The sequence below is a fragment of the Ahaetulla prasina genome, chromosome 11, assembly GCF_028640845.1.
Source record: "Ahaetulla prasina isolate Xishuangbanna chromosome 11, ASM2864084v1, whole genome shotgun sequence".
Classification (NCBI taxonomy): domain Eukaryota; kingdom Metazoa; phylum Chordata; class Lepidosauria; order Squamata; family Colubridae; genus Ahaetulla; species Ahaetulla prasina.
In genome coordinates, this window is record NC_080549.1 from 31,465,212 (window position 1) to 31,535,555 (window position 70,344).

The 70,344-nt window shown below is 50.6% G+C and overlaps 1 protein-coding gene across 1 annotated transcript; it reads right to left on the reverse strand.

Moving 5' to 3' along the window:
- Nucleotides 1-32,715: 32,715 nt before the first annotated feature.
- LOC131204988 (uncharacterized) lies at nt 32,716-37,498 on the reverse strand. Its single transcript, XM_058196731.1, has 8 exons — nt 37,485-37,498; nt 34,933-35,096; nt 34,330-34,499; nt 34,000-34,119; nt 33,658-33,731; nt 33,447-33,552; nt 33,263-33,358; nt 32,716-32,829 (listed from the first exon to the last, which is right to left on the reverse strand). Exons 1-8 carry the CDS (start codon nt 37,496-37,498, stop codon nt 32,716-32,718), a joined length of 858 nt encoding a protein of 285 aa, XP_058052714.1.
- Between the last annotated feature and the right edge of the window lie 32,846 nt (nt 37,499-70,344).

Below are 70,344 nucleotides of genomic sequence, written 5' to 3' on the forward strand. Positions count from 1 at the left end.
GCAGAGGTATGGAAGCAGCTGGGCCCGATTGGCTAAGGCATGGAAGGACGTGAGGTCTGGAAGCAGTGGGTGAAGTCCAGGAGCAGGAGCTGAGGTCTGGAAGCAGCTGGGCCCGATTGGCTAAGGCATGCAAGCACATGAGGTCTGGGAGCTGTGGTAAGGTCCAGGAGCAGCAGCTGAGGTCTGGAAGAACCTGGGTTCGATTGGCTAAGCCATGGAAGAACATGAGGTCTGGGAGCACTGAGTGAGGCCCAGGAGCAGCAGCTGAGGTCTGGAAGCAGCTGGGTTAGATTGGCTAAGGCATGCAAGCACATGAGGTCTGGGAGCAGTGGGTGAGGCCCAGGAGCAGGAGCTGAGGTCTGGAAGCAGCTGGGCTCGATTGCCTAAGGCATGGAAGCCCATGAGGTCTGGGAGCAGTGGGTGAGGTCCAAGGTAAGCAGCTGAGGTCTGGAAGCAGCTGGGCCCGATTGGCTAAGGCATGCAAGCACATGGGGTGTGGGAGCAGTGGATGATGCCCAGGACAGGAAGCTGAGGTCTGGCAGCTGGGCCGATTGGCTAAGGCATGCAAGCATGAGGTCTGAGCAGTGGGTCCAGCAGCTGAGGTCTGGAAGCAGCTGGGCCCGATTGGCTAAGGCATGCAACCACATGAGGTCTGGGAGCAGTGGGTGAGGTCCAGGAGCAGTAGCTGAGGTCTGGAAGCAGCTGGGCCCGATTGGCTAAGGCATGCAAGCACATGAGGTCTGGGAGCAGTGGGTGAGGTCCAGGAGCAGCAGCTGAGGTCTGGAAGCAGCTGGGCCCAATTGGCTAAGGCATGCAAGCATAGGAGGTCTGGGAGCAGTGGGTGAGGCCCAGGAACAGCAGCTGAGGTCTGGAAGCAGCTGGGCCCTATTGGATAAGGCAGGCAACCACGTGAGGTCTGGGAGCAGTGGGTGAGGCCCAGGAGCAGCAGCTTAGGTCCGGAAGCAACTGGGCCCGCTTGGCTAAGGCATGCAAGCACATGAGGTCTGGGAGTAGTGGGTGAGGTCCAGGAGCAGCAGCTGAGGTCTGGAAGCAGCTGGGCCCGATTGGCTAAGGCATGCAAGCACATGAGGTCTGGGAGCAGTGGGTGAGGCCAAGGAGCAGCAGCTGAGGTCTGGAAGCAGCTGGGCCCGATTGGCTAAGGCATGGAAGCACATGAGGTCTGGGAGCTGTGGGTGAGGCCAGGAGCAGGAGCTGAGGTCTGAAAGCAGCTGGGTTTGATTGGCTAAGGCATGGAATCACATGAGGTCTGGGAGCCGTGGGTGAGGTCCTGGAGCAGAAGCTGGGGTCTGGAAGCAGCTGGGCTCAATTGTCTAAGGCATGGAAGCACATGAGGTCTGGGAGCAGTGGGTGAGGCCAGGAGCAGGAGCTGAGGTCTGGAAGAACCTGAGGTCTCAAGCAGCTGGGCCCGATTGGCTGCATGCAAGCATGAGGTCTGGAAGCAGCTGAGGTCTGGAAGCAGCTGAGGTCTGGAGCAGTGGGTGAGGTCAGGAGCAGCTGAGGTCTGGAAGCAGCTGAGGTCTGAGCAGCTGGGCCCATTGGCTAAGGCATGCAAGCACATGAGGTCTGGGCAGTGGGTGAGGCCAGGAGCAGCAGCTGAGGTCTGGCAGCTGGGCCCAATTGGCTAAGGCAAGCACATGAGGTCTGGGAGCAGTGGTGAGTCCAGGAGCAGAAGCTGAGGTCTGGAAGCAGCTGAGGTCTGAAGCAGCTGGGTGATTGGCTAAGGCAAGCACATGGTCTGGGAGCAGTGAGGTCCAGCAGCAGCTGAGGTCTGGGAGCAGTGAGGTCCAGGAACAGCTGAGGTCTGGCAGCTGGGCCTGATTGGCTAAGGCATGCAAGCACATGAGGTCTGGAGCAGCTGGGCGATTGGCTAAGGCATGCAAGCACATGAGGTCTGAGCAGTGGGTGAGGTCCAGGAGCAGCTGAGGTCTGGAAGGAGCTGGGGCCGATTGGCTAAGGCATGCAAGCACATGTAGTCTGGGAGCAGTGGGTCCAGGAGCAGCAGCTGAGGTCTGGAAGCTGGGCCCGATTGGCTAAGGCATGCAAGCACATGAGGTCTGGAGCAGTGGGTGTCCAGGAGCAGCTGAGGTCTGGAAGCAGCTGGGCCGATTGGCTAAGGCATGCAAGCACATGAGGTCTGGGAGCAGTGGCTGAGGTCTAGGAGCAGGAGCTGAGGTCTGGAAGCAGCTGGGCCCAATTGGCTAAGGCATTCAAGCACATGAGGTCTGGGAGCAGTGGGTGAGGTCCAGGAGCAGTAGCTGAGGTCTGGAAGCAGCTGGGCCCAATTGGCTAATGCATGCAAGAACATGAGGTCTGGGAGCAGCGGCTGAGGTCTGGAAGCAGCTGGGCCCGATTGGCTAAGGCATGCAAGCACATGAGGTCTGGGAGCAGTGGGTGAGGTCCAGGAGCAGTAGCTGAGGTCTGGAAGCAGCTGGGCCCGATTGGCTAAGGCATGCAAGCACATGAGGTCTGGGAGCAGTGGGTGAGGTCCAGGAGCAGCAGCTGAGGTCTGGAAGCAGCTGGGCCCGATTGGCTAAGGCATGCAAGCACATGAGGTCTGGGAGCAGTGGGTGAGGTCCAGGAGAAGTAACTGAGGTCTGGAGGCAGCTGGGCCCAATTGGCTAAGGCATACAAGCACATGAGGTCTTGGAGCAGTGGGTGAGGCCCAGGAGCAGCAGCTGAGGTCTGGAAGCAGCTGGGCTGATTGGCTAAGCATGCAAGCACATGAGGTCTGGGGCAGTGGGTGAGGTCCAGCAGCAGCTGAGGTCTCAAGCAGCTGGTCCCGATTGGCTAAGGCATGCAAGCACATGAGGTCTGGGAGCAGTGGGTGAGGTCATGGAGAAGCAGCTGAGGTCTGGAAGCAGCTGGGCCCGATTGGCTAAGGCATGCAAGCACATGACGTCTGGGAGCAGTGGGTGAGGCCCAGGAAGAGCAGCTGAGGTCTGGAAGCAGCTGGGCCCAATTGGATAAGGCAGGTAAGCACGTGAGGTCTGGGAGCAGTGGGTGAGGTCCAGGAGCAGCAGCTGAGGTCTGGAAGCAGCTGGGCCCGATTGGCTAAGGCACGCAAGCACATGAGGTCTGGGAGCAGTGGGTGAGGCCAGGAAGAGAGGCTGAGGTCTGGAAGCAGCTGGGCCCGATTGCCTAAGGCATGCAAGCACATGAGGTCTGGGAGCAGTGGGTGAGGTCCAGGAACAGCAGCTGAGGTCTGGAAGCAGCTGGGCCCGATTGGCTAAGGCATGCAAGCACATGACGTCTGGGAGCAGTGGGTGAGGCCCAGGAAGAGCAGCTGAGGTCTGTAAGCAGCTGGGCCCGATTGGCTAAGGCACGCAAGCACATGAGGTCTGGGAGCAGTGGGTGAGGTTCAGGAGCAGCAGCTGAAATCTGGAAGCAGCTGGTCCCGATTGGCTAAGGCATGCAAGCACATGAGGTCTGGGAGCAGTGGGTGAGGTCCAGGAACAGCAGCTGAGGTCTGGAAGCAGCTGGGCCCGATTGGCTAAGGCATGCAAGCACATGACGTCTGGGAGCAGTGAGGTCCAGGAGCAGCTGAGGTCTGGCAGCTGGGCCCGATTGCTAAGGCATGCAAGCACATGAGGTCTGGGAGCAGTGGTGAGGTCCAGGCAGCAGCTGAGGTCTGCAGCTGGGCCGATTGGCTAAGGCATGCAAGCATGAGGTCTGGGAGCAGTGGGTGAGGTCCAGGAGCAGCAGCTGAGGTTTGGAAGCAGCTGGGCCCAATTGGGTAAGGCAGGCAAACACATGAGGCCTGGGAGCAGTGGCTGAGGCCCAGGAGCAGCAGCTGAGGTCTTGAAGAAGCTGGGCCCGATTGGCTAAGGCAGGCAAGCACATGAGGTCTTGGAGCAGTGGGTGTTGTCCAGGCGCAGCAACTGAGGTTTTGAAGCAGCTTGGCCCGATTGGCTAAGGCATGCAAGCACATAAGTTCTGGGAGCAGTGGATGAGATCCAGGAGCAGCAAGTGATGTCTGGAAGTAGCTGGGCCCGATTGGCTAAGGCAGGAAAGCACATGAGGTCTGGGAGCAGTGGGTGAGGTCAATGAGCAGCAGCTGCGGTCTGGAAGCAGCTGGGTTCGATTGGCTAAGGCATGCAAGCACATGAGGTCTGGGAGCAGTGGGTGAGGTCCAGGAGCAGGAACTGAGGTCTCAAAGCATCTGGTTTCAATTGGCTAAGGCATGCAAGAACATGAGGTTTGGGAGCAGTGGGTGAACTCCAGGAGAAGCTGAGGTCTGGAAGCAGCTGGGCCCGATTGGCTAAGGCATGCAAGCACATGAGGTCTGGGAGTGGGTGAGGTCCAGGAGCAGCTGAGGTCTGAAGCAGCTGGGCTGATTGGCTAAGGCATGCAAGCACATGAGGTCTGGGAGCAGTGAGGTCCAGAGCAGCTGAGGTCTGAAGCAGCTGGGCCCATTGGCTAAGGCATGCAAGCACATGAGGTCTGGAGCAGTGGGTGTCCAGGAGCAGCTGAGTTCTGGAAGCAGCTGGACCCTATTGGATAAGGCATGCAAGCACATGAGGTCTGGTAGTGGGTGAGGTCCAGGAGCAGCAGCTGAGGTCTGGAAGCAGCTGGGCCCGATTGGCTAAGGCATGCAAGTACATGAGGTCTGGTAGTGGGTGAAGTCCAAAAGAAGCAGCTGAGGTCTGGAAGCAGCTGGGCCCGATTGGCTAAGGTATGCAAGAACATGAGGTCTGGGAGCAGTGGGTGAGGTCCAGGAGCAGCAACTGAGGTCTGGAAGCAGCTGATTGGCTAAGGCAAGCACATGAGGTCTAGGAGCAGTGGGTGAGGCCCAGGAGCAGCAGCTGAGGTCTGGAAGCAGCTGGGCCCGATTGGCTAAGGCATGCAAGCACATGAGGTCTGGGAGCACTGGGTGAGGTCCAGGAGCAGCAGCTGAGGACTGGAAGCAGCTGGGCCCGATTGGCTAAGGAATGCAAGCACATGAGGTCTGGGAGCAGTGGGTGAGGCCCAGGAGCAGCAAGTGAGGTCTGGAAGCAGCTGGGCCTGATTGGCTAAGGCATGCAAGCATGAGGTCTGGGAGCAGCTGAGGTCTGGCAGCTGGGCCCATTGGCTAAGGCAAGCACATGAGGTCTGGGAGCAGTGGGTGAGGTCCAGGAGCAGCTGAGGTCTTGTAGCAGCTGGGCCCAATTGGCTAAGGCATGCAAGCACATGAGGGCTGGGAGCAGTGGGTTAGGTCCAGGAGCAGTAGCTGAGGTCTGGAAGCAGCTGGGCCCAATTGGATAAGGCATGCAAGCACATGAGGTCTGGGAGCAGTGGGTGAGATCCAGCAGCGGAAGCTGAGGTCTGGAAGCAGCTGGGCCCGATTGGCTAAGGCATGCAAGCACATGAGGTCTGGGAGCAGTGGGTGAGGTCCAGGAGCAGCAGCTGAGGTCTGGAAGCAGCTGGGCCCGATTGGCTAAAACATGCAAGCACATGAGGTCTGGGAGCAGTGGGTGAGGTCCAGGAGCAGGAGCTGAGGTCTGGAAGCAGCTGGGCCCGATGGGCTAAGGCATGCAAGATCATGAAATCTGGGAGCAGTGGGTGAGGCCCAGGAACAGTAGCTGAGGTCTGGAAGCAGCTGGGCCCGATTGGCTAAAACATGCAAGCACATGAGGTCTGGGAGCAGTGGGTGAGGTCCAGGAGCAGCAGCTGAGGTCTGGAAGCAGCTGGGCCCGATTGGCTAAGGCATGCAAGCACATGAGGTCTGGGAGCAGTGGGTGAGGTCCAGGAGCAGTAGCTGAGGTCTGGAAGCAGCTGGGCCCGATTGGCTAAGGCATGCAAGCACATGAGGTCTGGGAGCAGTGGGTGAGGTCCAGGAGCAGCAGCTGAGGTCTGGAAGCAGCTGGGCCCGATTGGCTAAGGCATGCAAGCACATGAGGTCTGGGAGCAGTGGGTGAGGTCCAGGAGCAGCAGCTGAGGTCTGGAAGCAGCTGGGTTCGATTGGCTAAGGCATGCAAGCACATGAGGTCTGGGAGCAGTGGGTGAGGTCCAGGAGCAGGAACTGAGGTCTCAAAGCATCTGGTTTCAATTGGCTAAGGCATGCAAGCACATGAGGTTTGGGAGCAGTGGGTGAAGTCCAGGAGGAGAAGCTGAGGTCTGGAAGCAGCTGGGCCCGATTGGCTAAGGCATGCAAGCACATGAGGTCGGAAACAGTCGGTGAGACCCAGGAAGAGCAGCTGAGGTCTGGAAGCAGCTGGGCCCGATTGGCTAAGGCATGCAAGCACATGAGGTCTGGGAGCAGTGGGTGAGGTCCAAGGTAAGCAGCTGAGGTCTGGAAGCAGCTGGGCCCGATTGGCTAAGGCATGCAAGCACATGAGGTCTGGGAGCAGTGGATGATGCCCAGGACAGGAAGCTGAGGTCTGGAAGCAGCTGGGTCCGACTGGCTAAGGCATGGAAGCACATGAGGTCTGGGAGCAGTGGGTGAGGCCCAGGAGCAGGAGCTGAGGTCTGAAAGCAGCTGGGCCCAATTGGCTAAGGCATGCAAGCACATGAGGTCTGGGAGCTGTGGGTGAGGTCCAGGAGCAGCAGCTGAGATATGAAAGCAGCTGGGCCCGATTGGCTAAGGCATGCAAGCACATGTGGTCTGGGAGCAGTGGGTGACATCCAGAAGCAGCAGCTGAGGCCTGGAATCAGCTGGGCTCGATTGTCTACGGCATGGAAGCACATGAGGTCTGCGAGCAGTGGGTGAGGTCCAGGAGCAGCAGCTGAGGTCTGGAAGAAGCTGGGCCCGATTGGCTAAGGCATGCAAGCACATGAGGTCTGGGAGCAGTGGGTGAGGCCCAGAAGCAGCAGCTGAGGTCTGGAAGTAGCTGGGCCCGATTGGATAAGGCAGGCAAGCATGAGGTCTGGGAGCAGTGGGTGAGGCCAGGAGCAGCTGAGGTCTGGAAGCAGCTGGGATTGGCTAAGCATGCAAGCACATGAGGTCTGGGAGCAGTGGGTGTCCAGGAGCAGAGCTGAGGTCTGGAAGCAGCTGGGCCCGATTGGCTGGCATGCAAGCACATGAGGTCTGGGAGCAGTGGGTGAGGCCAGGAGCAGCTGAGGTCTGGAAGCAGCTGAGGTCTGCAGCTGGGCCCAATTGGCTAAGGCATGCAAGCACAGGTCTGGGAGCAGTGAGGTCCAGCAGCAGCTGAGGTCTGGAGCAGTGGGTGGTCCAGGAGCAGCAGCTGAGGTCTGGGCAGTGGGTGAGTCCAGGAGCAGAAGCTGAGGTCTGGGAGCAGTGAGGTCCAGCAGCAGCTGAGGTCTGGAAGCAGCTGAGGTCTGGGAGCAGTGAGGTCCAGCAGCAGCTGAGGTCTGGAAGCAGCTGAGGTCTGGAAGCAGCTGGGCGATTGGCTAAGGCATGCACATGAGGTCTGGAAGCAGCTGAGGTCTGGGAGCAGTGGTGAGGTACGGGAGAAGCAGCTGAGGTCTGGAAACAGCTGGGGCCGATTGGCTAAGACATGCAAGCACATGAGGTCTGGGAGCAGGGGGTGAGGTCCAGGAAAAGCAGCTGAGGTCTGGAAACAGCTGGGCCTGATTGGCTGAGGAATGCAAGCACATGAGGTCTGGGTGCAGTGGGTGAGGCCCAGGAAAAGCAGCTGAGGTCTGGAAGCAAGCTGGGCCCGATCGGCTAAGGCATGCAAGCACAAGAGGTCTGGAGCAGTGGTGAGGTCCAGAGCAGCAGCTGAGGTCTGAAGCAGCTGGGATTGGCTAAGGCATGCAAGCACATGAGGTCTGAGCAGTGGGTCCAGGAGCAGCTGAGGTCTGGAAGCAGCTGGGCCCGACTAAGGCATGCAAGCTGAGGTCTGAGCAGTGGGTGGTCCAGGAGCAGCTGAGGTCTGGGAGCAGTGAGGTCCAGAGCAGCAGCTGAGGTCTGAAGCTGGGCCCGACTAAGGCATGCAAGCACATGAGGTCTGGGAGCAGTGGGTGAGGTCAGGAGCAGCTGAGGTCTGGAAGCAGCTGGGCCCGATTGGCTAAGGCATGCAAGCACATGAGGTCTGGGAGCAGTGGGTGGTCCAGGAGCAGAAGCTGAGGTCTGGGAGCAGTGAGGTCCAGCAGCAGCTGAGGTCTGAGCAGCTGGGCCTGACTAAGGCATGCATGAGGTCTGGGAGCAGTGAGGTCCAGGAGCTGAGGTCTGGAAGCAGCTGAGGTCTGGGAGCAGTGAGGTCCAGGAGCTGAGGTCTGGAAGCAGCTGAGGTCTGCAGCTGGGCCCGACTAAGGCATGCATGAGGTCTGGGAGTGGGTGAGGTCCAGGAGCTGAGGTCTGGAAGCAGCTGAGGTCTGGGAGCAGTGAGGTCCAGGCAGCAGCTGAGGTCTGGGCAGTGGGTGAGTCCAGGAGCAGAAGCTGAGGTCTGGAAGCAGCTGGGCCCATTGGCTAAGGCATGCATGAGGTCTGGGAGCAGGGTGAGGTCCAGGAGCAGTAGCTGAGGTCTGGAAGCAGCTGAGGTCTGGGAGCAGTGGGTGAGGTCCAGCAGCAGCTGAGGTCTGGAGCAGTGGTGAGGTCCAGCAGCAGCTGAGGTCTGGGAGCAGGGTGAGGTCCAGCAGCAGCTGAGGTCTGGGAGCAGTGAGGTCCAGAGCAGCTGAGGTCTGGAAGCAGCTGAGGTCTGGGAGCAGTGAGGTCCAGGAGCAGTAGCTGAGGTCTGGAAGCAGCTGAGGTCAAGCAGCTGGGCCCGACTAAGGCATGCATGAGGTCTGGGAGCAGTGGGTGAGGTCCAGGAGCTGAGGTCTGAAGCAGCTGAAGTCTTATAGCAGCTGGGCCCACTTGGTTAAGGCAGGCAAACACATGAGGTCTGGGAGCAGTGGGTGTTGTCCAGGTGCAGCAACTGAGGTTTTGAAGCAGCTTGGCCCGATTGGCTAAGGCATGCAAGCACATACGTTCTGGGAGCAGTGGGTGAGGTCCAGGAGCAGTAACTGAGGTCTGGAAGCAGCTGGGCCCGATTGGCTAAGGCATGCAAGCACATAAGTTCTGGGAGCAGTGGGTGAGGTCCAGGAGCAGTAACTGAGGTCTGGAAGTAGCTGGGCCAATTGGCTAAGGCATGCAAGCACATGAAGTCTGGGAGCAGAGGGTGAGGTCCAGGAGCAGCAGCTGAGGTCAAGCAGCTGGGTGATTGGCTAAGGCATGCATGAGGTCTGGGAGTGGGTGAGGTCAGGAGCAGCAGCTGAGGTCTGGGCAGCTGGGCCTGATTGGCTAAGGCATGCAAGCATGAGGTCTGGGAGTGGGTGAGGCCAGGAGCAGCTGAGGTCTGGAAGCAGCTGAGGTCTGGGAGCAGTGGGTGAGGTTCAGGAGAAGCAGCTGAGGTCTGGAAGCAGCTCGGCCCGATTGGCTAAGGCATGCAAACACATGAGGTCTGGGAGCAATGGGTGCGGTCCAGGAGCAGTAGCTGAGGTCTGGAAGAAGCTGCGCCCGATTGGCTACAACAGGCAAGGACATGAGGTCTGGGAGCAGTGGGTGAGGTCCAGGAGCAGCAGCTGAGGTCTTGTAGCACCTGGGCCCAATTGGCTAAGGTAGGCAAGCACATGAGGTCTGGGAACGGTGGGTGAGGTCCAGGAGCAGCAGCTGAGGTCTGGAAGCAGCGGGGCCCTATTGGATAAGGCATGCAAGCACATGAGGTCTGGGAGCAGCAGCTGAGGTCTGAGCAGTGGGTGGTCCAGGAGCTGAGGTCTGGAGCAGCTGGGCCCGATTGCTAAGGCATGCACATGAGGTCTGGAGCAGTGGTGAGGCCCAGGAGCAGCTGAGGTCAAGCAGCTGGGCTGATTGGCTAAGGCATGCACATGAGGTCTGGGAGCAGTGAGGTCCAGGAAGCAGCTGGGCTGATTGGCTAAGGCATGGAAGCACATGAGGTCTGGGAGCAGTGAGGTCCAGGAGCTGAGGTCTGGGAGCAGTGAGGTCCAGGAGCTGAGGTCTGAGCAGCTGGGCCCGATTGCTAAGGCATGCAAGCATGAGGTCTGGGAGCAGTGAGGTCCAGCAGCAGCTGAGGTCTGGAGCAGTGGTGAGGTCCAGCAGCAGCTGAGGTCTGGAAGCAGCTGGGCCATTGGCTAAGGCAGGCAAGCACATGAGGTCTGAGCAGTGGGTGAGGTCCAGGGCAGCAGCTGAGGTCTGAAGCAGCTGGGCCCAATTGGCTAAGGCAAGCACATGAGGTCTGGGAGCAGTGGTTGAAGTCCAGGAGCGGCAACTGAGGTCTGGAAGCAGCTGAGGTCAAGCAGCTGGGCCATTGGCTAAGGCATGCAAGCACATGAGGTCTGAGCAGTGGGTGGTCCAGGAGCTGAGGTCTGGAGCAGTGGTGAGGCCCAGGAGCAGCAACTGAGGTCTGGAAGCAGCTACTTCCAGACCTCAACTGCTGCTCCTGGACCTCACCCACTGCTCCCAGACCTCAAGTGCTTGGATGCCTTATCCAATCGGGCCCAGCTGCTTCCAGACCTCAGCTGCTCCTCCTGGACCTCACCCACTGCTCCCAGACCTCAAGTGCCTGCATGCAGCACATGAGGTCTGGGAGCAGTGGGTGAAGTCCAGGAGCAGCAGCTGAGGTCTGGAAGCAGCTGGGCTTGATTGGCTAAGGCATGCAAGCACATGAGTTCTGGGAGCAGTGAGTGTTGTCCAGGCGCAGCAACTGCGGTCTGGAAGCAGCTGGGCCCGATTGGATAAGGCATGAAAGCGAATGAGGTCTTCTGAGCAGTGGGTGAGGTCCAGGAGCAGGAGCTCAGGTCTGGAAGCAGCTGGGCCCGATTGGATAAGGCATGAAAGCGAATGAGGTCTTCTGAGCAGTGGGTGAGGTCCAGGAGCAGCAGCTGAGGTCTGGAAACAGCTGGGCTCGACCGGCTAAGGCATGCAAGCACATCAGGTCTGGGTGCAGTGGGTTTGGCCCAGGAACAGCAGCTGAGGTCTTGAAGCAACTGGGCCCGATTGGAAAAGGCAGGCAAGCACATGAGGTCTGGGAGCAGTGGGTGAGGTCCAGGAGAAGCAGCTGAGGTCTGGAAGCAGCTGAGGTCTCAAGCAGCTGGGATTGGCTAAAGCATGCAAGCACATGAGGTCTGGGAGCAGTGGGTGAGGTCCAGGAGCAGCAGCTGAGGTCTGGAAGCAGCTGGGCCCGATTGGCTAAGGCATGGAAGCACATGAGGTCTGGGAGCAGTGGGTGAGGTCCAGGAGCAGCAACTGAGGTCTGGAGGCAGCTGGGCCCAATTGGCTAAGGCATACAAGCACATGAGGTCTTGGAGCAGTGGGTGAGGCCCAGGAGCAGCTGAGGTCTGAGCAGCTGGGCCATTGGCTAAGGCATGCAAGCATGAGGTCTGGGCAGTGGGTGAGGCCAAGGAGCAACAGCTGAGGTCTGGAAGCAGCTGGGCCTGATTGGATAAGGCATGAAAGCGAATGAGGTCTTCTGAGCAGTGGGTGAGGTCCAGGAGTAGTAGCTGAGGTCTGGAAGCAGCTGGGCCCGATTGGCTAATGCATGCAAGCACATGAGGTCTGGGAGCAGTGGGTGTGGCTAGGAGCAGCAGCTGAGGTCTTGAAGTAGCTGGGCCCGATTGGCTAAGGCATTCAAACACGTGAGGTCTGGTAGTGGGTGAGGTCCAGGAGCAGCAGCTGAGGTCTGGAAGCAGCTGGGCTCGATTGGCTATAGCATGCAAGCACATGAGGTCTGGGAGCAGTGGGTGAGGTCCAGGAGCAGCAGCTGAGGTCTGGAAGTAGCTGGGCCCGATTGGCTAAGGCATTCAAGCACATGAGGTCTGGTAGTGGGTGAGGTCCAGGAGCAGCAGCTGAGGTCTGGAAGCAGCTGGGCTCGATTGGCTAAGGCATGCAAGCACATGAGGTCTGGATGCAGTGGGTGAAGTCAAGGAGCAGAAGCTGAGGTCTGGAAGCAGCTGGGCCCGATTGGCTAAGGCAGGAAAGCAAATGAGGTCTGGGAGCAGTGGGTGAGGTCCAGGAGCAGTAGCTGAGGTCTGGAAGTAGCTGGGCCAATTGGCTAAGGCATGCAAGCACATGAGGTCTGGGAGCAGAGGGTGAGGTCCAGGAGCAGCAGCTGAGGTCTGGAAGCAGCTGGGCCTGATTGGCTAAGGCAGGCAAGCATGTGAGGTCTGGGAGCATTGGGTGAGGCCCAGGAGCAGCTGAGGTCTGGAAGCAGCTGGGCGCAATTGGATAAGGCAGGCAAGCACATGAGGTCTGGGAGCAGTGGGTGAGGTCCAGGAGCAGCAGCTGAGGTCTGGAAGCAGCTGGGCCCGATTGGCTAAGGCATGCAAGCACATGAGGTCTGGGAGCAGTGGGTGAGGTCCAGGAACAGCAGCTGAGGTCTGGAAGCAGCTGGGCCCGATTGGCTAAGGCATGCAAGCACATGAGGTCTGGGTGCAGTGGGTGAGGTCCAGGTGCAGCAGCTGAGGTCTGGAAGCAGCTGGGCCCGATTGGCTAAGGCATGCAAGCACATGAAGTCTGGGAGCAGTGGGTGAGGCCCAGGAACAGCAGCTGAGGTCTTGAAGCAACTGGGCCCGATTGGAAAAGGCAGGCAAGCACGTGAGGTCTGGGAGCAGTGGGTGAGGCCCAGGAGCAGCCGGAGAGGTCTTTTAGCAGCTGGGCGCAATTGGATAAGGCAGGCAAGCACGTGAGGTCCAGGAGCAGGAGCTGACGTCTGGAAGTAGCTTGGCCCGATTGGATAAGGCATGCAACCACATGATGTCTGGGAGCACTGGGTGAGGTCCAGGAGCAGGAGCTGAGGTCTGGAAGCAGCTGGGCCCGATTGGATAAGGCAGGCAAGCACATGAGGTCTGGGAGCAGTGGGTGAGGTCCAGGAGAAGCAGCTGAGGTCTAGAAGCAGCGGGGCCCGATTGGCTAAGGCATGGAAGCACATGAGGTCTGGGAACAGTGGGTGAGGTCCAGAAGCAGCAGCTGAGGTCTGGAAGCAGCTGGGCCCAATTGGATAAGGCATGCAAGCACATGAGGTCTGGGAGCAGCAGCTGAGGTCTTGAAGCAACTGGGCCCGATTGGAAAAGGCAGGCAAGCACATGAGGTCTGGGAGCAGTGGGTGAAGTCCAGGAGCAGCAGCTGAGGTCTGGAAGCAGCTGGGCCCGATTGGCTAAGGAATGCAAGCACGTGAGGTCTGGGAGCAGCAGCTGAGGTCTTGAAGCAACTGGGCCCGATTGGAAAAGGCAGGAAAGCACATGAGGTCTGGGAGCAGTGGGTGAGGTCCAGGAGCAGCCGGTGAGGTCTTTTGGCAGCTGGGCGCAATTGGATAAGGCAGGCAAGCACGTGAGGTCTAGGAGCAGCAGGTGAGGCCCAGGAGCAGCAGCTGAGGTCTGGAAGCAGCTGGGCCCGATTGGATAAGGCATGAAAGCGAATGAGGAATTCTGAGCAGTGGGTGAGGTCCAGGAGCAGAAGCTGAGGTCTGGAAGCAGCTGGGCCCGATTGGCTAAGGCATGCAAGCACATGAGGTCTGGGAGCAGTGGGTGAGGTCCAGGAGCAGGAGCTGATGTCTGGAAGTAGCTGGGCCCGATTGGCTAAGGCATACAAGCACATGAGGTCTGGGAGCAGTGGGTGAGGTCCAGGAGCAGCAGCTGAGGTCTGGAAGCAGCTGGGCCTGATTGGCTAAGGCATGCAAGCACATGAGGTCTGGGTGCAGTTGGTTTGGCCCAGGAGCAGCAGCTGAGGTCTTGAAGCAACTGGGCCCGATTGGAAAAGGCAGGCAAGCACATGAGGTCTGGGAGCAGTGGGTGAAGTCCAGGAGCAGCTGAGGTCTGGAAGCAGCTGGGCTTGATTGGCTAAGGCATGCAAGCACATGAGGTCTGGAGCAGTGGGTGAGTCCAGGAGCAGCTGAGGTCTGGAAGCAGCTGGGCTGATTGGCTAAGGCATGCAAGCACATGAGGTCTGAGCAGTGGGTGAGGTCCAGGGCAGCTGAGGTCTGAAGCAGCTGGGTGATTGGCTAAGGCATGCAAGCATGAGGTCTGGGCAGTGGGTGAGGCCAGGAGCAGCAGCTGAGGTCTGAAGCAGCTGGGCCATTGGCTAAGGCAGGCAAGCACTGAGGTCTGGGAGCAGTGGGTGAGGTCAGGAGCAGCTGAGGTCTGGAAGCAGCTGGGCCATTGGCTAAGGCATGCAAGCACATGAGGTCTGAGCAGTGGGTGAGGTCCAGGAGCAGCAGCTGAGGTCTGGAAGCAGCTGGGCCATTGGCTAAGGCATGGAAGCACATGAGGTCTGGGAGCAGTGGGTGAGGTCCAGCAGCTGAGGTCTGGAAGCAGCTGGGCCCATTGGCTAAGGCATGCAAGCACATGAGGTCTGGAGCAGTGGGTGTCCAGGAGCAGCAGCTGAGGTCTGGAAGCAGCTGGGCCCATTGGCTAAGGCATGCAAGCACATGAGGTCATGGAGCAGTGGGTGAGGTCCAGGAGCAGCTGAGGTCTGGCAGCTGGGCCTGATTGGCTAAGGCATGCAAGCATGAGGTCTGGGCAGTGGGTGAGGCCCAGGAACAGCTGAGGTCAGCAGCTGGGCTGATTGGCTAAGGCAAGCACATGGTCTGGGAGCAGTGGGTGAGGTCCAGGAGCAGCAGCTGGTCTGGAAGCAGCTGGGCCATTGGCTAAGGCAGGCAAGCACTGAGGTCTGGAGCAGTGGGTGAGGTCAGGAGCAGCTGAGGTCTGGAAGCTGGGCCCATTGGATAAGGCAGGGAAGCACGTGAGGTCTAGGAGGAGCAGCTGAGGTCTGTAAATAGCTGGGCCCGATTGGATAAGGCATCCAAGCACTTGAGGTCTGGGAGCAGTGGGTGAGGTCCAGGAGCAGCAGTTGAGGTCTGGAAGTAGCTGGGCCCGATTGGCTAAGGCATGCAAGCACATGAGTTCTGGGAGCAGTGAGTGTTGTCCAGGCGCAGCAACTGAGGTCTGTAAGAAGCTGGGCCCGATTGGATAAGGCATGCAAGCGAATGAGGTCTGCTGAGCAGTGGGTGAGATCCATGAGCAGTAGCTGAGGTCTGGAGGCAGCTGGGCCCGATTGGCTAAGGCATGCAAGCACATGAGGTCTGGGAGCAGTGGGTGAGGTCCAGGAGGAGCAGCTGAGGTCTGGAAGCAGCTAGGCCCGATTGGCTAAGGCAGACAAGCACATGAAGTCTGGAAGCAGAGGTTGTGGTCTGGGAGCAGTGAGGTCCAGGAGGAGCAGCTGAGGTCTGGAAGCAGCTAGGCCCGATTGGCTAAGGCATGCAGGCACTTGAGGTCTGGGAGCAGTGGGTGAGGTCCAGGAGCAGTAGCTGAGGTCTGGAGGCAGCTGGGCCCGATTGGCTAAGGCATGCAGGCACTTGAGGTCTGGGAGCAGTGGGTGAGGTCCAGGAGGAGCAGCTGAGGTCTGGAAGCAGCTGGGCCCGATTGGATAAGGCATCCAAGCACTTGAGGTCTGGGAGCAGTGGGTGAGGTCCAGGAGCAGTAGCTGAGGTCTGGAGGCAGCTGGGCCCGATTGGCTAAGGCATGCAAGCACATGAGGTCTGGGAGCAGTGGGTGAGGTCCAGGAGGAGCAGCTGAGGTCTGGAAGCAGCTGGGTCCGATTGGATAAGGCATGCAAGCACATGAAGTCTGGGAGCAGTGGGTGAGGTCCAGGAGCAGCAGCTGACGTCTGGAAGTAGCTGGGCCTGATTGGCTAAGGCATGCAGGCACATGAGGTCTGGGAGCAGCGGGTGAGGTCCAGGCGCAGCAACTGAGGTCTGTAAATAGCTGGGCCCGATTGGCTAAGGCATGGAAGCACATGAGATCTGGGAGCAGTGGGTGTTGTCCAGGCGCAGCAACTGAGGTCTGTAAGAAGCTGGGCCCGATTGGATAAGGCATCCAAGCACTTGAGGTCTGGGAGCAGTGGGTGAGGTCCAGGAGCAGCAGCTGAGGTCTGGAAGTAGCTGGGCCTGATTGGCTAAGGCATGGAAGCACATGAGATCTGGGAGCAGCTGAGGTCTGGGAGCAGTGAGGTCCAGAGCAGCAGCTGAGGTCTCAAGCAGCTGGGCCTGATTGGCTAAGGCATGCAAGCACAGGTCTGGGAGCAGTGGGTGAGGTCAGGAGCAGCAGCTGAGGTCTGGAAGCAGCTGGGCCCGATTGCTAAGGCATGCAAGCACTGAGGTCTGGAGTGGGTGAGGTCCAGGAGCAGCAGCTGAGGTCTGGAAGCAGCTGATTGGCTAAGGCATGCATGAGGTCTGGAAGCAGCTGAGGTCTGGGAGCAGTGGTGAGGTCCAGGAGCAGCAGCTGAGGTCTGGAAGCAGCTGGGCCTGATTGGCTAAGGCATGCACATGAGGTCTGGGTGCAGTGGGTGAGGTCCAGCAGCAGCTGAGGTCTGGAAGCAGCTGGGCCTGATTGGCTAAGGCATGCACATGAGGTCTGGGCAGTGGGTGAGGCCCAGGAACAGCAGCTGAGGTCTGAAGCAGCTGGGCCTGATTGGCTAAGGCATGCAAGCATGAGGTCTGGGTGCAGTGGGTGAGGTCAGGAGCAGCAGCTGAGGTCTGGAAGCAGCTGGGCCCGATTGCTAAGGCATGCAAGCATGAGGTCTGGGAGCAGTGAGGTCCAGGAGCAGCAGCTGAGGTCTGGAAGCTGGGCCTGATTGGCTAAGGCAGGCAAGCACATGGTCTGGGAGCAGGTGAGGCCCAGGAACAGCAGCTGAGGTCTGGAAGCAGCTGGGCCCTATTGGATAAGGCAGGCAAGCACATGAGGTCTGGGAGCAGTGGGTGAGGTCCAGGAGAAGCTGCTGAGGTCTGGAAGCAGCTGGGCCCGATAGGCTAAGGCATGGAAGCACATGAGGTCTGGGAGAAGTGGGTGAGGTCCAGGAACAGCAGCTGAGGTCTGGAAGCAGCTGGGCCCGATTGGCTAAGGCATGCAAGTACATGAGGTCTCGTAGTGGGTGAGGTCCAGGAGCAGCAGCTGAGGTCTGGAAGCAGCTGGGTTCGATTGGCTAAGGCATGGAAGCACATGTGGTCTGGGTGCAGTGGGTTTGGCCCAGGAACAGCAGCTGAGGTCTTGAAGCAACTGGGCCCGATTGGAAAAGGCAGGCAAGCACGTGAGGTCTGGGAGCAGTGGGTGAGGCCCAGGAGCAGCTGAGGTCTGAGCAGCTGGGCCATTGGCTAAGGCAGGCAAGCACATGGTCTGGGAGCAGGTGAGGTCCAGAGCAGCTGAGGTCAAGCAGCTGGGCCCTGGCTAAGGCAGGCAAGCATGAGGTCTGGAAGCAGCTGAGGTCTGGAGCACTGGGTGAGGTCCAGGCGCAGCAACTGAGGTCTGGAAGCAGCTGGGCCCGATTGGATAAGGCAGGCAAGCACATGAGGTCTGGGAGCAGTGGGTGAGGTCCAGGAGAAGCAGCTGCGGTCTGGAAGCAGCGGGCCCGATTGGCTAAGGCATGGAAGCACATGAGGTCTGGGAACAGTGGGTGAGGTCCAGAAGCAGCAGCTGAGGTCTGGAAGCAGCTGGGCCCAATTGGCTAAGGCATCCAAGCACATGAGGTCTGGGGCAGTGGGTGAGGTCCAGGAGCAGCAGCTGAGGTCTGAGCAGCTGGGCCCATTGGCTAAGGCAGGCAAGCATGAGGTCTGGGAGCAGTGGGTGAGTCCAGGAGCAGCAGCTGGTCTGGAAGCAGCTGGGCTGATTGGCTAAGGCATGCAAGCACATGAGGTCTGGGAGCAGCAGCTGGTCTGGAAGCTGGGCCCATTGGCTAAGGCAAGCACATGAGGTCTGGAGCAGTGGGTGAGGTCCAGCAGCTGAGGTCTGAGCAGCTGGGCCGATTGGCTAAGGCAGGCAAGCATGAGGTCTGGGAGCAGCTGAGGTCTGGAAGCAGCTGAGGTCTGGAAGCAGCTGGGCCCGATTGGCTAAGGCATGCAAGCACATGATGTCTGGGAACAGACCTTAACTGCTGCTCCCAGAATTCATGGACTGCTCCCAGACCTCAACCTCTGCTTCCAGACGTCCTATGCTTGCATGCCTTAGCCAATTGGGCCCAGCAGCTTCGAGACCTCAGCTGCTGCTCCTGGACCTCACCCACTGCTCCCAGACCTTATGTGCTTGCGTGCCTTAGCCAATCGGGGCCAGCTGCTTCCCGCCCTCAGCTGCTCCTGGACCTCACCACTGCTCCCAGACCTCATGCTTGCATGCCTTAGCCAATGGGCCCAGCTGCTTCAGACCTCAGCTGCTCCTGGACCTCAGTTGCTGCTCCTGGACCTCAGTTGCTGCTCCTGGACCTCACTGCTCCCAGACCTCAGCTGCTCTGGACCTCACTGCTCCCAGAATTCATGCACTGCTCCCAGACCTCAGCTGCTCCTGGACCTCAGTTGCTGCTCCTGGACCTCAGTTGCTGCTCCTGGACCTCACTGCTCCCAGACCTCAGCTGCTTCCAGACTTCATGTGCTTGCATGCAGCACATGAGGTCTGGGCAGTGGGTGAGTCCAGGAGCAGCTGAGGTCTGGGAGCAGCTGAGGTCTGGGAGCAGGTGAGGTCCAGGCAGCAGCTGGTCTGGAAGCAGCTGAGGTCTGGAGCAGCAGCTGAGGTCTGAAGCAGCTGGGCCTGATTGGCTAAGGCATGCAAGCACATGGTCTGGGAGCAGTGAGGTCCAGGAGCAGCAGCTGAGGTCTGGGAGCAGTGGGTGAGGTCAGGAGCAGCTGGGCCCTGGCTAAGGCAGGCAAGCATGAGGTCTGGGAGCAGTGGGTGAGTCCAGGAGCAGCAGCTGAGGTCTGGAAGCAGCTGGGCCCTGGCTAAGGCATGCAAGCACATGAGGTCTGGGTGCAGTGGGTGAGGCCAGGAGCAGCTGAGGTCTGAAGCTGGGCCCATTGGATAAGGCAGGCAAGCACATGAGGTCTGGAGCAGTGGGTGAGTCCAGGAGCAGCAGCTGAGGTCTGGAAGCAGCTGGGCTGATTGGCTAAGGCATGCAAGCACATGAGGTCTGGGGCAGTGGGTGAGTCCAGGAGCAGCAGCTGAGGTCTGGAAGCAGCTGGGCCATTGGCTAAGGCATGCACATGAGGTCTGAGCAGTGGTGAGGTCCAGAGCAGCTGAGGTCTGGAAGCAGCTGGGCCCATTGGCTAAGGCATGCAAGCACATGAGGTCTGGGTGCAGTGGGTGAGGCCAGGAGCAGCTGAGGTCTGAAGCAGCTGGGCCCATTGGATAAGGCAGGCAAGCACATGAGGTCTGGAGCAGTGGGTGAGTCCAGAGCAGCAGCTGAGGTCTGGGAGCAGGTGAGGTCCAAATGCAGCAGGTGAGGTCCAGAGCAGCTGAGGTCTGGGAGCAGTGGGTGAGTCCAGGAGCAGCAGGTGAGGTCCAGGCAGCAGCTGAGGTCTGAAGCAGCTGGGCGATTGGCTAAGGCAAGCACATGGTCTGGGAGCAGCAGCTGGGCACAATCAGCAATGATAGGCAAGTGGATGAGGTCCAGAGCAGCAGCTGGGCTGATTGGCTAAGGCATGCACATGAGGTCTGGGAACAACAGGAGAAGTCCTGAAGAAGCTTGGCCCAATTGCTGATGGCAGGCAAGTGGATGAGGTCCATGAGCAGCAGCTGAGGTCTGGAAGCAGCTGGGCCCGATTGGCTAAGGCCTGCAAGCACATGAGGTCTGGGAGCAGCTGAGGTCTGAGCAGTGGGTGGTCCAGGAGCAGCTGAGGTCTGAGCAGTGGTGAGGTCCAGAGCAGCAGCTGGTCTGGAAGCAGCTGAGGTCTGGAAGCAGCTTGGCCCAGTTGCTGATGGCAGACAATTAGATGAGCAGCAGGTGAGGTCCAGGAGCAGCAGGTGAGGTCCAAATGCAGCAGGTGAGGCCCAGGAGCAGCAGGTGAGGTCCAGAAGCAGCTGAGGTCTGGAAGCAGCTGAGGTCTGGAAGCAGCTGAGGTCTGGCAGCAGCTGGTCTGGAAGCAGCTGGGCTGATTGGCTAAGGCAGGCAAGCACATGGTCTGGGAGCAGGTGAGGTCCAGGAGCAGTAGCTGAGGTCTGAAGCAGCTGGGCCCAATTGGCTAAGGCAGGCAAGCACATGGTCTGGGAGCAGTGAGGTCCAGAGCAGCAGCTGAGGTCTGGGAGCAGGTGAGGTCCAAATGCAGCAGGTGAGGTCTGGAAGCAGCTTGGCCCAGTTGCTGATGGCAGGCAAGTGGATGAGGTCCATGAGCAGCAGGTGAGGTCCAGGAGCAGCAGGTGAGGTCCAGGCAGCAGCTGAGGTCTGGGAGCAGTGGGTGAGGTCCAGAAGCAGCTGAGGTCTGGAAGCAGCTGAGGTCTGGAAGCAGCTGAGGTCTGGCAGCAGCTGGGCACAATCAGCAATGATAGGCAAGTGGATGAGGTCCAGAGCAGCAGGTGAGGTCTGGGAACAACAGGAGAAGTCCTGAAGAAGCTTGGCCCAATTGCTGATGGCAGGCAAGTGGATGAGGTCCATGAGCAGCAGGTGAGATCCAGAAGCAGCAGGCGAGATCCAGAAGCAGCAGGCGAGGTCTTGAAGCAGCTGGGCCCGATTGGCTAAGGCAGGCAAGCACGTGAGGTCTAGGAGCAGTGGTGAGGTACGGGAGCAGCAACTGAGGTCTGGAAGCAGCTGAGGTCTGGAAGCAGCTTGGCCCAATTGCTGATGGTAGGCAAGTGGATGAGGTCCATGAGCAGCAGGTGAGGTCCAGGAGCAGCAGGTGAGGTCCAGGAGCAGCAGGTGAGGCCCAGGAGCAGCAACTGAGGTCTGGGAGCAGTGAGGTCCAGAGCAGCAGCTGAGGTCTGCAGCTGGGCCTGATTGGCTAAGGCATGCAAGCACATGAGGTCTGGGAGCAGGTGAGGTCCAGAGCAGCTGAGGTCTGGAAGCAGCTGGGCTGATTGGCTAAGGCAAGCACATGGTCTGGGAGCAGTGGGTGAGGTCCAGGAGCAGCTGAGTCTGGAAGCAGCTGGGCCCATTGGCTAAGGCAAGCACATGAGGTCTGGGAGCAGTGGGTGAGGTCAGGAGCAGCAGCTGAGGTCTGAAGCAGCTGGGCCCATTGGCTAAGGCATGCAAGCATGAGGTCTGGAGCAGTGGGTGAGGTCAGGGCAGCAGCTGAGGTCTGAAGCAGCTGGGCTGATTGGCTAAGCATGCAAGCACATGAGGTCTGGGAGCAGTGGGTGAGGTCCAGGAGCAGCAGCTGAGGTCTGGAAGCAGCTGGGCCCATTGGCTAAGGCAAGCACATGAGGTCTGGAGCAGTGGGTGAGGTCCAGGAGCAGCAGCTGAGGTCTGGGCAGCTGGGCCATTGGCTAAGGCATGCAAGCACATGAGGTCTGGGAGCAGTGGGTGGTCCAGGAGCAGCAGCTGAGGTCTGAAGCAGCTGGGCTGATTGGCTAAGGCAGGCAAGCACATGAGGTCTGGAGCAGTGGGTGGTCCAGGAGCAGAAGCTGAGGTCTGGAAGCAGCTGGGCCCATTGGCTAAGGCATGCAAGCACATGGTCTGGGAGCAGTGGGTGAGGTCCAGGAGCAGCAGCTGAGGTCTGGAAGCAGCTGGGCTGATTGGCTAAGGCATGCACATGAGGTCTGGGAGCAGGTGAGGTCCAGGAGCAGCTGAGGTCAGCAGCTGGGCCATTGGCTAAGGCAGGCAAGCATGAGGTCTGGGAGCAGGTGAGGCCCAGGAGCAGCAGCTGAGGTCTGGAAGCAGCTGGGCCCATTGGATAAGGCAGGCAAGCATGAGGTCTGGGAGCAGTGGGTGAGGTCCAGGAGCAGTAGCTGAGGTCTGGAAGAAGCTGGGCCCAATTGGCTAAGGCATGCAAGCATAGGTCTGGGAGCAGTGGGTGAGGTCCAGGAGCAGCAGCTGAGGTCTGGAAGCAGCTGGGCCCGATTGGCTAAGGCATGCAAGCACATGAGGTCTGGGAGCAGTGGGTGAGGTCCAGGAGCAGCAGCTGAGGTCTGGAAGCAGCTGGGCCCGATTGGCTAAGGCATGGAAGCACACGAGGTCTGGGAGCAGTGGGTGAGGTCCAGGAGCAGCAGCTGAGGTCTGGAAGAAGCTGGGCCTGATTGGCTAAGGCAGTCAAGCACGTGAGGTCTGGGAGCATTGGGTGAGGCCCAGGAGCAGCCGGTGAGGTCTTTTAGCAGCTGGGCGCAATTGGATAAGGCAGGCAAGAACGTGAGGTCTAGGAGCAGCAGGTGAGGCCCAGGAGCAGCAGCTGAGGTCTGGAAGCAGCTGGGCCCGATTGGATAAGGCATGAAAGCACATGAGTCTGGGAGCAGGTGAGGTCTGAGCAGTGGGTGAGTCCAGGAGCAGAGCTGAGGTCTGGAAGCAGCTGGGCCCAATTGGATAAGGCATGCAAGCACATGAGGTCTGGGAGTGGGTGAGGTCCAGGAGCAGCAGCTGAGGTCTGAAGCAGCTGGGCCTGATTGGCTAAGGCATGCAAGCACATGAGGTCTGAGCAGTGGGTGAGGTCCAGGAGCAGCAGCTGAGGTCTGGAAGCAGCTGGGCTGATTGGCTAAGGCATGCATGAGGTCTGGGAGCAGTGAGGTCCAGAGCAGCTGAGGTCTGAGCAGTGGGTGAGTCCAGGAGCAGCAGCTGAGGTCTGGGAACAGACCTTAACTGCTGCTCCCAGACCTCAGCTGCTCCTGGACCTCACCCACTGCTCCCAGACCTCAACCTCTGCTTCCAGACCTCAGCTGCTGCTCCTGGACCTCACCCACTGCTCCCAGAATTCATGCACTGCTCCCAGACCTCAGCTGCTCCTGGACCTCACCCACTGCTCCCAGACCTCAGCTGCTCCTGGACCTCACCCACTGCTCCCAGAATTCATGCACTGCTCCCAGACCTCAGCTGCTCCTGGACCTCAGTTGCTGCTCCTGGACCTCAGCTGCTCCTGGACCTCAGTTGCTGCTCCTGGACCTCACCACTGCTCCCAGAATTCATGCACTGCTCCCAGACCTCAGCTGCTGCTCCTGGACCTCAGTTGCTGCTCCTGGACCTCAGTTGCTGCTCCTGGACCTCAGCTGCTGCTCCTGGACCTCAGTTGCTGCTCCTGGACCTCAGCTGCTCCTCCTGGACCTCAGTTGCTGCTCCTGGACCTCAGTTGCTGCTCCTGGACCTCAGTTGCTGCTCCTGGACCTCAGTTGCTGCTCCTGGACCTCAGTTGCTGCTCCTGGACCTCAGTTGCTGCTCCTGGACCTCACCACTGCTCCCAGAATTCATGCACTGCTCCCAGAATTCATGCACTGCTCCCAGACCTCAGCTGCTGCTCCTGGACCTCAGTTGCTGCTCCTGGACCTCAGTTGCTGCTCCTGGACCTCACCCACTGCTCCCAGACCTCAGCTGCTGCTCCTGGACCTCAGTTGCTGCTCCTGGACCTCACCCACTGCTCCCAGACCTCAGCTGCTGCTCCTGGACCTCAGTTGCTGCTCCTGGACCTCAGTTGCTGCTCCTGGACCTCAGTTGCTGCTCCTGGACCTCAGTTGCTGCTCCTGGACCTCAGTTGCTGCTCCTGGACCTCACCCACTGCTCCCAGAATTCATGCACTGCTCCCAGAATTCATGCACTGCTCCCAGACCTCAGCTGCTCCTGGACCTCACCCACTGCTCCCAGAATTCATGCACTGCTCCCAGAATTCATGCACTGCTCCCAGACCTCAGCTGCTGCTCCTGGACCTCACCCACTGCTCCCAGAATTCATGCACTGCTCCCAGACCTCAGCTGCTGCTCCTGGACCTCACCCACTGCTCCCAGACCTCAGCTGCTGCTCCTGGACCTCACCCACTGCTCCCAGAATTCATGCACTGCTCCCAGAATTCATGCACTGCTCCCAGAATTCATGCACTGCTCCCAGAATTCATGCACTGCTCCCAGACCTCAGCTGCTGCTCCTGGACCTCAGTTGCTGATGGCAGGCAAGCATGAGGTCTGAGCAGCTGGGCTGATTGGCTAAGGCATGGAAGCACATGAGGTCTGGAAGCAGCTTGGCCCAATTGCTGATGGCAGGCAAGTGGATGAGGTCCAGAAGCAGCAGGTGAAGTCCAGAAGCAGCAGGCGAGGTCCAGAAGCAGCTGAGGTCTGGAAGCAGCTTGGCCCAGTTGCTGATGGCAGGCAAGCACATGAGTCTGGGAGCAGTGAGGTCCAGAGCAGCAGCTGGGCGATTGGCTAAGGCAGGCAAGCATGAGGTCTGAGCAGTGGGTGAGTCCAGAAGCAGCAGGTGAGGCCCAGGAGCAGCTGAGGTCTGAAGCAGCTGGGCCCAATTGGCTAAGGCATGCAAGCATGAGGTCTGAGCAGTGGGTGAGGTCAGGAGCAGCAGCTGGGCGATTGGCTAAGGCATGCAAGCACATGAGTCTGGGAGCAGTGAGGTCCAGAAGCAGCAGGTGAAGTCCAGAAGCAGCAGGTGAGGTCTGGAGCAGTGGGTGAGGCCCAGGAGCAGCAACTGAGGTCCAGGCAGCAGCTGAGGTCTGAAGCAGCTGGGCCCAATTGGCTAAGGCATGCACATGAGGTCTGAGCAGCTGGGCTGATTGGCTAAGGCATGCACATGAGGTCTGAGCAGTGGGTGAGTCCAGAAGCAGCAGGCAAGGTCTGGAAGCAGCTGGGCCCAATTGGCTAAGGCATGCACATGAGGTCTGGAAGCAGCTGAGGTCTGGGAGCAGTGAGGTCCAGGGCAGCAGCTGAGGTCTGGGAGCAGTGGGTGAGGCCCAGGAGCAGCAGCTGAGGTCTGGGAGCAGTGAGGTCCAGGAGCAGCAGCTGAGGTCTGGAAGCAGCTGAGGTCTGGAAGCAGCTGAGGTCTGGGAGCAGTGAGGTCCAGGAGAAGCAGCTGGTCCCATTTGGCGATGGCAGGCAAGTGGATGAGGTCCATGAGCAGCAGGTGAGATCTGGAAACAGCAGGCGAGGTCCAGAAGCAGCAGGTGAGGTCTGGGAGCAGTGGGTGAGGTGCAGAAGCACCAGGCGAGTTTTCGAAGCAGCATTCAAGGTCTGGCAGCAGCTGGGCACAATCAGCAATGATAGGCAAGTGGATGAGGTCCGAGAGAAGTGATTGAGGTCTGGGAACAACAGGAGAAGTCCTGAAGAAGCTTGGCCCAATTGCTGATGGCAGGCAAGTGGATGAGGTCTGAGCAGTGGGTGAGGTCCAGAAGCAGCAGGTGAAGTCCAGAAGCAGCAGGCGAAGACTAATAGCAGCAGATGAGGCCGGGAAAAGAGGGTGAGGTCCAGAGCAGTGGGTGAGGTCCAGAAGCACCTGGCGAGTTCTAGAAGCAGCTGAGGTCTGGAAGCAGCTTGGCCCAGTTGCTGATGGCAGACAATTAGATGAGCAGCGAGTGAGGTCAGGAAGCAGCAGTCAAAGTCCAATAGCAGCAGATGAAGTCCAGAAGCACCAGATGAGTTCTAGAAGCAGCATGCAAGGTCTGGAAGCAGTGGGTAAGGTCCAGGAGCACCAGGTGAGGTCTAGAAGCAACATGCAAGGTCTGGCAGCAGCTGGGCACAATCGGTAATGATAGGCAAGAGGATGAAGTCCGAGAGAAGCGGTCGAGGTCTGGGAACAACAGGAGAAGTCCTGAAGAAGCTTGGCCCAATTGCTGATGGCAGGCAAGTGGATGAGGTCCATGAGCAGCAGATGAAGTCCAGAAGCAGCAGGCGAAGTCCAGGAGCAGCAGCTGAAGTCCAGGAGCAGAAGGTGAGGTCCAGAAGCACCTGGCGAATTCTAGAAACAGCATGCAAGGTCTGGCAGCAGCTGGGCACAATCAGTAATGATAGGCAAGAGGATGAGATCCAAGAGAAGCAGTCGAGGTCTGGGAACAACAGGAGAAGTCCTGAAGAAGCTTGGCCCAATTGCTGATGGCAGGCAAGTGGATGAGGTCCATGAGCAGCAGATGAAGTCCAGAAGCAGCAGGCAAGGTCTGGAAGCAGCTTGGCCCAATTGCTGATGGCAGGCAAGTGAATGAGGTCCATGAGCAGCAGGTGAGGTCTGGGAGCAGTGGTGAGGTCCAGAAGCAGCAGGCAAGGTCTGGAAGCAGCTTGGCCCAGTTGCTGATGGCAGGCAAGTGGATGAGGTCCATGAGCAGCAGGCAAGATCCGGAACCAGCACGCGAGGTCCAGAAGCAGCAGGTGAGGTCTGAGCAGTGGGTGAGGTCCAGAAGCACCTGGCGAGTTCTAGAAGCAGCATGCAAGGTCTGGCAGCAGCTGAGGTCTGGGAGCAGTGAGGTCCAGAAGCAGCAGGCAAGTGGATGAGGTCCAGGAGAAGCAGCTGAGGTCTGGGAACAACAGGAGAAGTCCTGAAGAAGTTTGGCCCAATTGCTGATGGCAGGCAAGTGGATGAGGTCCATGAGCAGCAGGTGAAGTCCAGAAGCAGCAGGCAAGGTCTGGAAGCAGCTTGGCCCAATTGCTGATGGCAGGCAAGTGAATGAGGTCCATGAGCAGCAGGTGAGGTCCAGGAGCAGCAACTGAGGTCCAGGAGCAGCAGGCAAGGTCTGGCAGCAGCTGAGGTCTGAAGCAGCTGGTCCCATTTGGCGATGGCAGGCAAGTGGATGAGGTCCATGAGCAGCAGGTGAGGTCTGGGAGCAGTGAGGTCCAGAAGCAGCAGGTGAGGTCTGGAAGCAGCTGGTCCCATTTGGCGATGGCAGGCAAGTGGATGAGGTCTGGAGCAGTGGGTGAGTCCAGAAGCAGCAGGTGAAGTCCAGGAGCAGCAGCTGGGCCCAATTGGCTAAGGCATGCAAGCATGAGGTCTGAGCAGTGGGTGAGGTCCAGAAGCAGCAGGCGAGGTCCAGAAGCAGCAGGCGAGGTCCAGAAGCAGCAGGCGAGGTCCAGAAGCAGCAGGTGAAGTCCAGAAGCACCAGGCGAGTTCTAGAAGCAGCATGCAAGTCTGGCAGCAGCTGAGGTCTGGGAGCAGTGAGGTCCAGAAGCAGCAGGCAAGGTCTGGCAGCTGGGCCCAATTGGCTAAGGCATGCAAGCATGAGGTCTGGGAGCAGGTGAGGTCCAGGAGCAGCAGGCAAGGTCTGGAAGCAGCTTGGCCCAATTGCTGATGGCAGGCAAGTGGATGAGGTCCATGAGCAGCAGGTGAGGTCCAGAAGCAGCAGGCGAGGTCCAGAAGCAGCAGGTGAGGTCTGGGAGCAGTGGGTGAGGTCCAGAAGCACCAGGCGAGTTCTAGAAGCAGCATGCAAGGTCTGGCAGCAGCTGAGGTCTGAAGCAGCTGGGCTGATTGGCTAAGGCATGCAAGCATGAGGTCTGGAAGCAGCTGAGGTCTGGAAGCAGCTGAGGTCTGGGAACAACAGGAGAAGTCCTGAAGAAGCTTGGCCCAATTGCTGATGGCAGGCAAGTGAATGAGGTCCATGAGCAGCAGGCAAGGTCTGGAAGCAGCTGAGGTCTGAAGCAGCTGGGCCCAATTGGCTAAGGCATGCAAGCACATGAGGTCTGAGCAGTGGGTGAGTCCAGAAGCACCTGGCGAGTTCTAGAAGCAGCATGCAAGGTCTGGCAGCAGCTGAGGTCTGGAAGCAGCTGGTCCCATTTGGCGATGGCAGGCAAGTGAATGAGGTCTGGAGCAGTGGGTGAGGTCCAGGAGCAGCAGGCGAGGTCCAGAAGCAGCAGGCGAGGTCCAGAAGCACCTGGCGAGTTCTAGAAGCAGCATGCAAGTCTGGCAGCAGCTGAGGTCTGGAAGCAGCTGAGGTCTGGGAGCAGGTGAGGTCCAGGAGCAGAAGGTGAGGTCCAGAAGCAGCAGGTGAGGTCCAGAGCAGCAGCTGGGCCTGATTGGCTAAGGCATGCAAGCATGAGGTCTGAGCAGTGGGTGAGGTCAGGAGCAGCAGGCGAGGTCCAGAAGCAGCAGGTGAGGTCCAGGAGCAGAGGGTGAGGTGCAGAAGCACCAGGTGAGGTCTAGAAGCAGCATGCAAGTTCTGGCAGCAGCTGGGTACAATCAGCAATGATAGGCAAGAGGATGAGATCCAAGAGAAGCAGTTGAGGTCTGGGAACAACAGGAGAAGTCCTGAAGAAGCTTGGCCCAATTGCTGATGGCAGTCAAGTGGATGAGGTCCATGAGCAGGAGGTCTGGAAGCAGCTGAGGTCTGAAGCAGCTGGGCGATTGGCTAAGGCATGCAAGCACATGAGGTCTGGAGCAGTGGGTGAGTCCAGGAGCAGCAGCTGAGGTCTGGGAGCAGTGAGGTCCAGAAGCAGCAGGCAAGGTCTGGCAGCAGCTGAGGTCTGGAAGCAGCTGGGCCTGATTGGCTAAGGCATGCAAGCACATGAGGTCTGGGAGCAGTGGTGAGGTCCAGGAGCAGCAGCTGAGGTCTGGAAGCAGCTGAGGTCTGGAAGCAGCTGAGGTCTGGGAGCAGTGGTGAGGTCCAGAGCAGCAGCTGAGGTCTGGGAGCAGTGGGTGAGTCCAGGAGCAGAAGCTGAGGTCTGGAAGCAGCTGAGGTCTGGAAGCAGCTGAGGTCTGAAGCAGCTGGGCCTGATTGGCTAAGGCATGCAAGCATGAGGTCTGGGAGCAGTGAGGTCCAGGAGCAGCTGAGGTCTGGAGCAGTGGGTGAGGTCCAGAGCAGCAGCTGAGGTCTGGAGCAGTGGGTGAGGTCCAGGAGCAGCAGCTGAGGTCTGGGAGCAGTGAGGTCCAGAAGCAGCATGCAAGGTCTGGCAGCAGCTGGGCCCGATTGGCTAAGGCATGCACATGAGGTCTGGAGCAGTGGGTGAGGTCCAGGAGAAGCAGCTGAGGTCTGGGAGCAGTGGGTGAGTCCAGGAGCAGCTGAGGTCTGAAGCAGCTGGGCCCAATTGCTGGTGGCAGGCAAGTGAATGAGGTCCATGAGCAGTGAGGTCCAGGAGCAGCAACTGAGGTCCAGGAGCAGCTGAGGTCTGGAGCAGTGGGTGAGTCCAGGAGCAGAAGCTGAGGTCTGGAAGCAGCTGAGGTCTGGGAGCAGTGAGGTCCAGAGCAGCAGCTGAGGTCTGGAAGCAGCTGGTCCCATTTGGCGATGGCAGGCTAGCGGTTGATCTCTGGAAGCAGCTGAGGTCTGGGAGCAGTGAGGTCCAGGAGCAGCAGCTGAGGTCTGGGAGCAGTGAGGTCCAGAGCAGCAGCTGAGGTCTGGAGCAGTGGGTGAGTCCAGGAGCAGCTGAGGTCTGGGAGCAGTGGTGAGTCCAGGAGCAGCAACTGAGGTCCAGGAGCAGCTGAGGTCTGGAGCAGTGGGTGAGGTCCAGGAGCAGCAGCTGAGGTCTGGGAGCAGTGAGGTCCAGGAGCAGCTGAGGTCTGAAGCAGCTGGGCCTGATTGGCTAAGGCATGCACATGAGGTCTGGAAGCAGCTGAGGTCTGGATGCAGCTGGGCCCGATCGGTGACATCAGGCAAGCCAGTGAGATCCGGGAACACCAGGTGAGTTCAGGGAACAGAAGGTGAGAACCAAAGCGAACTGCTCCCAGTCATCATCTGCTGCTTCCAGACCTCACATGCTACTCCCAGACATCACCCACTGCTCCCAGACGTCACGTGCTTGCCTGCCTTAGCCAATGGGGCCCAGCTGCTTCCCGACCTCAGTTTCGCCTCCTTGGCCTCACCTGCTGCTCCCGGACCTCATCAGCTGCTTTCTGACGTCATCTGCTTCTTCTGGACCTTGCCTGCTGCTTCTGGATCTCCCCTGTGGAAGAAAGTAGGTGAATTCCAGGCATCACATTCTTTGCTGTCCGAAGCTGCTACAGGGTCTAAGAGAGACAAAGCACATGGAAAAAAGCAGCATCAACAATATACTCGAAAGAGGAAAAACCCAGATTGGCATCAACTTAAGTGTCTCTTAGTCCAACCCCAACCCTAACCAAGAACCTGCTGCAATATAGTGAAACTGACCACAGTTTGCATCTGCTCCACAACGTGCGTAGCCTGGGTGTCATCTTCGAACATCGAAGGTGGAGATCGGTGGCAGAGACGTCTGTTCTTCAAACGACTGATGGTCCATGGAACTAAATGCAAAAATATCACAATTTACTGAATTTTAACGTCAGAAGACTAGAACAGACCAAATACAAACATTATTTTTAATCAATGAAATAGAATCTAATGAGATAGAATCTAACCTTGTGTATCCATCCTCGGCTAACGGTGGTGGGAGGAGGAAGTCATAGGTCCTCTACTGTGATGTCACCTGCGTGGGGAAAAGAGGTGAGACTAAGGAAGGAAGGAAGGAAGATGGCAAATGGAAGGGAAGCCCATGCCTATCAATAATAATCAGAACACCCGAAGGATCCAGAGCTGTTGCAGTTTAAACTTTGGCTTCATACATTGCTGGAAACCACAAAAGGGACATCCTCAAATTGATAATAGTGGAGTCCAGGATTTTGGTCAATTTTAAGATCATTTTCATATTAGTTGTTCAGTGAATCCCCTGGTCCTAAACCAAATAATGTGGTTATGAGTCCAAATCCAGATTATCCAAAGATCAGTTTTGTGATCTCTTTTTTTGGCCAAGAAAGGAACAAAGAACATTGCAAAACAGGATCCCATAACCACAAGACGCTAACAAAAAAGATGCTACAAAGGAATTTCCTTTTTGGGGTCTTCAAACAGCTCCCATCATTGCATGGAGCTCAAAGTCTTCCATAGGAGCCTCAATCTGCGTATCTTGATATCAAGATATAGGGATGAAATGGGGACTTTGAGGGAGGGGAGATAAAAGAATCCCCCTTTTCAGTTGAAGAAAATAAACAAATAAACTGCTATTCTGCTCTCTCTCCACCCCACCCCTCATCCTGCAGTTGGGCCGCTGTTCCCCACCACCACCCGCCATCTTAGGTACGGACATACGACATTGGTGACGGTTGGCCATGACGGTCGTAAGTCAAGGATTGCCGTCAAATTGGAAAACAGTACAGATAGTCCTCAACTTACGACCGTATCATATAGTGACTGTTCAAAGTTGCAATGCCACTGTTGACCATTTTTCACACTCATGACCATTGCAGTATCCCAATGGTCACGTAATTTAGACTTCGATGCATTGCAAGTGACTCGCATTTATGACGATCTCAGCGTCCTAGGGTCACCATGTGACTCACTTAAGTGCTGCAACTACTCACTTAAAAACGGTGGCAAGACCGGTCGTAAAGTGGGTGAAAGCTCACTGAACAGCTGTCTCGCTTTGCAACTGAGATTTGGGGAATCCAGATTCACTTAGCGACTGTGTGACTCACTTAAGAGCTGCAAGTACTCACTTAGCAACGGTGGCTTCAGGGAGCCTGCTGGGAGGAAAAACAGACTCTCCCCTCCCCCCAATTTTTGGCTAGCACCCACCTGAGCCGCGCGATCATCAGAGGTGTTTTTTTTACTTTTAAAAGCTTTTTTTCGGCAGAAGAAAAAATGCTTTTAAAAGTTAAAAAAAAGCTTCTGATGATCGCTCGGCTCAGCTGGAGTTGTGGGGGGGCAGGGATTTTTGCTACTGGTTCTCCGAACCATCCACCGCCATCGCTATCAGATCAGGCGATCTGGTCCCAACCTGGAGCATTTCACCCCTGCTTCACACACAAACACACACACACACCCCTTAATGTTTCAAAAGAAAGTTACCTTCATTGATGAAGCCGTCTTGATCTTCGGGCAGCTCAATTCCCACCGGAAAGTGTGGAAAGTTTTGCTGGGCTTCGGTGAGCTGCAAGAGAGAGAAAGAAGCCCATCGTCCTGTGGCCCAAGTGTCTTGCAGAGCCATTCCCGTCTTCCCTGGGGACCCTCCATACAAGTATGAGCAGCAAGAGGTTGAAGGAGGAGGGGGTCCCAAAAACAGTGGGGGACCCAAAGTTCACCGTCCGATTCTCAGTTTGCTACATACGTTGATGGTGCTTTGATGGGCTGCACAGAAGAGAAGCTGGTCCCAGGCGTACGAGAAACATTCCCAGCCATGTTCCTCGAAGTGCTGTGGAATTGGAGCAAAAAAGATCCTTTAGATTGGAACGTCCTATTCTCGGGAATCTCATGTGGAATTTGGGCCTTGAAGGTCGCCCTCTCCCTCTACGGTTACTCCCGGCTCCTGAAATCCCAGGCTCTTTGGATTTGGGTTGGCCTTTCAAGCAAAAGGCCCTAGAAACCCTTTGGGTCTCTCCTCTGCAGTTCTGGCCATGGAGCCTTGCAGTTAAAGCTCTTTGTGAAGAGCTCCCTGCATGAAGGGAAACCTCTCTTGGGACAAGCCCAATTCCCACCGGAAAGTGTGGAAAGTTTTGCTGGGCTTCGGTGAGCTGCAAGAGAGATAAAGAAGCCCATCGTCCTGTGGCCCAAGTGTCTTGCAGAGCCATTCCCGTCTTCCCTGGGGACCCTCCATACAAGTATGAGCAGCAAGAGGTTGAAGGAGGAGGGGGTCCCAAAAACAGTGGGGGACCCAAAGTTCACCGTCCGATTCTCAGTTTGCTACATACGTTGATGGTGCTTTGATGGGCTGCACAGAAGAGAAGCTGGTCCCAGGCGTACGAGAAACATTCCCAGCCATGTTCCTCGAAGTGCTGTGGAATTGGAGCAAAAAAACCCCTTTTGATTGGAACGTCCTATTCTCGGGAATCTCATGTGGAATTTGGGCCTTGAAGGTCGCCCTCTCCCTCTACGGTTTCTCCCGGCTCCTTAAATCCCAGGCTCTTTGGATTTGGGTTGGCCTTTCAAGCAAAAGGCCCTAGAAACCCTTTGGGTCTCTCCTCTGCAGTTCTGGCCATGGAGCCTTGCAGTTAAAGCTCTTTGTGAAGAGCTCCCTGCATGAAGGAAACCTCTCTTGGGACAAGCTCAATTCCCACCGGAAAGTGTGGAAAGTTTTGCTGGGCTTCGGTGAGCTGCAAGAGAGAGAAAGAAGCCCATCGTCCTGTGCCACAAGTGTCTTGCAGAGCCATTCCCGTCTTCCCTGGGGACCCTCCATACAAGTATGAGCGGCAAGAGGTTGAAGGAGGAGGGGGTCCCAAAAACAGTGGGGGACCCAAAGTTCACCGTCTGATTCTCAGTTTGCTACATACGTTGATGGTGCTTTGATGGGCCGCACAGAAGAGAAGCTGGTCCCAGGCATACGAGAAACATTCCCAGCCATGTTCCTCGAAGTGCTGTGGAATTGGAGCAAAAAAAACCCTTTTGATTGGAACATCCTATTCTCGGGAATCTCATGTGGAATTTGGGCCTTGAAGGTCGCCCTCTCCCTCTACGGTTATTCCCGGCTCCTGAAATCCCAGGCTCTTTGGATTTGGGTTGGCCTTTCAAGCAAAAGGCCCTAGAAACCCTTTGGGTCTCTCCTCTGCAGTTCTGGCCATGGAGCGTTGCAGTTAAAGCTCTTTGTGAAGAGCTCCCTGCATGAAGGGAAACCTCTCTTGGGACAAGCCCAATTCCCACGAGCCTTCAGGCCTGTCCTCAAGAACAACACCCCCCCTTAGATTATTCCCATAGATGGGAACATTTCACTGGAGTCCTAACGCCTGACTCAGGGAATGTTTCCACTGGCCCGATTTTCCTTCAAGCTCCCTGGGACTCCGGTGCCCTTACCTTCAGAATGAAAATGATGTGCGGTGTTGTTGCACACTGCTGAAGGAGCCCTCGAAGCATGAGGCCAAAGGCCTCCCCCAGCAACTTCTTCTCCCCCTGAAACGAAAAAGAGAGATGATGATGACGTGTGGAGCTTCTTCCCAGCCATTCCCATACCAGGAAGGAAGTCCTGGGTTGTTGGTACCTCTGACACCGTCTCCTGCCCGATCTTCATGCAGGACAACCACACGACCCGAGACATCTCCAGCAGCCGGGACTCCACTTCTGGGCTCATGGCCGGTGGAACCTTGCTGGGAGACGAAAGGGGAGAAGAGACCTGAGTGCCCATCTTAGGGAACAGCCCTGGGGTTCATCTTCCCCCAGAGAACAGCAGGCAAAGGAAAGGAAAGGCTGACCTGATGTCATAAATGGCCAGGAAAGCAGCCAGTCCTGCCGTGAAGCTGCTCAGATTGTTGTCCTCCATCAGAGCCTGGCAAGAAACAAGAGGGGAGAGAAGGGAAAGTCAGCCAGGCTGCTCCGGCCCACCCCTGCCTCTATTTCCCAGCCCCCTTTGACCTTCCCTTCTACTCCAGCTTCCCTGCCAGTAAAAAGGGAAGTTAGCCCCAGGATAAGGACCCTTTGCACAGGCCACAGGTGGAGAGTCCAGGGGCCGCTTGTCTCCCCTCCCTCTCCTGCTCCTGTCTCTCCCTCCTGCTTTGCTTGCCAGTCCAGTTGCCACCTGCCTCCCTCGGACTTACCAAGACAGCAAGGCCGTAGAGGTCCTTGTTTCCTGGCTCCGGGACGGCCATTTGCCCACTCTGCTTCAGCCGAAACAGAGTGGCGATGGAAGAGAGGGCCTGGACGATGCTGCGTTCCTGCTGCAAGGGGAAAGAGTCGGGGTCTAAGTCTGGGAGGCTGTGGGGTGTCTTCCCCCAGGGTCCCCCGTCTTCTCCCTTTCAGGAAGGAAGGTGGAAACCCTTCAGAGTCTCTCTCCATCCAGGGGAATATTTTGCCCCCCACTGAGACTGGGGTTCAAACCTGGGAGAAAAGCTGAGCTATGGGGGCCCCTAATTCCAAGGGGAACCTACTGGTTGCTCGGTCTTCTCCATCCTCTCCTGGACCTCTTCCCACAATTTCAGGCTCCTCTGCCGGTCCCGTTTACGGCAGGCAGCCTGACGTGGCACGTTCTCTTCCTTTCGGATGTCCATCTTGGTGAAGAGGATCTTCTTCTTCCCAGTGGTCTCTGTTCTGGGGACATCTGGGGAAGGAGAGGCAGGTGCTCAGCAAAGTTTTAGCTCTGCCCCAGATGAAAGATTTTTCTGGTTGACAGAGCTGGCCACGAGGCATCTTCACAGCGAGGCCCTCGGCAAATCTTGCTCTTCTGATATTCTCCCTCCCCACTCGCCAAGATGTGAATAAGTGCCACCGAACCATCTTCAAGGTTCCCCAAAGAGCCAATTGGAAGGAGAAGAGCCAATTGTGGGGGGCCAACATAGACCCAGAAGCTGCAGAAGGAGGGAGGCTTAGTGGGTCAGGAACGGCCTGGCCTTGACCCGTCCCTCTGGGCAACCTGGAATCTGCAAAGATGCAGGTGTGTGTTCTGCATAGCTTTGCATTTAGGTGTCCACTCCTAAAGGAAATCCTTCCCTTTTCCTCTCCATCTTCCAGCCCAATCCAAAATGTCAACTCACCACATCGCTCTCTTTTCCGGAGCTCCACGTCCACGATCAAAGTGACCGACTTTCTCTCGGGAGCCTCGGCGCCTTCCTCCACTTGGCAGGTTGGAGCATCAGCTCCTGGGCCCCTCGCCTTCTTCCTTCTGCCTCCGAAGCACGAGAACCAGCGGAAAAAAGCTCTGGAAGAGAGAAAAAGGAATGTAAGGAAAGGAAACAACGCAGTCTCAAATCCCTTCCTGTGCTGGAGAAGTAGATGGCTCTGTCGTCTATCACGTTTGCACGTTTGCACGTACACACACACACACACAAACACACACACAAGAGAAAGAGGGGGAGAAAGAGAATGATGAGAAAGAGAGAGAGAGATGAGAAAGAGAGAGAGAGATGGAGAAAGAAAGAATAAGAGAGAAAGACAGGGAGAAAGATGAGAGAGAAAGGGGAGAAAGAGAGAAGATGAGAGAGAGAGGAGAAAGAGAGATGAGAAAGCAAATAAGAGAGAAAGAAGGAGAAAGAGAGAGATGAGAGAGAGAGAGAGAAAGAGAGAATAAGAGAAAGATGGAGAAAGATGAGAGAGAAAGGGGAGAAAGAGGAGAAAGATGAGGGGAGGAAAGAGAGATGAGAAAGCGAATAAGAGAGAGAAAGAGAGGAGAAAGATGAGAGAGAAGAGAGAGAAAGAAGGAGAAAGAGAATAAGAGAGAAAGAGAGGGGGGACAAAGAGATGAGAAAGAGAGAGAGGGAATAAGAAGAAATGGGTGGAAAGTAATGAAGAAACATCTTAGAACTAAGGAGAAATTTGTAGGATTTCCTGCCTAAGCAGGGGGTTGGACTAGAAGACCTCCAAGGTCCCTTCCAACTCTGTTATTCTATTCTATTCTAAATCTATTTCTACTATAGCTTTGTTTTTTCCCCCTAAACTTTATTAACTTTTTAAAAGCATAAAATCCGACACCACTTCAGACAAGTGGTTATCCAACCTCTTCTTAAAACCTTCCAGTCTTGGAGCGTTCACAACTTCTGCAGGCAAATTGTTCCACTGATTAATTGTTCTCACTGTCAGGAAATTTCTCCTTCGTTCTGAGATGCTTCTTCCTTATTTCCCCCCCATTTCTTCTTATCCTGCCCTCAGGTGCTTTGGAGAACAGCTTGACTCCCTCTTCTTTGGGGCAGCCCCTGAGATACTGGAAGACGGCTATCATGTCTCCCCTCGTCCTTCTTTTCATTAAACTAGACATGTAAATTAGAACACTTGCTAAGCAACCGGCCATTAAGCGAGGACCACTTGTATTTGGTTTGCCTGAAGGGTTCAGAGCTGCATGGAATCTGCTTTCCTTTGACCCTTTGGGGGATTGCAAAAGGTCCGGATGGGGGAATCCTCGCAGGGGGAACTAGGATCGTGACCACCTAGCCACGCCCACACAGTCACATGACTGACAAGCCACGCCCACCAAACAAGCCACGCCCACAGAACCGGAAGTAAAAAAAATTGGAACCCACCCCTGGTGCTCTGGCTCCCTGCCTGGTTTGTATCTCCAGCTTGCAGGTATTTCTAATCTAAGGATTGGTATTTAGGGCAGCTTTTTGCAAGCAAAGAAGCTTTTTGTATTTTTCTACAGGTAATCCTTGACTTACAACACTTCATTTAGTGACCAAAGTTACAATGGCACTGAAAAAAGTGACTTAGGATCGTTTTTCACACTTACGACCGTTGCAACAAACTGTCATTAGGGCAAAGAAGCGATGTCGAGTTGGCCACACCCACCCAGTCACATGACCACCTGGACACGCCCACCCAGTCACATGACCACCTGGACACGCCCACCCGGTCACAGGAAGCACCACAGTTGTGAAATGAGTGACCTGGTGGTTAAGAATGCTGCAATGGGCATAAATGATGACTGGCCATAAGTGCGAGGACCAGTCAGAAATCACTTTCTTCAGCCCTCTCCATAGTCCCTATGTGCATAGGGACTACTCAGAAGGCTGAAAAAGTTATTTTTGACCAGTCCTCACACTTTTGACCGGTCCTCGCACTTACAACTGTTCTCACATTTTATGTTTTGCACCCTATCTTGTCCCCGTGGTGAAGAGAAGCACCGCAATTGTGAAATGAGTGGCACAGTTGTTAAGAATGCTGCAACAGGCATAAATGTGTGGACAGTCGTAAGTGCGAGGAGCGGTCAAAAGTGCGAGGACCAGTCAGAAATCACTTTCTTCAGCCCTCTCCATAGTCCCTATGCAGATAGCCACACCCACCCAGTCACATGACCAGCTAGCCAAGCCCACCCGGTCACATGACCACCAAGTCACGCCCCCTCCAATAAGCCACGCCCACAGAACCGGTTGTTAAAAATTTGAATCCCACCCCTGGTTAAAGATGCTTTGTGATCCTAATCATATGGGAAGTAATCAAACCAGGCTCTTTGTGCCAATAAAGAATTAAAAATAAAACTGCCCTGAAAAGTTTCCCTTTCCTAAGAAGAGAAGAAACGGCTGTTCCCACCCCTGAAATTTCCCAACCCTCTGAGAACTTGGCTGTAAAATTGGGAAGAGCCCAGAAGACTCCTCACCTCATGAAAGCCATCTTCTCTCGGATGATTGGCAGTTAACTGGCAGTTGAGCTGGAGCGATGACATCATCCAGCCAGTAGAATCCCAAGGAGATTCCAAGGATGGAGAATCTTTTCTCCACCTTTTCTGCCCACCCCAATGCCAGCCCAAGGCCTCTGGGACACTCCGGACAAAGCCCCAAAGCTGCCTATTTCTCCCCTTCGGGCTCTTTTGGGGTAGACTGCCTCTTCCTAGGGAAGCTCAGCTAAGCTAGAGGACTGAGCAAGACGCCCTGATGCAGCTCTTGGTCAGCTCCCAGTTCGATTCCCTTTGTGTTGAGATATTGGGGTGTTTTTTGTGTGTGTTGCTGTTGTTGCTGCTGTTGTGGCAACATCCCTCTGTCAGCTCCCTGTGTTTTTGCTGCTCAGGTTCAGACCTCTTTTTCTGGGTGCCAAAGTCTCCTTTGATGGTTTTTAAGGGCAGAGAAAGGGGAGAAATTCTCTGCCTGGGTTTTTAAATGCAGACCTCATTTCTAATAGCCTAATGGAGCTGAGCCCCAAATCCCAGGACCCTCTTTGAGACAGGATCCAGTGGGGGAGGGGGGAGGGATCCAGGTGTATCCAGAGAGCCAAAAGATCCCATTTGGCCTTTTTGCCCAAGAGGCCAAGATCTTCCCAGGTAGATTCTCTGTGATGGATGGAGTCCATAGAGTTGTGTTAAGGGCGGCTAAAGGGAATCGAACCTTTAGATGAGCCTCACTCTTAACTCCAACTCTTTTGGGGGGGAACTTTGAACATTCGTATTGGGGGGGGGCTTTTTCAAGGCTTGTGATTGGTGGAGGCCCTGTGGGCCCAGAGTATCAATTACAGGGATTTTCCTGCAGTTCCTCAGTTCCAGTTTTAAGTCAATCAATGCTGTTGTATCTATGCTGGTCTGTTTCTTGCCTACTGAAGCCCATTATATCATAAAAACTCTCAGAAATTGGCTCTGCTTCGACTCCATGACTGCAACGACTGAGGGCAGAAATTCCAGGCCCCTCTGTGGTCGTAAATCAAGGACTGCCTGTGAATGGAGTAGAGGAGGAAGGGATTGGCCTGAATTTTGAACCAGGCAATAAGGGTGCCAGGGGCTTTTGGGCCCTTTGGTTGCCCAATGCAGGTCATCTGGGGAAGGTCTTCTCCATCTGGGCCTCCAGGGCTGCATCTTCCTCCCCAAATGTTGCAGGATTTTACTAAGACTGGACCTCAACACAATGGACAATCTAACAATCAAAGTGAAATAGAAAACCTAAAGCCTCTGGATTTTTATTCAGGAATGTAATTTCATGTAATTCATTTAATGGGTTTTGATATTCCGTAGTTTTGGGTGATGATTACAAAGCTATCTGCAGAGGGAAGATTTTATGAGTCTATTTTGAATCAGAATAGGGACCATGGAGGTCTTCTAGTCCAACCCCTCACTCAAGCAGGAGACCCTGTCTGGACCCCTTTTTTGGGGAGCATCCGGTGGAAAAAGGGGAATTTCTTTTTATCACTCAAAGGCTCTGAAGAAGATTCATAACTGATCTGAACAAGCAATGAAGAAAGCTGGTCTTTTTGATCTGAGGTCCGATCAAATGCAAAATATTCGCTTTTAATAAATCCAACCTGGTTCTCATGAATGGATTAGAATAGTTTGCTAATTAGACATTGTTTAAAATATTAAAGACAGAATATTAGAAAGATTGTTTCATAATAATGGAAAATAGCAAACAAATTTAAAAACTATAAAAAATGTAAATCATATTACTATATCACCCTACAATTTACCCCAATTAGATTAACATGTGGAAATGCCGACAAAAGTATTCTATTCCAACAAAGGGCCTATTATAATATTTGAGGATTGCTGCATCTCTTTTTGCTACTATATCCCAGATTCCTTGTGGAGGATTAATGCCCATATTTTCTGATTTTAGACAACACAGTAATTGTGTAAATTCCCAAATTAGCTCTGAGGGCAGCAGCTGGAGTCCTTTTTCCACCCCAAGATCCTCCTCAGAGGCTGTGATTGGGTTGGTTCTGCTGGCGGTTTCTCTCTGAAGCCCCAAACATCAGATTGATCTAAGAACAGGGGGGAAAACTGGGCCTCAGATACTTTAATAATTGGGGCTGAGGGAGCTGGAGAGCTATGAGGTTTTCATTTAAGCCCCACTTTCACTCCTGCCCTTTCTCTAACTGAGCTCCTTTGATGATGAGGGAGCCAAGATTCAGTCTCGGAGAAAACTAACCCAGGTAAGGAAAGGTGTTACTTGCTCTACTGGATTACCATCAAATAGGCATCTATGGCTGTGATGTTGTTTCCCAAAGACCATAACTTTTGAACTTGATTTATTAATTATCAAAGAATTATTATGACAAAAGAATCCAAGTCTTCTTCACAGGCATACAATTGAATTGGATTGAACTAAGAGAGGAAAATAATCTAGAGTCCTTTCACCTTTTTTTCAGACCCCTTTTTGAATCTCTTTCACAAAATCGGACAAAAGAGAGAAGCCATGGAAATCAAAATTATTCAGGAAATTAGAGATATTCCCCAATATAGGAATAAATGAAAAATAAACAAACAGAAAAGAAGGAGACTGTTAGAATGGAGGGAGTGCAACTCCATCACCCTGAATGATTTACAGTTCATGGAAAACAAACTGAAGAGAAGGAGCCACGTTAAAAAGCAACTTTACATGTGACATTTCATTTCCAGTGAGGACTATAGCAATGAGAAGGTCTCCTGGGCTGTGGTTGTTTTCCATCCTGCTGCTTAAAATTCAGTGGACTTTTTATTCTCAGCTTCCCAGAGACCTGGGAAGGGGGGATCCCATGTCCCATGTTCCCCTGCCAGCCTTTCCCATGCAGAGGCCAGGCAAGGGGGCTCTTGCAGGGAGGCCAGGCTGAGTGGGGAGCCCCTCTTGGGAGGAGGAAGCCGGGGAGCCTCGTGGTGGGGAAGGGAAGCAGAGCTGCAAAATCCCCCTCCAGGTTCCATCTTCTCAGTCCTGGGAATTTGGTGGGATTCAGGCGGTTCTCCCCAATTCGCTAGAACCGGCGGTTAATTTTATGCGCAATTCGGCTAACAGGCTGCATTGCCTCGGCCTGGCCCCGCCTCCTGGCCCCCCTCGCCCCTCCCCTCCTGAGGGTCTCCCCTCCCCAGAAAATGACCTGTCTCCAGATCCCGTGGATCACTTTGGCTCAGGCAGTGGGATTCCCTGCCGGTTCCCTCTCTCCGCAAAGGGATCGCAGAAAGGCTGCCTAGCCCTGAATGGGGCTTCCCAGGGGATTTAGGAATTGGGAGGGTCCAGGAAGAAGGAGGACCAATGGGAATTCTCCCTTCTGTAGCGTCATCGGTCTCTGGGCAGAGTCTTTCTTGACTCCGCCCACAGGAGGAGAGAGTTCCCGAAGAGAAGAAGCCCCATTGGTTCTTCAGGCCAAGATCGCCCCTCCCACTTTCTCCGCTTCTCTCTCTCTCCGCAGAACTGGCTCTCCTCCTTCAGGTGAAGCCCCAAAGGATTCTGCCCGGAGACCGATGACGCTCAAGCAGGGAGAATTCCCATTGGTCCTTCCCCTTGTTCTGGCCCCACCCATCTCAAAAGTCCTAGATAAACGCTTCCTCCCCCCCTCCCCCGATTCCTCCTCTGGAGCTGGAAGCATCTGAATGGACACACACCAGGGGTTTTCCCTCCTGCTTCTGTGGGCGTGGCAGGGGAAGGATACTGCAAAATCTCCATTCCCACCCCACTCTGGGGCCAGCCAGAGGTGGTATTTGCCGGTCCTCCGAACTGCTCAAAATTTCCGCTACCGGTTCTCCAGAACCTGTCAGAACCTGCTGGAGTTCAACACACACACACACACACACACACACACACACACACGAGCTTGGTTTTGGGTTCAAGACTTCCTGTTGTGGATGTCAATGGCGGGGGGGTTAAGGTGGGGGGGAGCGGGAATCCCTGGCTGAGACTCGTAAAGAGAGCAAAGCAAGTGGAGGGTCCTATCTAGGGCTGCCATGAAGCCCCCCTTGAGCTGCATCCCCCCAATTCCGAAAGGATCCCCCAGGGCTGTGTGCTGTCCCCACTTCTCTTCTCTCTGTATACCAATGACTGCATCTCCAACGATCCATCTGTCAAGCTACTGAAGTTCGCAGATAACACAACAGTGATTGGTTTCATTCGAGACAATGATGAATCCGCATATAGACGAGAGCCTTGTGGTGCAACCAAAACAATCTGGAACTGAACACACTCAAAACCGTCGAAATGGTGGTAGACTTTAGGAGAAACCCTTCCATACTTCCACCTCTCACAATACTAGACAACACAGTATCAACAATAGAAACCTGTAAATTTCTAGGTTCTATCATATCACAAGATCTAAAATGGACAGCTAACATCAAAAACATCATCAGAAAAGGACAACAAAGAATGTTCTTTCTGTGCCAACTCAGTAAGCTCAAACTGCCCAAGGAGCTGCTGATTCAGTTCTACAGAGGAATTATTGAGTCTGTCATTTGCACCTCTATAACTGTCTGGTTCGGTTCTGCAACCCAACAAGAAAAACACAGACTTCAGAGGATAATTAGAACTGCAGAAAAAATAATGGCTACCAACCTGCCTTCCATTGAGGACCTGTATACTGCACGAATCAAGAAGAGGGCTGTGAAAATATTTACAGATCCCTCACATCCTGGACATGAACTGTTTCAATTCCTACTCTCAAAACGACGCTATAGAGCACTGCACACCAGAACAACAAGACACAAGAACAGTTTTTTCCCGAACGCCATCACTCTGCTAAACAAATAATTCCCTCAACACTGTCAAACTATTTACTAAATCTGCACTACTATTAATCTTCTCATCGTTCCCATCACCAATCTCTTTCCACTTAGGACTGTATGACTGTAACTTTGTTGCTGGCAATCCTTATGATTTATATTGATATATTGACCATCAATTGTGTTGTAAATGTTGTACCTTGATGAACGTATCTTTTCTTTTATGTACACTGAGAGCATATGCACCAAGAAAAATTCCTTGTGTGTCCAATCACACTTGGCCAATAAAAAATTCTATTCTATTTTTCTGCTTCTCTCTCTGCGACGAACTCCCTCCTCCTTCAGGTGAAGCCCCAAAGGACTCTGCCCGGAGACCGATGACACTCAAGCAGGGAATATTCCCATTGGTTCTGCCGCTGGTTCTGGCCCCTCCCACCTCCAAAGTCCAAGATAGACGTTTCCTCCCCCCAATTTTTATTTTATTTAATTTTGTCACAACAGAATATACAATCATCAACATAAACAATAACCCATCATGAGAGAAAAAAAAGTATATATAAGTAAAAGTATGCAAAAATTATGTTAATTTGATATAATGAAGGGAACAATAGGACAGGAACGGTAGGCACTTTGTGCTCTTATGCACGCCCCTTATTCAGACCCCCGATCCCTCCTCTGGGGCTGGAAGCATCTGGCCTGGACAGATTTCCCCCCCCCAACCCCTTCCTTCCTTCCTTTCAGACGATCCTCCATTGCCCGGAGGCTGCGAGGGTCCGGAGGGAGAGGAAGGAGCCCCCCATTGCTTGGAGGGACAGGAACAGGACGGGGCCCGGGTGCTTGCAGGACCCCCTTTCTCTGAGAGTTCCTGCCCGTCTCCCCGAGCCAGAGCAGGTGGAAGCCTCCAGGTCCTCCCCTTCCAATATTGTCACCTGGGAGATCCTGCTGCCCCTCCCCCTGCATTAGTTAGAGAGCTTCCTTGAGGGCTTTTGCGGCGTTGCTTGCAGTTTGATAAGATTTTTAAAAGAAAGCGCGTTTTTCCACTCGCGGATTGTGAGAATATGCGGAGGGAGGGAGGGGCAGTTGATTGGGGGCAGAGCGTGGCGTGTCCTCCGCGGGGGAGAGGTGGAAGGGGCGCCTGCGGGCGAAGGCGGCATCCAGTGGCTCCTCTCCAAAGAGGGCCGGGGGCTTTGGGCAGTGCGGGGCCAGGTTCGCAAGGCCGGCGGAGGTCGCGTGTTGCTGGTCGTGGCTGGTTCCGGGCAGCCGAGAGGCTTGAGTGACAGCTGTCTGTTTGGCCAAGGCGCGAGGGGAGCTGCCTGGAGCGTCTCCGGTGCTAAGCAGGGCTGCTGAGGGTCTCCTCTGGAGGGGCGACCAGGCCGAGCGCTGCGGAAAAGCCAGCCGGCAGGGACCCACCAATCCTTCTCAGCTCCTCCTTTCCCTTCGCTCTGCCTCCCAGTACCCAAACCTCCCTATTATGACAGCTTCCAGGCCCCCCGCCAGTCTCGCCCTTCCCACAGGGGGCGCTCTTCCTCCCCATTGGCCCAAGGGTTCAACTTCAGCCCCGCCGTTCGCGGACTCCGCCAGCCGAGCTGAAGGGCCCGAAGGCATCTGGGAGGCGCAGAGCAGCCCTTCCTGGTGGCCCTTCAGCTCCGCTTCCCCGTCACCCTTTGGACTTCAGCCCCGCCGTTCGCGGACTCCGCCAGCCGAGCTGAAGGGCCCGAAGGCATCTGGGGAGGCGCAGAGCAGCCCTTCCTGGTGGCCCTTCAGCTCCGCCGTCCAAGGAGGCTCTTCCTGCCTCCTGTCCATCTTCTCCGGCTGCTTCTCCCACTGGATCCCTTTCTCTGCAACGGCGCCAAGGACCTCGATCTGGCCGGGAGCGATGGAGGCTCCTCGGGAGTTTGCCTTGGTTGTTGAATTAGACTGACTGGGTTTCACTGGTTTAACTGGAGAAGTCTCAGCCTGACCGACTCAAAACTTCAGAGCTCAAACCAAGGAGAAGCTTCCCCCCATCTTTCCCTTCCAGGCTGTTTTCCTCCCTGATCAGCTGCCCCAAAGCGCCTGGAGCCTCTTTGTGACGTCCTCCTCTTACGCAGCCCTTACACAGCAGAGCAAAACCTCAACCACCAGCCCAAACTCCCCCTGAAGAGCCTCCATCAGGCCCGGGAAGACGGAGCTCCGTGGCGCAGGTGGAGGCAAAGGGATCCAGCGGGACAACCAGGCGGAGAAGATGGACAGGCGGAAGGAAGGAAGAGGCTCCTGGGGCGGCGGAGCTCTTTCAAGGGCCGGTCGGCCAAGTCCCAGAGCGGGATGGAGATCCGGCGGCTCTGAGCGCGAACGGCGTGGAGCTGGGAGCGGAGCCTCTGCGGGGCTGCCGAGTCCTTCGGGGGGGCGGCAGAGGGAGCCTCGGGGGGGCTGAACCCCTTGGGCCGAAGGGGAGGAAGGGCGCCCCCTGTGGGGAGGGCTGGAATAGCAGGGGAGGCAAAGAGGCCTCGGAGCTGCCGGACTTTGGGGACCGTCGGGCTGAGCGAAGGGAAAGCAGGAGCTGCGATGTTGAGACGGGTCGGTCGGTAAGCAAAGAGCCTGCTTGTCTCGGGGGGTGGTGGAAGGGGCAGGAGAAGACCCCCCTGCTGCTGCTGCTGATGGCCGGCTGGCTTTTCCGCAGCGCTCGCCCCGGTCGCCCATCCAAGTGGGACCCTCCGCATCCCTGCTCAGCACCGGAGACGCTCGAGGCGCGCTGCAGGCCGAGGCGTTGAAGCCGCTCCGGGAGAATCTCCGCGGTTCTTTGGCCCCTTTCACTTTGCAATTGCCGCTTCCTCTTGCCGCGCCCCCTCCCCACTCACAGCCTTCCTCTCCCCGGACACACCTCGGCACCTCCGCATCCCTACTCCCCCCTCCCCTTCCCCAAACATGCCCTCCCCTTGCCTTTCCCCCTCCCCTGCCCCCCGGGGTAGCCGCAACAATCCAGCAGCCATACACCCCTCCCCCTCCTTTGAAGCCATTGTCCCCCACTGCCCAAAGCCCTCGCCCCTCTTTGGAGAGGAGCCGTGGCCCCAACCCTCCCCTGTGGTCGCCCCTTCAACCTCCCACCCGCGGAGGAGACGCCGCCCCCCGCTTCGCCGCCCATCAGTTGCCCCCCCCCTCCCTCCCCCGTAGTTTCTTCCCTTCCAACAATTCCCGCCTTAACAAAAGAGCAAACTTTCTTTTCACAATCTGATGAAACCTCGGGAAGCAGGGCGCCAATCTAGAAATAAGGGGCGAGGGGCTGAGTAGGAGAAGTATTCGAACCCCCCTTTCTTTTCTTCTCTGGATCCTCCTCATATTCCAGACAAGGAAGAACTGATGGAAACTGAGCAAGGAGAGATTCAAGCTGGAAATGGAGAAATTTCCTGACAGGGAGAACAATCAACCCATGGAACAGAAGTTGCCTTCGGAAGTTGTGGGAACTTCATCCCTGGAAGCCTTCAAGAAGAGACTGGACTGATCTCCTACTTGTATTGTATTTTCTTATTTGCAAATACATCCTAGATATGATAAAGATTTTAAGACAGAAGGTTTTTATAATAATTGGACAAATTTAGATAAAATTTTAACAGATACTGATGAAAATGTAATTAAAAAATTATATGGATATTTATTAGAGGTTAAATTGGAAAAATGATAAAAAGCACATAGACTTTAAACCAGAGGTTTTTATTGGAGATTATACCTGAAACATATAATAGAGAATTGAGATATTTGATGTGAATGTAGCAACAGCGGCTAGAATTGTGTTTGCTAAAATTGGAAAAATGATAAAAAGCACATAGACTTTAAACCAGAGGTTTTTATTGGAGATTATACCTGAAACATATAATAGAGAATTGAGATATTTGATGTGAATGTAGCAACAGCGGCTAGAATTGTGTTTGCTAAAATTGGAAAAATGATAAAAAGCACATAGACTTTAAACCAGAGGTTTTTATTGGAGATTATACCTGAAACATATAATAGAGAATTGAGATATTTGATGTGAATGTAGCAACAGCGGCTAGAATTGTGTTTGCTAAAATTGGAAAAATGATAAAAAGCACATAGACTTTAAACCAGAGGTTTTTATTGGAGATTATACCTGAAACATATAATAGAGAATTGAGATATTTGATGTGAATGTAGCAACAGCGGCTAGAATTGTGTTTGCTAAAATTGGAAAAATGATAAAAAGCACATAGACTTTAAACCAGAGGTTTTTATTGGAGATTATACCTGAAACATATAATAGAGAATTGAGATATTTGATGTGAATGTAGCAACAGCGGCTAGAATTGTGTTTGCTAAAATTGGAAAAATGATAAAAAGCACATAGACTTTAAACCAGAGGTTTTTATTGGAGATTATACCTGAAACATATAATAGAGAATTGAGATATTTGATGTGAATGTAGCAACAGCGGCTAGAATTGTGTTTGCTAAAATTGGAAAAATGATAAAAAGCACATAGACTTTAAACCAGAGGTTTTTATTGGAGATTATACCTGAAACATATAATAGAGAATTGAGATATTTGATGTGAATGTAGCAACAGCGGCTAGAATTGTGTTTGCTAAAATTGGAAAAATGATAAAAAGCACATAGACTTTAAACCAGAGGTTTTTATTGGAGATTATACCTGAAACATATAATAGAGAATTGAGATATTTGATGTGAATGTAGCAACAGCGGCTAGAATTGTGTTTGCTAAAATTGGAAAAATGATAAAAAGCACATAGACTTTAAACCAGAGGTTTTTATTGGAGATTATACCTGAAACATATAATAGAGAATTGAGATATTTGATGTGAATGTAGCAACAGCGGCTAGAATTGTGTTTGCTAAAATTGGAAAAGAACAAAAGAAACAATGATTGCTTAGGGAAAAATTTGGACATGGGATTGATTTAGAGAAATGGCAATTTTTTTTGTTTTGACTGCAGTCAGTCGATCTACTTCCCTTCCTTCAACTGCCACCTGTTAAGATGACCTTGGTTCCCACAAGAAAACTTTTAAAATTGTCTGGTGATCCCTGCTCAGCCCTGCGGTCATCAGAGGGTGTTTTTTTTTTTATTCAAAAGTTTTACAAAATTTTCCCTACCGGTTCTGTGGGCGTGGCTTGGCGATCAGATGACTGGGTGGGCATGGCCAATAACAATAAATAATAAAAAATTGGAAAAATGAGAAACCAATCACTTATTGCAGAGAGAGCAGCTGCTTCATAATATAATTTAAAGTTAGGCATTTTTAAACCTCCCCTTTCCCGAGAATCTTGAATTATTTTCATTTTAACCCTAGCTTTTTTACCTTCCCATATAAATTTATTAATTCCCTTCTGCCATTCCTCAAGATTCTTATCTTTCTTAATTATTGGTATCATCTGAAAGAGGAATAAAAATCTAGGTAAAACATTCATTTTAATAGCAGCAATTCTCCCCAGCAAAGATAATTGCAATTTTTTCCAAACAATCAACTCCTTCTGAACTTTTTGCCATAAAACCTCATAGTTATTCTTATACAATTTCACATTTGATGACGTAATATAAACCCCTAAGTACTTAACCTTCTTTACAATTTCAAATCCTGTTACTTCCTCTAGTTTTTCTTTCTGTTGTCTGGTCATATTTTTTATTATCACTTTTGTCTTTTTCTGATTTACCTTAAACCCTGAGACATTCCCATATTGATCAATTATTTCCAACAAAGATTTACTAGAATTTATAGGATTTGTTAAGGTAATCACCAAATCATCTGCAAAAGCTCTTAACTTATATTCATACTGTCTAACCCTAATTCCCTCTATCTCCTTTACTTCTCGTATTTTATCCAATAATGGTTCTAGAGTTAAAATAAACAATAATGGTGATAAAGGACATCCCTGTCTTGTTCCTTTCGCAATCTTAAAAGGTTCTGTTAAGCTACCATTGATTATAATCTGTGCTGTTTGCTCTCCATAAATTGCCCTAATTATTCTTAAAAAACCATCTCCAAATTGCATCTTTTCTATTAATTTAAATAAAAAATCCCAATGCAATCGATCAAAAGCTTTCTCAGCATCGAGAAAAATAAATGCTGCTGGAATAAAATTTTTCTTTTCTAAATACTCCAGTAAATTAACAATCTGCCTAACATTATTCCTCATCTGTCTCCCTTTTATAAATCCAGATTGATCATTATGAATTCTTCGCTGCAGAATCAACATTAATCTATTAGCTATTATTTTAACAAAAATCTTATAATCATTATTTAAAAGTGAGATTGGCCTATAATTCCCAGGTTTAGAACAATCCTGTTCCTCTTTTGGTATCAATGAAATAAAAGAGGTTCTCCATGAGGGGGGAATTCCCCCTCCTAGTTGTATCTGATTAAATAATTCCTTAAGTGGACCTAACATCTCGTCCTGTAAATTCCTATAATAACTAACTGTAAGCCCATCCGTACCAGGAGTTTTCCCCATTTTTAATTGTTTAATTACCAAAATAATTTCTTCCGAGGTTATAGGCCGATTCAATTCATCCGTTTGTTCTAAAGTTAAATTTTTAACCTTATATTCCTTCAAATATTTATCAATATCCCTATTCAATATATTATCTTTAAGATATAAATTTGTATAATATTCTAAAAAAGCTTTTTTAATTTTATCCTGTTGATATCTCTCTTTACCTTTGTATTCTATTTTTTCTATAGTACGTTGTTTTGCTCTCTTCCTTAAAGTGTATGCTAACCACCTACCAGGTCTATTTGCGTTACAAAAAGTATTATGTTTGGCATATTGTATATTTGTTGCCACCTGATCAGCCATTATCATATTAAATTGATTCTGTAGTAACTTTATTGCATCTTTTCTATTAATTTAAATAAAAATCCCAATGCAATCGATCAAAAGCTTTCTCAGCACATGTCATAGAACCTTGGCTGGGCTGTCCTGGCTCATTCTCAACTGCTCTCTTTGAAAGATGGCTGGCAATTTCATTCACAAGATGAAGAAAAGCTCATTCAAAGAAACAGAGGTAGGAGAGAATTAAAAACATTTACTATCTACTTAACTTTAGCAGGAAGTGTGAAGGGTTTAGATGCCAGAAATATCAGCCAGCACCTAACCTTTGGGAATAAAGAACCCAGATAAAACTGTGGCTGTAAAAATGAATGTCTTAATTGCAGTCAATAAGTTTGTGTTTTTAAAGAAGTCTAATTTTCCCCCCCAGTGGTACTAGAAGAGAACCTGGACTTTGGCCTCTGGAGACTCCCGGAGGTATGTAATATATGGGACATAAATCATGAAAGTAAACCGGGCTCTTTTGGGGGAGGGTGTCTATGTCAACTGGGCTGGAGGGTTTCCCCTGTGCTCAGGCCCAACGTCCTAATGGTCTCAATTGCTTTTCAGAAAAAGTATAGTCTCTTTCCTCCAAATTCCGCAGTCTCCATACATCTCTTAACTCAAAATCTTCTATCATATCAAAAAGGATTTAGGCAGCTTTGCATGTGCAGGTATCTTCTTGGAAGAAATTCTCTTGTCTTCCTCTTTTACCGAATTGAGGAACTGGAGATAAAGCTGGAAGTAGAACAATCGGAATATAAGAGCCTCCTCCTCTGCAGCAAGCTGGGGAGAAGCAGGAGCTCCTGAAAAAACCTTCCAGCTTGTTAAAACCAACGCAGAACTCTGCAGGAGCTGGAGGAGAGACAGAGGAGGTGAGAAATATTTAATACCATCTCTCATCTCTCATGAGGGGCTAATTTCTTCCTGCTCTTCATAATTTACAGAAATTCAATGTTGTTTCAAGATATAGCAGGGAAAGAATACAATTAAAGAAGAACCAAAGGACCTGCAAAGAAGAACCTGAAGTTGAGCGAGGAGAAGGCGACCATCCTGAAGAACTTCAGGGGAGGCTGAGCAGGTGAGAAATATTTAATACCATCTCTCATCTCTCATGAGGGGCTAATTTCTTCCTGCTCTTCATAATTTACAGAAATTCAATGTTGTTTCAAGATATAGCAGGGAAAGAATACAATTAAAGAAGAACCAAAGGACCTGCAAAGAAGAACCTGAAGTTGAGCGAGGAGAAGGCGACCATCCTGAAGAACTTCAGGGGAGGCTGAGCAGGTGAGAAACGTTGAGACAGCAGCCCTGACTAAGGCATGCAAGCACATGAGGTCTGGGAGCAGTGGGTGAGGTCCAGGAGCAGCAGCTGAGGTCTGGAAGCAGCTGGGCCCGATTGGCTAAGGCATGCAAGCACATGAGGTCTGGGAGCAGTGGGTGAGGTCCAGGAGCAGCAGCTGAGGTCTGGAAGCAGCTGGGCCCGATTGGCTAAGGCATGCAAGCACATGAGGTCTGGGAGCAGTGGGTGAGGTCCAGGAGCAGTAGCTGAGGTCTGGAAGCAGCTGGGTCCGATTGGCTAAGGGATGCAAGCACATGAGGTCTGGGAGCAGTGAGTAAGGTCCAGGAGCAGTAGCTGAGGTGTGGAAGCAGCTGGGCCCGATTGGCTAAGGCATGCAAGCACATGAGGTCTGGGAGCAGTGAGTGAGGTCCAGAAGGAGCAGCTGAGGTCTGGAAGCAGCTGGGCCCGATTGGCTAAGGCATGCAAGCACATGAGTTTTGGGAGCAGTGAGTGAGGTCCAGGAGCAGTAGCTGAGGTATGGAAGCAGCTGGGCCCGATTGGCTTAGGCATGCAAGCACATGAGGTCTGGGAGCAGTGGGTGAGGTCCAGGAGCAGCACCTAAGGTCTGGAAGCAGCCGGGCCCGATTGGCTAAGGCATGCAAGCACATGAGGTCTGGGAGCAGTGGGTGAGGTCCAGGAGCAGCAGCTGAGGTCTGGAAGCAGCTGGGCCCAATTGGCTAAGGCATGCAAGCACAGGAGGTCTGGGAGCAGTGGGTGAGGTCTAGGAGCAGCAGCTGGGCCCGATTGGCTAAGGCATGCAAGCACATGAGGTCTGGGAGCAGTGGGTGAGGTCCAGGAGCAGCAGCTGAGGTCTGGAAGCAGCTGGGCCCGATTGGCTAAGGCATGCAAGCACATGAAGTCTGGAAGCAGCTGGGCCCGATTGGCTAAGGCATGCAAGCACAATGAGGTCTGGAAGCAGCTGGGCCCGATTGGCTAAGGCATGCAAGCACATGAAGTCTGGGAGCACTGGGTGAGGTCCAGGAGCAGCAGCTGAGGTCTGGAAGCAGCTGGGCCCGATTGTCTAAGGCATGAAACCACATGAGGTCTGGGAGCAGTGGGCCCGATTGGATAAGGCAGGCAAGCAGGTGAGGTCTGGAAGCAGCTGGGCCCGATTGGCTAAGGCATGCAAGCACATGAGGTCTGGGAGCAGTGGGTGAGGTCCAGGAGCAGCAGCTGAGGTCTGGAAGCAGCTGGGCCCGATTGGCTAAGGCATGCAAGCACATGAGGTCTGGGAGCAGTGGGTGAGGTCCAGGAGCAGCAGCTGAGGTCTGGAAGCAGCTGGGCCCGATTGGCTAAGGCATGCAAGCACATGAGGTCTGGAAGCAGCTGGGCCCGATTGGCTAAGGCATGCAAGCACATGAGGTCTGGGAGCAGTGGGTGAGGTCCAGGAGCAGCAGCTGAGGTCTGGAAGCAGCTGGGCCCGATTGGCTAAGGCATGCAAGCACATGAGGTCTGGGAGCAGTGGGTGAGGTCCAGGAGCAGCAGCTGAGGTCTGGAAGCAGCTGGGCCCGATTGGCTAAGGCATGCAAGCACATGAGGTCTGGGAGCAGTGGGTGAGGTCCAGGAGCAGCAGCTGAGGTCTGGAAGCAGCTGGGCCCGATTGGCTAAGGCATGCAAGCACATGAGGTCTGGAAGCAGCTGGCTCCTTTTCTTTACGCTTAAGGGCTCCCCTCGTCAGTCTTTGTTCTTGTGGTTGTTCCTCTGATGGTAACATCACTGGAATCACCTCAGCTTCCACACCCATTTGAGTCTCTTGAATTCTTTTTTCTATTATTTCTATTTCAAATTTCAGCACCGTAGAAAGAAAATCTTTGGCCTTAAGCACTGTGTCAATACGATAACGCCTTCCTTGATAATACACTGTCAAGCCAACTGGAACCTCCCATCCAAATTGAATCTGGTATTTCTTAAGTTCTTGTGTAAAAAATGTAAAGTCTTTTCTATCCCTTAACATCTTGGGAGGGATCTCTTTCAAAGCTCTGCTTAATTAAAACAAAGCCTCTGGGCAGGTCTACCAACATTTCCTGTTGCTCTTATCTTACCCTTTCATCCAGGGAAAAAGATTAAAGCCGGCTTTTCTTGGCTTTTACGATGTTCAGTGCGGAGGGTTAGGGTTAGGGTTAGGGTGATAAAGATTTTAAGACAGAAGGTTTTTATAATAATTGGACAAATTTAGATAAAATTTTAACAGATACTGATGAAAATGTAATTAAAAAATTATATGGATATTTATTAGAGGTTAAATTGGAAAAAGAACAAAAAGAAACAATGATTGCTTAGGGGAAAAAATTTGGACATGGGATTGATTTAGAGAAATGGCAATTTTTTTTTTGTTTTTACATTTATATCCCGCCCTTCTCCGAAGACTCAGGGCGGCTTACAGTGTGTAAGGCAATAGTCTCATTCTATTTGTATATTTACAAAGTCAACTTATTGCCCCCCCAACAATCTGGGTCCTCATTTTACCTACCTTAGAAAGGATGGAAGGCTGAGTCAACCTTAACATAACATAACATCAGAGTTGGAAGGGACCTTGGAGGCCTTCTAGTCCAACCCCCTGCCCAGGCAGGAAACCCTACACCATCTCAGTCAGATGGTTATCCAACATTTTCTTAAAAATTTCCAGTGTTGGAGCATTCACAACTTCTGAAGGCAAGTCGTTCCACTTATTAATTGTTCTAACTGTCAGGAAATTTCTCCTTAGTTCTAAGTTGCTTCTTTCAAGCCCCACCTTGGACCTGGTGGGGCTTGAACCTGCAGTAATTGCAGGCAGCTGTGTTTTAATAACAGGCTTCTTATAGCCTTGAGCCACCACAGCCCTGTTTGTGGGTCATAAATTGTGGTCATAAAATTACAAAATGACAATGTCAACTGCATATAAAGAGAATTTGTATAAGATGTTTTACAGGTGGCATCTACCCACGACGAGAATAGCTAGAATGTTCAAGAATAAATCTGAAAAATGTTGGAAATGCCATCAGACACTGGGCTCATATTACCATATGTGGTGGACATGTGTAGAAGCTAAAAGATACTGGAGTAAAACCCACACATGGTTGGAAAAAATGATAAAAAAGCACATAGACTTTAAACCAGAGGTTTTTTTATTGGAGATTATACCTGAAACATATAATAGAGAATTGAGATATTTGATGTGAATGTAGCAACAGCGGCTAGAATTGTGTTTGCTAAAAATTGGAAAAATGAGAAAATACCAACGCAAGACGAAGTTATTAAGAAAATAATGGAATGTGCTGAAATGATTAAACTGACATTTGAAATTAGAGAACAGGAAGATAAACAATAAGATATGGGACTTATTTTATCAATGGTTAGGAAAAAAAACATGGTAACCTAGTTTGATAGAGATTTTTATAATACAAAAATTGTAGAATTTTACGAAATATAACATAAAGATGTATTATTATTAGATTGATCAGAGATGATGAAAAGAATGGTATAATATAAATTAACCTAAATTTTAGAATATTTTGGATGAAGTGAGGGAAGAAACAGACATAGCTAAATAAATGATTGATGGGGATAATAATATTTGATACATATTAGATTGATAAAATGAGAAATTAGGTAAACTATGAGCTATGAATATGGTGAAAATGCACAAAAGATTTGTAATCAACCGACACACTGTTTGTATTTGTAATTCAAGATGATGTTATGCTTTTATATATGTTTGTTTTAAAATAAAAAATGTTTCAGAAAAAAAAAATCTTATGGAAAATGGCATTGCAATAGCCTGCCACCTGGTGGCCATCGTGAATATGGCAGGTGGTGCAAAGAAAGATATAATAATGAAAATACTTGTACGTATAGCATGGCTAATTATGAGAAATGGTGCGGGATATTCTTTCCTGATGCTCCATCAAGCCCTTGTGTATGTTGAGACCTTATAAAACTAAGAGATTTAGGTTAGATATAAATCTAAGAGGTAACCCAGGAGTGAAGCCACCTGGAATTAAGGTGCTCCAAACTCAGCGGTGCCTCATTGTCAGCTTTGATGTCTCCATCAAAGGCCTTGGAAGAAGAGCAGAAGAGATCTCAGAAACACAGATGGTGACAATTACGGGAAGAAGCAGCTTCTCCTTTTGGGATCCTGAGCTGCTTCTCCTGGGGTCCATGTGCAGAGGAGAGGCTGGAGAAAAGCCTGGGGGTGAAAGTCACGGATACACCCCTGGGGACTCGGTTCTATTGTAGTTTTGGTCCTTCCTATCAGGACACTTTAATGTCAGCGTTCCGAGTAAGTCATCCGCCAAAAGCAGAACTCCGAGACGGGTCGCTTCCTCAAAGAACATGTTTATTGGATACATCATATCGGCACAGCCAGTGAAAACCAACTCTAAGTGTTCCCAGGGGTTTTAGCCTAATTAAAGGAACAAATGGTTCCTCCCCAGATGTCACCGGTCACATCGTCCAATGTAAGTATCTGGCAGGCTGCTTGGTCCCTCCTCCCTTCCTTCAACTGCCACCTGTTAAGATGACCTTGGTTCCCACAAGAAAACTTTTTGTTTTGACTGCAGTCAGTCGATCTACTTCCCCTTCCCTTCCCCCTTTCAGAATTTGTGGCAACTGTGAGGCAGCAAAAGATGGCTTCAGCCAGGCTCGCTTCAGAGTTGACACGCAGCTTCCGAGATCTGCAAGTGGCCATCACACAGCATCTAAAGCAGGAGTCTCCAACCTTGGTCCCTTTAAGACTTGTGGACTTCAAAGCTGGCTGAGGAACTCTGGGAGTTGAAGTCCACAAGTCTTAAAAGGGACCAAGGTTGGAGACCTCTGATCTAGAGGCTACCATGTCAGGACAAATCATGCATTGTAAAGTCTGCATGGAGGTGGAAGACACTTCTAATTAATCTACCGGATCCCCTGCATGGATTGCCCCTGTGACACGTAGGACAGGCGGGGAGGAAGCTAACAACCAAAACTGCAAGAACACAAGTGAGCAGTCAGACGAGGAGACCTGAACTCAATGGTAGCCTCACTGTGCAACAAATGAGAACCTACGTTCAATTCTGCAGCTACTAAGATTGTTGGTGGAGTAGGTACAAAATAGCCAGGAAATGACTGAAGCCTGGGAAACGGGCCCTTTCTTGATCAACAGGAGTGCTGATTTAACACCAGTTTATCAGGTACTTAGGAACTAAGGAATCACCAGCCAACCAGTGGTGGATTGCTACCGATTACCTGGATTGGGCCAACTGATAGCGGCGGTGGTGGGAGGCTCCGCCCACCCACCCGGACATCTCTGCACATGGGCAGAAGTGTTGCGCACGCGCACGAGTGCACACATGCCCAGGAGGAAACCGGTAGCAATGGGATTTGAATCCCACTACTGCAGCCAGTGACTTAATAGTTGGCCATCAACACCCGAATCAACCAATGAAAAGCCACATGCAACCAGGCACCACATAAATACTATGAATAGAAGAGCCCAGAGCACCCATTCTGGTCGAGAGATGTTCCCTGAGGATGAGTTCACCCTCGGAAGGAAATTCAGAGACTCGGATCCCGGTGACTGACCCAGATTGGATCCTGCAATCTGAAATCTTTTAGCGGGGAAATATGACCATAAGTAGAATACTGTGCTGCAGAAGTTTCCAGACCTCAGCTGCAGAATGAGAGAAGCAGAGTCTCTTTCTGGTCACCCCAAAAATGAAAAAGTTGTTGAGATTCTGGACAGTGTGAAGAGAAGAGGAACAAACATGATTTAAGGCATAGAGTCTAAATCATTTGATAAACGGTTGAGGGAGTTCGCTCTGTCTACCTGAGACGAGGTGGGAAGGATTGGGCAGCCATGATAGAATCTTCCGGCACTTTTAGGGGCTCTGACAGAGAAGAGGGGAGTGATTTCAACTCCAGAGCACTGGAGGGAAGGACAAGAGGAAATGGGTGGGAGTTTGTTAAAGAGAGACCAAATCTAGAAGTCAGGAGAAATTTTCAGTCAGTAGGAACAATTAAGCAGTGGAATAGGTTGCCTCCCAAAGTAGTGAGTGCTCCATCTCTGGAAGTTTTCAAAATGGACAAGAGAATTATTTGACTGGGATGGTATAAAGTTCCTGCCTTGAGCAGAGGGTTGGACTAGATGACCATCAAGGTGCCTTTCAAAGCTTACATTCCGTGATTCCCTGAATGTCCACAATACAGGTAGTCCTTGACTTATGACCATTCATTTAGCAACGGTTGAAAGTTTTGACAAAGCTGAGAAACACAGCTTAGAGTAGAAGAAGATTGTTAAAATGTCCCTGCAGTCACGTGATTGCAATTCAGGCACTTGGCAACTGGACCCATTGACCATAGTTGCAGCATCCCAGGGTTACGCGAGGACCATTTGCAATCTTCTCAGGGGCTTCCAACAGCAAAGTCAACCGGGAAGCCAATGGGGGAGGTTGCAAGTCATGGTCAGGTGACCTCTCTCACTGTTTCTTTTCCAATTAAAAACCAGAATTTTAGTAAACATTAAAATTAGCAATCTAGAAAAATTACAAAAGGGAAATCAGAAAAGAAAATCCTTTTTTAATTCATCTGACAGTGCAATGAGGAGTCCTAACCAACCTTTCCCTCGTCTCGTGAGAGCAATGGGGAAAGGGAGGCACAGAGACAGTGAAATCAGAAAACCCTCTTTGGAGTCAAAGGCGACATTCAGACATTCACTGTTTCCCACCAGCTGCAGAATGAGAGAAGCAGAGTCTCTTTCTGGTCTCCATCATTGCCCTGGAGATGCTCTGAGATCCTTCCTGCCCCTTTTCCTCTGGGATCCTTCCTGCCCTTTTCCTCTGGGATCCTTTCCTCAGTGACATCAGATTTGGCTCTGAATCATTCTCATCCACTCCTGATAAAAATAAAGAAAAGCAAATTAAAATGCAAGTGATGAATCAAATAATTCATAATGATCAGTCAGGATTTATTAAGGGTAAGCAGATGAGATATAATGAGGCAATCAGAATTTACTTGAATATTTCTAACGAAACAACCAAGTATCAGCGGTATTCCTTTTTGGATGCTGAAAAGCTTTTGATAGATTGGATTACAGTTTTGTTTAAAGTAATAGAATAGAATAGAATAGAATAGAATAGAATAGAATAGAATACAATACAATACAATACAATACAATACAATACAATACAATAGAATAATAAATGGAATGGAATAGAATAGAATAGAATAGAATAGAATAGAATGGAATAGAATAGAATAGAATAGAATAGAATACAATACAATACAATACAATACAATACAATACAATACAATAGAAAATATGGAATGGAATAGAATAGAATACAATACAATACAATACAATAGAAAATATGGAATGGAATGGAATGGAATGGAATAGAAAAGAAAATATGAAATAGAATAGCATAGCATAGCATAGAATAGAATAGAATAGAATACAATACAATACAATACAATACAATACAATACAATACAATACAATAGAAAATATGGAATAGGATAGGATAGGATAGGATAGGATAGGATAGAATAGGATAGGATAGAATAGAATAAATAGAATGGAATGGAATAGAATAGAATAGAATAGAATACAATACAATACAATACAATACAATACAATACAATACAATACAATACAATACAATACAATACAATACAATACAATACAATACAATACAATACAATACAATACAATACAATACAATACAATACAATACAATACAATACAATACAATACAATAGAAAATATGGAATGGAATAGAATAGAATACAATACAATACAATACAATACAATAGAAAATATGGAATGGAATAGAATAGAATACAATACAATACAATAGAAAATATGGAATGGAATAGGAATAGAATGGAATAGGAATAGGAATACAATACAATACAATACAATACAATACAATACAATACAATACAATACAATACAATACAATACAATACAGTAGAATGGAATGGAATGGAATAGAATAGAATAGAATATAATAGAATACAATACAATACAATACAATACAATACAATACAATACAATACAATACAATACAATACAATACAATAGAAAGAATGGAATAGGATAGGATAGGATAGGATAGGATAGGATAGGATAGGATAGGATAGGATAGGATAGGATAGGATAGGATAGGATAGGATCGGATCGGATCGGATAGGATAGGATAGGATAGAAAATATGGAATGGAATAGAATAGAATACAATACAATACAATACAATACAATAGAAAATATGGAATGGAATAGAATAGAATAGAATAGAATACAATACAATACAATACAATACAATAGAAAATATGGAATGGAATAGAATAGAATAGAATACAATACAATACAATACAATACAATAGAAAATATGGAATGGAATAGAATAGAATACAATACAATACAATACAATACAATACAATACAATACAATACAATACAATAGAAAATATGGAATAGGATAGGATAGGATAGGATAGGATAGGATAGGATAGGATAGGATAGGATAGGATAGGATAGGATAGGATAGGATAGGATAGGATAGGATAGGATAGGATAGGATAGGATAGGATAGGATAGGATAGGATAGGATAGGATAGGATAGGATAGGATAGGATAGGATAGGATAGGATAGGATAGGATAGGATAGGATAGAAAATATGGAATGGAATAGAATAGAATAGAATAGAATAGAATAGAATAGAATAGAATAGAATAGAAAATATGGAATGGAATGGAATAGAATAGAATAGAATAGAATAGAATAGAATAGAATAGAATAGAATAGAATAGAATAGAATACAATACAATACAATACAATACAATACAATACAATACAATACAATACAATACAATACAATACAATACAATACAATACAATACAATACAATACAATACAATACAATACAATACAATAGAAAATATGGAATGGAATAGATCTTCTAGGTGCCAATAATTATTATAATATGGCAGGCAGCTTTCTCAGCACATGTCATAGAACCTTGGCTGGGCTGTCCTGGCTCATTCTCAACTGCTCTCTTTGAAAGATGGCTGGCAATTTCATTCACAAGATGAAGAAAAAGCTCATTCAAAGAAACAGAGGTAGGAGAGAATTAAAAACATTTACTAACTATTTAACTTTAGCAGCAAGTGTAAAGAGTTTAGATGCCAGAAATATCAGCTGGCACCTAATATTTGGGAATGAAGAACCCAGATAAAACTGTGGCTGTAAAAATGAATGTCTTTCATCACGGTCAATAAGTTTGTGTTTTTAAAGAAGTCTATTTTATTCCCCAGTGGTACCAGAAGAGCAGCTCTGGAGACACCCTGAGGAATGTAATATATAGGACATAAATCATGAAAGTAAACACGGCTCTTTTGGGGGAGGGCCTCTATATTAACTGGGCTGGAGGGTTTCCCCTGTGCTCAGGCCCAACGTCCTTATGGTCTCAATTGCTTTTCAGCAGAATACATCACGGGCCAGCAAACTGCCTCCCATCCACCAAGAGCGTCCTCCTCAGTGGTCCATCACCCCTCGTCCCCCCCAGGTAAGCAATCTAAATCTTCTGGGGAATGTTTTGAGGGTCCATTTCTAAGTATAGCGGATAGCGGAGGGTGAGGGAGCTGATATATGAGTCTAGGCAGATAGACAGGCTCAGAAAAGAGAATCAAGATCTGAGTTACGCTACATAACTACTTTGCTGAAAGAACGAAGTAAGTTGAACCCCGCAATCCGAAATCCAGGTAAAAAAAAAAAAAGGAGCTAATTTCTCTCTGGTCCTTGAATTTACAGCAAAACAACGCAGAAGTCTTCTGCAAATGAGGAGCTCCTGAAAAAAAACCTTCCAGCTTGTTAAAACCAACGCAGAACTCTGCAGGGAGCTGGAGGAGAGACAGAGGAGGTGAGAAAGTGCCAGGTAGTTTTAGGGAGTTTTCATTTTAAACAGGTTGGATGGTTGGAGTAAAAACCTGAGGGGGCTCATTTCACTCTTGTCTTCCTCTTTTACCGAATTGAGGAACTGGAGATAAAGCTGGAAGTAGAACAATCGGAATATAAGAGCCTCCTCCTCTGCAGCAAGCTGGGGAGAAGCAGGAGCTCCTCGCGGAGAATAAAAAGTTCTAGGAACAACTGCACAGGTGAGAAATATTTAATACCATCTCTCATCTCTCATGAGGGGGCTAATTTCTTCCTGCTCTTCATAATTTACAGAAATTCAATGTTGTTTCAAGATATAGCAGGGGAAAGAATACAATTAAAAGAAGAACCAAAGGACCTGCAAAGAAAGAACCTGAAGTTGAGCGAGGAGAAGGCGACCATCCTGAAGAACTTCAGGGGGAGGCTGAGCAGGTGAGAAACGTTGAGACAGCAGCCCTGACTAAGGGAGGGAGAGGACCAGGATTTCTTGAAGCAGCTTAGAAATGCAGAAATACAGTGATATTTACATCGATGGTCACAGAACGAATTGAACTACTACAGGGGAAAATGGACAACCTCAGGATGAAGAGCATCACCTTAACAGAAGAGAAAGAGGCCATGCGGAAGAACTCCAGGGGAGGCTGAGCAGGTGAGAAACGTTGAGACAGCAGCCCTGACTTTCCTTCCAGAATTGGATATGAAATTCTCCTCCCTCCCTCCCTCCGAGCTTCAGGGATCTTGCTTCATCATCTCTACTCAGAGATCCCCACTGTAAACCCCATTTATGAATATGAAAATATGAAATAGAATAGAATACAATACAATACAATACAATAGAAAATATGGAATGGAATAGAATAGAATACAATACAATACAATACAATAGAATAGAATAGAATAGAATACAATACAATACAATACAATAGAAAATATGGAATGGAATGGAATAGAATAGAATACAATACAATAGAAAATATGGAATGGAATGGAATAGAATAGAATACAATACAATACAATACAACAGAATATATGGAATGTAATGGAATGTAATGGAATATATGGAATGGAATGGAATGGAATGGAATGGAATGGAATGGAATAGAATAGAATACAATAGAATAGAATACAATAGAATAGAATAGATGGAATGGAATGGAATGGAATGGAATAGAATAGAATAGAATAGAATAGAAAATATGGAATGGGATAGGATAGGATAGGATAGGATAGGATAGGATAGGATAGGATAGGATAGAATAGAAAATATGGAATGGAATGGAATAGAATAGAATAGAAAGAATAGAATAGAATAGAATAGAAAATATGGAATGGAATGGAATGGGATAGGATAGAATAGAATAGAATAGAATAGAATAGAATAGAATAGAAAATATGGAATGGAATGGAATGGGATAGGATAGAATAGAATAGAATAGAATAGAATAGAATAGAATAGAATACAGTAGAATACAATAGAATAAGAGAAAATATGGAATGGAATGGAATGGAATGGAATGGAATGGAATGGAATGGAATGGAATGGAATACAATACAATACAATACAATAGAATACAATAGAATAAAATAGAATAAGAGAAAATATGGAATGGAATGGAATAGAATACAATACAATACAATACAATACAATACAATACAATACAATACAATACAATACAATAGAAAATATGGAATGGAATAGAATAGAATAGAATAGAAAATATGGAATGGAATGGAATGGAATGGAATGGAATAGAATAGAATACAATACAATAGAAAATATGGAATGGAATAGAATAGAATACAATACAATAGAATAGAATAGAATACAATACAATAGAAAATATGGAATGGAATAGAATAGAATAGAATAGAATACAATACAATACAATACAATACAATACAATAGAAAATATGGAATGGAATAGAATAGAATAGAATACAATACAATACAATAGAAAATATGGAATGGAATGGAATAGAATAGAATACAATACAATAGAAAATATGGAATGGAATGGAATACAATACAATACAATACAATACAATACAATAGAATAGAATAGAATAGAATAGAATAGAATAGAATAGAATGGAATGGAATGGAATGGAATGGAATGGAAAATATGGAATGGAATTGAATGGAATGGAATGGAATGGAATAGAAAATATGGAATGGAATGGAATGGAATGCAGTGGAGTGGCATGGCATGGCATGGCATAGAATGGAATGGAATGGAATGGAATAGATGGAATGGAATGGAATGGAATAGAATACAATACAATACAATACAATACAATACAATACAATACAATACAATACAATACAATACAATACAATACAATACAATACAATACAATACAATAGAAAATATGGAATAGAATAGAATAGAATAGAATAGAATAGAATAGAAAATATGGAATGGAATAGGATAGGATAGGATAGGATAGGATAGGATAGGATAGGATAGGATAGGATAGGATAGGATAGGATAGGATAGGATAGAAAATATAGAATAGAATAGAATAGAATACAATACAATACAATACAATACAATACAATAGAATAGAATAGAATAGAATAGAATACAATACAATACAATACAATACAATAGAAAATATGGAATAGGATAGGATAGAAAATATGGAATGGAATAGAATAGAATACAATACAATACAATACAATAGAAAATATGGAATGGAATGGAATAGAATAGAATAGAATACAATACAATACAATACAATACAATACAATAGAAAATATGGAATAGGATAGGATAGGATAGGATAGGATAGGATAGGATAGGATAGGATAGGATAGGATAGGATAGGATAGGATAGGATAGGATAGGATAGGATAGGATAGAAATAATGGAATGGAATGGAATGGAATAGAAAAGAAGAACCAAAGGACCTGCAAAGAAAGAACCTGAAGTTGAGCGAGGAGAAGGCAACCATCCTGAAGAACTTCAGGGGGAGGCTGAGCAGGTGAGAAACGTTGAGACAGCAGCCCTGACTAAGGGAGGGAGAGGACCAGGATTTCTTGAAGCAGCTTAGAAATGCAGAAATACAGTGATATTTACATCGATGGTCACAGAACGAATTGAACTACTACAGGGGAAAATGGACAACCTCAGGATGAAGAGCATCACCTTAACAGAAGAGAAAGAGGCCATGCGGAAGAACTTCAGGGAAAGGCTGAGCAGGTGAGAAATCTTTGGACAGCAGCTCTGACTTTCCCTCCCAGAATTGGATATGAAATTCTCCCTCCCTCCCTCCCTCCCTATGGAGCTTCACAGGGGAGCTTCGCCGCTACATCATCTCTACTCAAGAGATCCCCACTGTAAACCCCATTTTATGAATATTTGGATAAAATGACAGTGGATGTTTCAGGACAATATTATTATTAGCGGAATGTTACATATAAGACTCTTCAAGAATTGAGCAAAGATTGAAGGCCATATTCCCCTTCTGATCGAGAGATCTGAGGAAGGACTGCTTCAAATTAATAAGAGCAAGTCAACTGCTGGCATTCGAGAACCAGCCCCAGCCCATCATTCACCTGCAAGGAGGAAGGCCTGGGACATTGAAAGAACATGAGGAGGCACAGGTGGAAGCTCCCAGGAACCCCACAATTCAAAATTCAAATAAAAAAAATCAAGGGTCTAATTTCTCTCTGGTCCTCGAATTTACAGCAAAAGAACGCAGAAGTCTTCTGCGAATGAGGAGCTCTTGAAAAAAACCTCCCAGCTTGTTGAAACCAATGTAGAACTCTGCAGGACTCTGGAGGAGAAACGGAGGTGAGAAATTTTTCGGACAGCAGCCCTCACTTGGGCAAAATGGCAAAACTAAATTACTTTAAAAGTAAGGCAAAGAAAGTGCCAGGTATTTGTAGGGAGTTTTAATTTTAAATAAGTTGGATGGTTGGAGTGAAAACCTGAGGGGGCTCATTTCGCTCTTGTCTTCCTCTTTTACAGAATTGAGGAATTGGAGATAAAGCTGGAAGTAGAACAATCGGAATATAAGAGCCTCCTCCTCTGCAGCAAGCTGGGGAGAAGCAGGAGCTCCTCGCGGAGAATAAAAAGTTCTAGGAACAACTGCACAGGTGAGAAATATTTAATACCATCTCTCATCTCTCATGAGGGGGCTAATTTCTTCCTGCTCTTCATAATTTACAGAAATTCAATGTTGTTTCAAGATATAGCAGGGGAAAGAATACAATTAAAAGAAGAACCAAAGGACCTGCAAAGAAAGAACCTGAAGTTGAGCGAGGAGAAGGCGACCATCCTGAAGAACTTCAGGGGGAGGCTGAGCAGGTGAGAAACGTTGAGACAGCAGCCCTGACTAAGGGAGGGAGAGGACCAGGATTTCTTGAAGCAGCTTAGAAATGCAGAAATACAGTGATATTTACATCGATGGTCACAGAACGAATTGAACTACTACAGGGGAAAATGGACAACCTCAGGATGAAGAGCATCACCTTAACAGAAGAGAAAGAGGCCATGCGGAAGAACTTCAGGGAAAGGCTGAGCAGGTGGGAAATCTTTGGACAGCAGCTCTGACTTTCCCTCCCAGAATTGGATATGAAATTCTCCCTCCCTCCCTCCCTCCCTGTGGAGCTTCACAGGGGATCTTCGCCGCTTCATCATCTCTACTCAAGAGATCCCCACTGTAAACCCCATTTTATGAATATTTGGATAAAATGACAGTGGATGTTTCAGGACAATATTATCATTAGCAGAATGCTACATATAAGACTCTTCAAGAATTGAGAAAAGATTGAAGGCCATATTCCCCTTCTGATCGAGAGATCTGAGGAAGGACTGCTTCAAATTAATAAGAGCAAGTCAACTGCTGGCATTCGAGAACCAGCCCCAGCCCATCATTCACCTGCAAGGAGGAAGGCCTGGGACATTGAAAGAACATGAGGAGGCACAGGTGGAAGCTCCCGGGAACCCCACAATTCAAAATTCAAATAAAAAAAATCAAGGGTCTAATTTCTCTCTGGTCCTCGAATTTACAGCAAAAGAACGCAGAAGTCTTCTGTGAATGAGGAGCTCTTGAAAAAAACCTCCCAGCTTGTTGAAACCAATGTAGAACTCTGCAGGACTCTGGAGGAGAAACGGAGGTGAGAAATTTTTCGGACAGCAACCCTGACTTGGGCAAAATGGCAAAACTAAATTACTTTAAAAGTAAGGCAAAGAAAGTGCCAGGTATTTGTAGGGAGTTTTAATTTTAAATAAGTTGGATGGTTGGAGTGAAAACCTGAGGGGGCTCATTTCGCTCTTGTCTTCCTCTTTTACAGAATTGAGGAATTGGAGATAAAGCTGGAGGTTGAAAGATCCGAATATAAGAGCCTCCTCTGCAGGGTTCTGCAGCAAGCTGGAGAGAAACAGGAGCTCCTCACGGAAAACAAAAGACTAAAAGATCAACTGCACAGGTGAGAAATATTTAATATCACCTATCATGATAGGGCTAATTTCTGCTTTTCATAATTTACAGAAATTCGACCTTATTTGAGGACATGGTGAAGGAAAGAGGGCAGCTAAAAGCTGAAATTAAACACCTTCAGCAAAGCAACCTGAAGTTGAGCGAGGAAAAGGCCCTCATCCTCAGGAACTTCAGGAAGAGGCTCAGGAGGTGAGAAACTCTTAGACAGAAGCCCTGAGTAAGGGAGGGAGAGGACCCGGATTTCTGCAAGCAGCTTAGAACTGACTTGCTCAAGAAATGAGATCTCGTCCAGCCACTCCTGGAATCATGAAGTGGACGCAGGAGGGATCGATGACAAAGGCCCCCATTTCCCGATCCCTATTTAGATTCCCAACTGTATTTCTTTCATCAGCCTACATAAAATAACCTTAGAGCAAAAAGAAGATTCCAGGATGAAGAACCTACCCTAGAAGGGATGGAGGGATAGCTGAATATTAGAAAGGGGAGGCTCCATTTGAACACTTACTACTAAATCTCCCCTTCTGATTCTTCCAGAGCCAGAGACCGACCGCCGTGCTGAAGGGGCAGGAACATCACACGGGGAAGGAGAGGACCAGGAGGAGGACTTGAAGAACTAGGAAAAGCTCCCGAGGAATCCCAGAATGGATTGAAACATCTATTGTACTACAAACATCCCTAAATTTGTAAAATAAAATTCCAAAAGAAAGAAAAAATTCATGAATGTCTGGCTCCTGACACTTTTAGTCCTACCTATACAAAGCTAGGCGTAAGTCGCATGGAAGTGAATGGGATTTTTCAAAGATATGTATAAGAGAAAAATTTTAACACCCATACTTCCTGCTGCCCCAAACTATTTATGTGCTTTTGGAGTTGCCATTGTGGTTAACTGAGAAAATTTGGTTGGTGGTCCAAATTCATCTCTAACCTTCCGATTTTTCCAGAGAGAAAGAACAGCTGCAGGTGACTGATGTGCAGAGAGCAGCCGGTACCACTTAATAGTACAGAGTCCAAAAGAAACACAAGGGCGGACATGACAACACCGGAAGACAAGAGAGAAGCTCTTGAAGACACAAAACCTCCGATGCTGCCGTGTAAACCGGAGAAGCTTCTGGGGAGAATCTGAAAGCCAAGACATTCCCAGAATCCAGGCAAAGTGTCCTGGGATGGCTTCTCTGGAAAAGCTGAGAGAGGCCCTCAAGAGACTCCCTGGCAGGATGGCCTCTGGCATCCCTGGTCAACCTTCGAAAGGAAGGTCCTGGAGCTTCCAGAGTGGTTGGCTGGATCGATCCGTAATTCTTCTCCAGGAAAAAGGAGCAGAAACACCTCATTGAAATGTGCAGAAATGGATGGAAGCATCTGTTCAAGCCATTCAAGATCTATCTATCTACGGTGGAGTTCCACACTTCATGCCTTCAGGTGATTTCTCCCCGAGGGGATCCTTTGGTGGGAAGTGAGGGATCTCCTCTTCCTTTTTCCACCCATCGAGCACTGAAATGGCTGCTCCTCTCGTCTGTTTGGCTGCTGTTCCTCAGGCCTTTGAGGTCCCAATGGAGCCGGATATGACTCTCCTTCCAGGTCACGTCCAGTTCCTTGCAGTGACATCAGATTTGGCTCTGAATCATTCTCATCCACTTCCTGATAAAAATAAAGAAAATCCTATTAAAACAGCTTTTAAATAAAAGAAATTTTACAATTCTTTAAATATCATGGTGTTATCTCTCATGTTTTTACATTTGTTCTGGTTGTAAGCTGCTCCTTTGTGTTCAGGTCTCGCCTGAGTCAGAAGGAAATTGTAGCACTTGGGGATGAAGATGCAGCCCAGCAGACCAGCACTGGAGGCCAGGATGGAGAAGACCTGCACAGCCACCATGTATTTCCCTTTGGTGCTCAGGTAGGTGGGCACAAAAGTCACCCAGACACTGCAGAAGACCAGCATGCTGAAGGTGATCCACTTGGCTTCGTTGAAGGCCCCAGGCAGATTCCTGGCCAGGAAAGCCACCGTGAAGCAGATGGCAGCCAGGAAGCCCATGTAGCTGAGGGTGACGTAGAACAGGACAACGGCCCCTTCGTTGCATTGCAGGACGATCTCTCCAGGCTGGGAGTGGAGGTCAGAGTCAGGGAAGGGGGGAGAAACTCCCAGCCAGGTGGAGCAGATGATAATTTGGGCAGCAGAAGAAGAAAGGATGATGGAGTTGGCCAAGCTCTTCCCCAACCATCTCTTCTGAAGACTATAGTAGAGTTCCACACTTCATGCCTTGAGGTGATTTCTCCCCGAGGGGATCCTTGGTGGGAAGCGAGGGATCTCCTCTTCCTTTTTCCACCCATCGAGCACTGAAATGGCTTCTCCTCTTGTCTATTTGGCTGCTGTTCCTCAAGCTTTTGAGGTCCCAATGGAGCCGGATATGACTCTCCTTCCAGGTCACGTCCAGTTCCTTGCAGTGACATCAGATTTGGCTCTGAATCATTCTCATCCACTCCCTGATAAAAATAAAGAAAAGCAAATTAAAATGCAAGAATGTGAGATCCGTCTATGTAAATGATGCATTTGGGGCATTGGGTTCCTGCACAGGGGAGAGGGTTGGACTAGATGACCATCAAGGTGCCTTTCAAAGCTTACATTCCGTGATTCCCTGAATGTCTGCAATACAGGTAGTCCTTGACTTATGACCATTCATTTAGCAACGGTTGAAAGTTTTGACAAAGCTGAGAAACACAGCTTAGAGTAGAAGAAGATTGTTAAAATGTCCCTGCAGTCACGTGATTGCAATTCAGGCACTTGGCAACTGGACCCATTGACCATAGTTGCAGCATCCCAGGGTTACGCCAGGACCATTTGCAATCTTCTCAGGGGCTTCCAACAGCAAAGTCAACCGGGAAGCCAATGGGGGAGGTTGCAAGTCATGGTCAGGTGATGTCTCACTGTTTCTTTTCCAATTAAAAACCAGAATTTTAGTAAACATTAAAATTAGCAATCTAGAAAAATTACAAAAGGGAAATCAGAAAAAAAAATCCTTTTTTAATTCATCTGACAGAGCAATGAGGAGTCCTAACCAACCTTTCCTCATCTTGTGAGAGCATCCCAGGGTTACGCCAGGACCATTTGCAATCTTCTCAGGGGCTTCCAACAGCAAAGTCAACCGGGAAGCCAATGGGGGAGGTTGCAAGTCATGGTCAGGTGACCTCTCACTGTTTCTTTTCCAATTAAAAACCAGAATTTTAGTAAACATTAAAATTAGCAATCTAGAAAAATTACAAAAGGGAAATCAGAAAAGAAAATCCTTTTTTAATTCATCTGACAGTGCAATGAGGAGTCCTAACCAACCTTTCCCTCGTCTCGTGAGAGCAATGGGGAAAGGGAGGCACAGAGACGGTGAAATCAGAAAACCCTCTTTGGAGTCAAAGGCGACATTCAGACATTCACCGTTTTCCCACCAGCTGCAGAATGAGAGAAGCAGAGTCTCTTTCTGGTCTCCATCATTGCCCTGGAGATGCTCTGAGGTCCTTCCTGCCCCTTTTCCTCTGGGATCCCTTCCTCAAGGAGCCTCCGATCTTTCCCGACCATCATCGGATCGAGTGGGAAAGAAGCCCCAAAGGAAAGAGATCCCTGCGTTGGCTGTGATGGGGGCTCGGAGGGGACATTTCGGACAAGGGAGATGGAGGGTTGGAAAGGGAAGCGAAGGGATCCATTTGTGCCAAAGCGGAGGCTCCTTCCCTCAATAGAAGACTGGAATACTGCAACCATTTTTTCTCTCCATGCTACTTAAAAGATGTGGAGACCCTGGAAAAGGTTCAGGGAAGAGCAACTAAGATGATCCAAGGCCTGGAGAGGAAACCATAGGAAGAACGGCTGCAGGTTTTGGGTCTGGCTAGTCTAAAGGAAAGAAGAATTAGGGGTGACGTGATAGCAGTATTTCAATCTTTGAGAGGCTGCCCCAAAGAAGAGGGGGTCAAATGACTCTCCAAAGCCCCAGAGGGCAGGACAAGAAACAATGGATGGAAACTAAACAAAGAGAGAAGCAACCTGGAACTAAGGAGAAACTTCCTAACAGGGAGGACAATTAACCAGTGGAACTGCTTGCCTCCAGAAGTTGTGACTGCTTCATCACTGGAGGTTTTTAAGAAGAAACTAGACAGTCACTTGTCTGAGATGGGATAGGTTCTCCTGCTTGATCAGGGGGCTGGACTAGAAGACCTCCAAGGTCCCTTCCAGCTCTATTCTATTCTATTCTATTGGTGGAGGCCTCAGACACAACCGGTCCCCCATTTTCTGGGCTGCTCCCTCATCAGCCCCCAGGAAGATCATTAACACAGAACAACCCCTAAGAATTTCATGAGTTGGTACATTCCAACGACTTTCTGCCTACCCAGAATCCCCCCCTGTCCAAGTGGCTCAGACCAAAGAAGCCGTTGGGAGAAGCCGCAAAAACTCTCAGCTAATAAAAAAAATAAACACCGTTGCCATGACTACATTTAGGGGCATCCATCTTGAAGTAATAGAATAGAATAGAATAGAATAGAATAGAATAGAATAGAATAGAATAGAATAGAATAGAATAGAATAGAATAGAATAGAATAGAATAGAACAGA

Excerpts from the sequence above, each read along its gene's own strand:
- LOC131204988 (XM_058196731.1), bottom strand. Across the intron at positions 34,500-34,932 it reads CCGGAAAAGAGAGCGATGTG|ATGTCCCCAGAACAGAGACC; the intron begins GTGAGTTGACAT and ends CTCCTTCCCCAG. Across the intron at positions 33,732-33,999 it reads TCTACGGCCTTGCTGTCTTG|GCTCTGATGGAGGACAACAA; the intron begins GTAAGTCCGAGG and ends GTTTCTTGCCAG.